This window comes from Cervus elaphus, chromosome 23, assembly GCF_910594005.1.
Source record: "Cervus elaphus chromosome 23, mCerEla1.1, whole genome shotgun sequence".
In the NCBI taxonomy this organism is placed as follows: domain Eukaryota; kingdom Metazoa; phylum Chordata; class Mammalia; order Artiodactyla; family Cervidae; genus Cervus; species Cervus elaphus.
Window position 1 is genome coordinate 49,041,945 of NC_057837.1, and position 72,089 is coordinate 49,114,033.

General features: G+C 40.1%; 1 protein-coding gene across 1 annotated transcript; it reads left to right on the forward strand.

Moving 5' to 3' along the window:
* Window positions 1-12,476: 12,476 nt before the first annotated feature.
* On the forward strand, window positions 12,477-24,576 carry BMP2 (bone morphogenetic protein 2). The gene is made up of 3 exons (XM_043883657.1): window positions 12,477-13,647; window positions 14,823-15,172; window positions 22,599-24,576. Exons 2-3 carry the CDS (start codon window positions 14,830-14,832, stop codon window positions 23,441-23,443), a joined length of 1,188 nt encoding a protein of 395 aa, XP_043739592.1. The 5' UTR covers window positions 12,477-13,647; window positions 14,823-14,829; the 3' UTR covers window positions 23,444-24,576.
* The last annotated feature ends 47,513 nt before the right edge of the window (window positions 24,577-72,089 follow it).

Consider the following 72,089-nt stretch of genomic DNA (forward strand, 5'->3'; position numbering starts at 1 on the left):
CAGACACAGTCAGTCGCCAACCATTGCTTTAATGCATGTTGATGTTTCACGCTTTCCTGCCTTTACCCCTGCTGTTCCCCCTGCCTGGAATTCCCTTCCCCCTTTCTTATCTTCTCAACACCTGCTCAGTTTCCATGATTCAACTCAAGTATTATGTCCTCCCAGGAAACCTCTTACCTACAATGGAAGGTGGTAACTCTATTCTTGGTTCACATTTTGGACCATATGTAAACTTCTATTTGATCAGTTTGTGTATTTTACTGTATTCATCCTTGCAGCCTCAGAAACTTAGCAGTGTCTGGAAAAGTGAAAGTCACTGAATGAATAAAATTATAAGTCATTGAACAAAGTGCAGGAGGCAGGTTGCTAAAGCCAACCATTGTACTTCATTCATGGCAGAGTGCAATTTGAATTTGAGGGGTTATCTTAGATGGGTAGAAAATCCAGGGCTTATTTGAAGCCCCTCTAGAAGCTGACACTAAGACAAGGGTTTTAGTCTAAGCAGATTACAGGAAGGTGGAGAAAACATAACTAGGGAAATGGGGAAGTGAGGCAAGAAGGAGGAGGCAAGTAACATGTGCAATATATTCCAGTTAGCTCTGGGGGTGACAGGGGCCATGGGAAGTTGGATCACACACCTCAGAGTCATCCCATCCAGTGATGTGAGAGAGGTGAGGTGCTCACTCACCAAGGCCCATTGGTCATTGGTTAAGGGCTGCTCCTGGGAGGTATCAGTTCCCTAGCACACCTGGCTAGTAGCACATGTAGGCAAAGCAAACTCCACCAGATGGTGGAATTTGGCAATCAGGGGTATACTGGTGTGGTCAGGGTTAAGTGGCTGCGGTGAACATTGCTATGTGGGCTGTATCCAGTTTTTGGTGACAGGGAGTGGTCCTTGTAAACATGAGAGGATAAAATGCAATATTTCCCAAAATGTCTTAGGCCACATAGACCTCACATTATTTTCTCAACAAACAAATTCTACATTAATTAGGGCAGGAAGCAAAATCTTTTGTGTCTAATTAAGATTATTTGTGACATATGCCCAGGATGAGAATATCCCTTAAGAATCACCAGTCAGAGTGATTCTCTTGGATTCTTATTGTTCATAACAATACGAACTTTATCATTATTTTAAAGTTGCTGCCCTCAAACACCTTTTGCCTTTGAAACACTTTCTTACTGAACTTGTAGGTAACCAAGATGAAAAGGGTTTGCAGTTGGGCCTATGAGAACCCTGTGGAGAGATGAACGTGACTAACAGTGCAGGAATAACTATGTCAGGCTTCCCAGGCTTCATGCACTATCAGATACTGTGAAAGGTACAGAAACACGCAAATAAAGTTTTAAGTAGATGAAGAATCTCTAGGTATTAATTATAGTGTTAGAATATACTATTCCCCTGGGAGATTTATTTTTGTAAAAAGCAAATGACCACACAGAACCTCTCCAATGAAGTCAATTACAAAAACATTGCATTGATTTTATTAACAGCCCCAGACAACTTCAACTATTTAATGAACTATTTGGAGATACTCTTCACCTACTGATAATTTCCTCTCTTTCACTCATTCACCCAGTCTCCTCAGTTGACTCCTACTCCAGTTCCATGCAGCCCCCTCCCTACTTCAGTTCAGTTCAGTTCAGTCGCTCAGTTGTGTCCGACTCTTTGCGACCCCATGGACTGCAGCACACCAGGCCTCCCTGTCCATCACCAGCTCCCGGAGTTTACTCAAACTCATGTCCATTGAGTCGGTGATGCCATCCAACCATCGTGTCCTTCATCATCCCCTTGTCTTCCCACCCTCAATCTTTCCCAGCATCAGGGTCTTTTCAAATGAGTTAGTCAGTTCTTTGATTTCTTCGCATCAGGTGGCCAAAGTATTGGAGTTTCAGCTTCAACATCAGTCTTTCCAATGAACATTCAGGACTGATTTCCTTTAGGATGGACTGGTTGGATCTTCTTGCTGTCCAAAGGACTCTCAAGAGTCTTCTCCAACACCACAGTTCAAAAGCAACAATTCTTCTGCACTCAGCGTTCTTTATAGTCCAGCTCTCACATCCAGACATGACTACTGGAAAAACCATAGCCTTGACTAGATGGACCTTTGTAAACAAAGTAATGTCTTTGCTTTTTAATATGCTGTCTAGGTTGGTCATAACTTTTCTTCCAAGGAGCAAGCATCTTTTAATTTCATGGCTGCAGTCACCATCTGCACTGATTTTGGAACCCAAAAAATAAAGTCTATCACTGTTTCCGCTGTTTCCTCATCTATTTGCCATGACGTGATGGGACCAGTTGCCATGATCTTAGTTTTCTGAATGTTGAGTTTTAAGCCAACTTTTTCACTCTCCTCTTTCACTTTCATCAAGAGGCTCTTTAGTTTTTCTTTGCTTTCTGCCATAAAGGTGGTGTCATCTGCACATCTAAGGTTATTGTTGTTTCTCCCAGCAATCTTGATTCCAGCTTGTGCTTCATCCAGTCTAGCATTTCTCATGATGTATTCTGCATATAAATTAAATAAGCAGGTGACAATATATAGCCTTGATGTACTCCTTTCCTGATTTGGAACCAGTCTATTGTTCCATGTCCAGTTCTAACTGTTGCTTCCTGACCTGCTTACAGATTTCTCAAGAGGTGGGTCAGGTGGTATGGTATTCCCATCTCTTTAAGAATTTTCCACAGTTTGTGGTAATCCACACAGTCAATTGCTTTGGCATAGTCCCAGAGAAAGGCAATGCCAAAGAATGCTCAAACTACCACACAGTTGCACTCATCTCACACACTAGTAAAGTAATGCTCAAAATTCTCCAAGCCAGGCTCCAACAGTACATGAACTGTGAATTTCCAGATGGTCAAGCTGGTTTTAGAAAAGGCAGAGGCACCAGAGATCAAATATCCAACATCTTTTGGATTATCAAAAAAGCAAGAGAGTTCCAGAAAAACATCTATTTCTGCTCCCTACTTCACTTTTCTTTTATACCTGTTATCTAAAAATATGTCCAGGGAGCTCTTGTTAATTCCTAGTCTCTGAATCATCCTCTAGTCCTCATCAGCATTAAGACTGTGGATCTGACTCCTCTTCTGAAAGCTCTCTTTGAATGAATTCTAAGACAAATTACTGTTTTTCACTTCTCTGAACATTTTCATGCAATATCTAATTCCCTTCCTTGGCAATCTTCTCCCAAATGTTCGTGTGTGCTCAGATGCTCAAGTTGTATCCGACCCTTTGCAACTCCATAGACTGTAATCTGCCAGGTGCCTCTGTCCATAGGATATCCCAGGCAAGATTACTGGAGTGAGTTGACATTTCCTTCTCCAGAGGACTTTCCAAACCCAGGAATTGAACACATACCTCCTGCATGGCAGGTGGGTTCTTTACCACTGCGCCACCTGGGAAGCCCCCATATGGTTAAGCCTTAGCTAAGAAATCCACAACACACTAATTCTCTTTCTGAACTGTGGGCCCATGCCTAAATACCTGCTCTAAACTTCTATGAGAATATTAAACCAGAGCCTCATAGGTAATTCCAAAAAGAACCACCCTTGTACCACTCAGCTTCTGCCCACACTCCTTTCTGTTAAGGGTGCCACTAGTTGTTGTCACCTAGATTCCAAACCCAACAGATATCACTGATTCTTCCCCTACCCAACAACACTGTCTTTTTCTTTGTATGGCTTTCAAGCTCCTATTACTATCTTGTCCCTTCACCTCTGATTTTTTCTATACTCCTTACTCCATCCATGACACTCCATCAAAAATGAAACTGGTTTTCCTAACATGCATCTCTAATCAGAGCATTCCTTTGGTAAAATTCTTTCACAGTGATCCACAGTGACTAGTACTCAGGAGCCCCAAGGTCCTGAAGTTTGCTTATGTTTCAAAATATACCATGTTGGCTATTCTCTCTTTGTATCCCAGATCCACTCTTCACCTTGTTTTGTGCCTGAGAGGCAGGTCTCTATGGCTTCATGGACTGAGATTCTCAGCCTCTACAGAATCCCCTCCTTTGAGTATGACCTGGGTCTATGATATAATGGAGGGATATCACTTCCCTTATTAGGTTATGGCAATGATTGATGGGAATTTTTCAGATTTAATTAATATTTAAGATTTAATTAAGGTCCCTCATCAGTTTAATTTGAGTTATCCAATGGTGAAATTATGCTGAGTAGGCCTAGTATAATCAGATATGTCTTTCAGAAGAGAGTCTAGTAGTCAGAGATTTCTCCTGCTGGCATTGATGGTCATGAGTGAGTTCTCCAGCTATAAAGACATGAATTCTGCCAACAACCCCATAAGCTGAGTACCCTGAGCCCAAATGAGACTGCAGCTCTGGCTACCATTGTGACTGTAGCCTTGTGAGATCCTTGGTAAGGAACCAGCTAAACTGCTCCTGGATTTCTGACCCATGTGAGATAAGAAATAAGTGTGAAGCTACTAAGTTTTGTGGTAATTCGTTACATAGCAATAACTAACTAATATACTTATCAACCTGGGCAAATTAGGTCAATAGGAGAAATCAAAGACTGTTCAGAGAGTAGGATGAAGGAGAGTTTGAGATACTTATTCTCCCTGCCAGTTCCTTCTCAGCTGACACTCTACCAGAGCTCCTGCTGCCCACCAACTTCTGCCAACAGGTTCTCTTTAGCTGCAGCCAACTGTTCCTCCCATGTCCCTGTAGACCTAAGGCTGGTAAAGCCTCTGGTTTGGATTCCTAGTGTAAAATCAGAGTACTTCACTATCCCTAGGTATTTTTCTTCAGCTTTGCCCACATCTTGAGGGAATGTCCCTTTGTTAATCAAATTCTTTTTTAAAGATTGTGCTATTGCCTTCCAGCTGGGACCCTACCTGAAGAGTAAATTTACCTCCTAGTATCCTATTCAAACCCACTTCCAAATCTGAACTACCAGCCATGTTGCACAGAGCACAATACAACACCTTGCCACATAATGTCTTGTCATTGGATTTCTCCTACTGTCTGGAATCTAGAGACCATTGGCATGGTGGGGGAAGAAAACCCAAACAAACAAAAATATGAATATCAGAACAGATTACTGACAGACAACTCCTTGCGACCTGTGTAACCTTAAGAAGCTGTCTTAACCTCTCTAGGTTAAGACATCTGTAAGGTTAATTTCATCTTTAAGATGGGAATAATAATACCCACTGAGTAAGGGTCTTATGCTGATTAAATGAAAAAATAAATGGAAAGCAGCTAGTACGTGAAACTCAGTAACTAAAGGTGTTGGTGTAAATACTGCTTCCGTTAACATATACATTCATAAAGACACCTACTAATTCTACTGAAATTTTACTCCCCCTGAATTTTTCTCTCAAGTATTCTCACTTCCATGAATTTAATGAGTCCACATTTCAGAAGTGAGATCACTCCTCCATTGAAACTACAGCACTTGTTTCTCACTTCTCTTAAAGTTCTTACTTCGAATGTTTTATATTTGTTATATTTACCTGAAAACATGCCCCATCTCTTCTGCTGAATTATAAATGCATTATGGGAAAAGACTTCTTAACTTTGTATTTCCTGGGCCTTAAGTGGATAGAGCCATGGCTATAATAGCTGCTCAAGAAATATCTGGAGACTAGATACATTAAGAGAAATATTATCATTGACTTTTCACAATATAATTAATATGGATCAAAGCATTTTAATATCATTGACAAGACATATAAATATATTGATGTTAGTATAATGAAATAATACTTAATAGACATCTAAAACCACCTATTAATCTCCAAAATATACAAGCAGCTCATGCAGCTCATTACCAGAAATATAAACAACCCAATCAAAATGTAGGCAGAAGACCTAAACAGACATTTATTCAAAGAAGATACCAATGACTAACTCATGAAAAGATGCTCAGCATTGTTCATTATTCAGTTCAGTTTAGTTCAGTTGCTCAGTCATGTCCGACTCTTTGCGACCTCATGAACTGCAGCACTCCAGGCCTCCCCATCCATTACCAACTCCCAGAGCCTACCCAAACGCATGTCCATTGAGTTGGTAATGCCATCCAACCATCGCATCCTCTGTTGTCCCCTTATCCTCCTGCCCGTCAATCTTCCCCAGCATCAAAGTCTTTTCGAATGAGTCAGCTCTTCGCATCAGGTGGCCAAAGTATTGGAGTTTCAGCTTCAACATCAGTCCTTCCAATGAACACCCAGGACTGATCTCCTTTAGGATGAACTGGTTCATTATTAGAGAAATGCAAATCAAAACTACAATGAGGTATCACCTCACACCAGCCAGAATGGTCATCATCAAAAATCTATAAACAATAAATGCTGGTGAGGATGTGGAGAAAAGGGAGCCCACTTACACTGTTGATTGAACTGTAAATTGATACCACTATGGAGAAGTCTCAGTTGGTAAAGAATCTGCCTATAATGCAGAGGACCCAGGTTCCATCCCTGGGTCGGGAAGGTCCCCTGGAGAAGGGAATGGCAACCCACTCCAGAATTCTTGCCTGGAGAATTCCACAGACAGAGGAGCCTGGCAGGCTATAGTCCATGAAGTTGCAAAGAGTCAGACATGACTGAGCGACTGTCACTTTCACTGTCATGGAGAACAGTATGGAGATTCCTTAAAAAACTAGGAATAAAACTACCATATGACCCAAGAATCCCATTACTGGGGATATATCCTGAAGAAACCAAAATTGAAAAAGGCACATGTACTACAGTGTTCTTTGCAGCACTATTTACTATAGCTAAGACATGGAAACAAACTAGATGTCCATCAACAGATGAATGGATAAAGAAATTGTGGTTCATATACACAAAGGGATATTACTCTGCCATAAAAAGGAACACAAGTCAGTTCTAATGAGGTAGATGAACCTAGAGTCTATTATACAAAGTGAAGTAAATCAGAAAGAGAAAAACAAATATTGTATATTAATGCATACATATGGAATCTAGAAAGCTGGCACTGATGAACCTATTTTAGGACATCAATGGAGATGCAGACATAGAGAACAAACTAGTGGACACAGTGAGGAAAAGAGATGATGGGATGAATAAAGAGAGTAGTACTGAAATATATATGTTACCATATGTAAAATAGATAACTGGTAGGAATTTGCTATGATGCAGGGAGCTCAAAGTCAGTGCTCTGTGACAACCTAGAAGGGTGGGATCGGGTGGAAGGCTGGAGGGAAGTTCAGGAGAGAGGGGCCATATGTATGCCTATGGCTGATTCATGTTGATGTATGGCAGAAACCGACACAATTTTGTAAAGCAATTATCCTCCAATTAAAAATAGATTAATAAAACAACCTATTAGAAAGCTTATTTGTCAGAAGTGTGAGTTCACTTAACATTGACTTTTGGTATCTACCAAGTACAATAGAAAATAACATAAAACAAAATCAATCATCTAAGAACTAATGACCTTAATTTGCATGTGTGTCAGTTCAGTTCAGTCACTCAGTCATCTCTAACTCTTTGCAACCCCATGAACCGCAGCACGCCAGGCCTCCCTATCCATCACCAACTGCTGGAGTCTACCCAAACCCATGTCCATTGAGTTGGTGATGCCATCCAACCACCTCATCCTCTGTTGTCCCCTTCTCCTCCTATCCCCAATCTTTGCCAACATCAGGGTCTTTTCAAATGAGTCAGCTCTTTGCATCAGATGGTCAAAGTATTGGAGTTTCACCTTCAACATCAGTCCTTCCAATGAACACCCAGGACTGATCTCCTTTAGGATGGACTGGTTGGATCTCCTTGCAGTCCAAGGGACTCTCAAGAGTCTTCTCCAACACCACAGTTCAAAAGCATCAATTCTTCTGTGCTCAGCTTTCTTTATAGTCCAACTCTCACATCCATACGTGACTACTAGAAAAATCATAGCCTTGACTAGACGGACCTTTGTTGACAAAATAATGCCACCTCTTCTTAATATCTTCTGCTTCTGTAAGGTCCATACCATTTCTGTCCTTTATTGAGCCCCATCTTTGCATGAAATGTTCCCTTGGTATCTCTGATTTTCTTGAAGAGATCTCTAGTCTTTCCCAGTCTATTCTTTCCTCTATTTCTTTGTATTGATCATTGAGGAAGGCTTTCTTACCTCTCCTTGCTATTCTTTGAAACTCTGCATTCATATGGGTATATCTTTCCTTTTCTCCTTTGCTTTTCACTTCCCTTCTTTTCACAGCTATTTGTAAGGCCTCCTCAGGCAACCATTTTGCCTTTTTACATTTCTTTTCCTTGGGAATGGTCTTGATTCCTGTCTCCTGTACAATGTTACAAACCTCTGTCCATAGTTCATCAGGTATTCTGTCTATCAGATCTTGTCCCTTGTAGTAATTCAAATTTGGCAACATTTTTGTTGTCTTGACACATATCCTCTCATTTATTTATCAATACAGCTCTGTGAGGAGATCAGCTATTAATCTCTACTTGTTATTCATGAAGGAGCTAAGACTGTCCCAATTTGCTATTGCCTTAATCAATCTAAGTGGTAACCTTTCTGAATAAATACCCACTGTTAGGCAACCTGATAAAAACTGTTAGAAAAAAATGAAGAAGAAAGGCATAATAGTCCTATCTTTCAAAATCAGGCCATAATATTTCAGGCAGAAGGCCAAGAAATACATTTAAAGATACATAGAGTAAGTAGCAATCAGAACCTTGTGTTTGTGTGGCACTTTTTACTTCAAGTTCACACAGGCTAAGCATTTGACCTTTATCATGCTATCTGGCATCACCGACTCGATAGGCTTGAGTTTGAGTAAACTCTGGGAGTTTGTGATGGACAGGGAGGCCTGGCGTGCTGCGATTCATGGGGTCGCAAAGAGTCGGACATGACTGAGCTACTGAACTCAACTGAACTGATGCTATCTGAGGCAGGTAGAACATATTTATTTACCCTGATTAACAAATGAGGCCAAAAGATGACCATTTTAAAATCAGCCATCCATAGCCAAACTAGAAGTAGAATGTAAGTCACCCAACTATGTCTTGGGCCGTAAGCAACATGTGCATACAGCATCTACTGTGCGTAACCTACAATATGATACAATCTGGTTAGATACATAAAATTCGTTGTCTCTTAATTTTTAAGAAGAAGTCAGTATTTGCCTGAAAAGAATAACCCAGACTCCTGAAACTAGGCCTTCTAGTATGGCTTTACCCCTTATCACTTTATCCCATCCATGCTTCCACCGTATCTAAACATGTGAAAGTGGCTCAGTCGTGTCCGACTTTTTGTGATCCCACCAACTACACAGTCCATGGGATTCTCCAGGCCAGAATACTGGAGTGGGTATCCTTTCCCTTCTCTAGGGGATCTTCCCAACCCAGGGATCAAACCCAGGTATCCTGCATTGCAGGTGGATTCTTTACCAGCTGAGCCACAAGGGAAGTCCAAGAATACTGGAGTGGGTAGCCTAGCCCTTCTCCAGGAATCTTCCCAACCCAGGAATCCAACCAGGGTCTCCTGCATTGCAGGGGTATTCTTTATCAACTGAGCTATCAGGGAAGCCCCCACCATATCTAATTATACATCAAATAGGTAAAAGTTTGACCAGATTCTGCGCTTTGCTGTGGCTCATGGTTCCTGTGAAAGAACATCATCCAGCTGATGTAAGTAAAACTGCTATTAGGTGCCACTCTAGTAACAAGCTGATAGGTGTGCTGCCAAGCCTAGAGGTTTCTCTGAGGAGTTGCTGCAGGTTTTGGTGGAATGACGATTACAAGGTAGATGTATCATTTCATGCCTGCTGTGACCTTTACAATATGTGAGGCTCATGATTTTAATGTTAATTTGCATAATGGTAGGCCTGCAAGAACAGTGGTGAATGCTAATAGCTGCAGGATGCAATAAAACTAAACATCATCTGGGCTGAACTGCTACAGGAAAAGTTGCCAAAGTATGACTCTTTAAGCACTTAATTTCATCCCAGGTCGTGTCCACATACAATTAAATGAGATTTCTGGTATCTCTTGAAAAACTGGCAAGAAGTGACTGGCAGTGAATAGCAGCAACCTCCTTCATATAGAACCCTAAGCTGATAGGCTTTACTTTTTCATGTAACTTCCTCTCACCACACCCCACATCTGGCAGATAAACTAAACTTAATACACTAAGAAAGAAAAAAATCTCACTTTATGGACTGAAAAATTTGTAATGAACCTTTGAAAAGGGTGGCATTGGCCATAGCTAGCAGCAAATGATATTTTCAAAGGAAACAGATACTGTCAGCTCAAACTAGTAATCCTACATTTTGAGTTGCAGGTGGGAAGAGATTAAAAAGAAGTTGTCCATTTAGATTTATTGTTTTAAACTATTTCTGTTGCCTGGAAAATGGGTAGGTATGATTATCCTGAACTTTGCACCCCAAACCAGTCTCTGGAGCTTATTTATTAATGTTTACTTATGTATTTACTTATTTATTGGCTTTTCTCCCAAGTGTTCGAACTCATTTTCACCACAAGAGGGCAGCCATCTCTAAAAAACAACCAGAGAGCCTGGCTCTTAGGGGAAACAGGGCCAAAGTTTAGGAAGTTGTGCTTGGGAAAGGCAGCCCCATGTAATCAGGTATCACATATATAAGAGATTCTGTGATGGGCAACACTGAATGGGATAAAGTATCCAGAAGTGCCAATTGTCCCTGCGATTCTTGATGATCAAAGATTATTTCACAAACTGACAAACCTCCCAATTTATGAAGGGCTACAGCTGTGAGACATCCTTGATGTCAACACCAGAGATTTATTTTTCATCCTCACTTGAGGCATGTTCAATAGCTGTCAACTTTCTCCTCCTCTTTAGAAGCTACACACTGATTTAGGTTTCATATAAGTTTTGTTTTGTTTTTTAAATCTCACTGATGACAGAAACAATTGTTAACTCCTCAAACTTGATAGGGAAGGAAATAGTTTCAAAAGCACAATAAACATTTGTGACTTAAAGTGCCTGTGAATAGAATATGTTCCCTTGCCAAGTTGTTTGGTGTCCAATGATTCAGAGTGGCAATCAGCTTCCATAGCATTTCATTTTCGGGGGAAAAAAAAAGTACCATGTTCCTGAATATTTTGTACCCCCCCTCCCCAACTCATTTATTTTCCTGGTAGGCAGGCTTCCTCAGAAATACCTTATTTGACCTTTATACTTTCAGAAACAGCTAGGGCCTAATTCCCCCTCTGTGGGTTGCTAATCCGATTTACGTGAGCGGAACCTACAATTATTTTAGCTTCCCAACTGAAAAAATAATACACATGGATAATAGATTGCTATAAGCTCTTGCTTCAGACTTTTTCTGCTCTACAGGCTGAAGGTTCTGCGCAGGCGAGCTTGATTTTGTCCATCTGGCCTTTTCCAAAACTTTTCTGCTTTTGGCTTCTGGGATCATTCCGGTAAACTGGTTGAGCTGTGCATGGGGGATCCTGGGATCCTGGAAAGGACAGCAAGCCTTGGCCTTGGGACTTGCGGTACAGCAAACTGTCTCAGCTGAGGAAAACAAGTCACTTGACCACATGTCACAGACCTGCCGCTGGGACCTGGTGGAAGTGGGTGGGGCAGAAGGTTCTAAGGTCTCAGACCAGAGTTGTTCTGTCCCCTCGGCTCACACTGTGCCATTATTTTACCTTCCTCTGCATTTGCTAATGGCCTGCCCCTGAGCTAGGCGAGATAAATAGAAGGCATGAAGTGATTTCTACGGTAAAAAGAAAGAAAATCCCTCTCATCCTCTCTTCATACACACACACACACACACACACACACACACCACGTTGCGCATGTCACGTATAGTAGAAGGAAATCCACTTCACACAGACATATTTATAGAAACCTATGCTTTGGTAGCACAAATTTACATATACGGATATATTTATAGAAACACACGTGTGTATTTGTGTATTAAACATACATTTATTGGAATAAAAGGGCGCATTTATATAAATAAATTTACATATGTAAATGCATATGTCTCTCAGTGTTAAAGTTTAAGTTACACGTAAATCCAATCTCTAGTTTTCTTTTAATTTTCCTCTCACCTCGGGTAAACACAGAAAAGTGTACCCCACGCCTATGCCAAGATGCTTTGTAACTTGGTTGAGTTCTTCTTTAATCGTCTATTACGGAGTATCTTCAAACTGAAAGCTAAATAACGGGCCAGGAGGGGAAATAAGGCCCGACCTGGCATTCGTCGGAATTTCGTCCTGGGAGTCCCAGCCAGGGCCAGGCGCTCCGACGGATCTCCGCTTTGAGGGCAGGGGCTGGAGGCACGAGCGCCCCCCCGGCGGCCGCGGGTCCCCGCCCTCGGCCCCACCCCACCGCGGCTGCCCCGGCTGCCCCGGCTAGCCGTCCACACCCCTGCACACTGCTCCCGCCCGCTCGGGGATCCCCGGCGAGCCGCGCCACCGAGGGGGAGGGTGTTCGGCCTGGGCCGGGAGGGAGACGGCAGGCGGCGTCCCCTTTAAAAGCCGCGAGCGCCGCGCCACGGCGCCGCCACCGCCGCCGTCGCCGCCAGAGTCCTCGCCCCGCCGCGCCGCGCTGCGCCCGGCTCGCGCTGCGCCCGCCGCTCTGCTTCCCACACCCTACCCGGGATTGGCAGCTGCCGCCAGACATCAGCCGCCGTAGGCTCCGCCGCCCACCGAACTACCTCGGGGCGAGCGCCTCGCGGATTACTGGGGACTCAGAGGCACCCGCGCCCGCAGACCCCGCTCTGGTTAGAGCGCCCGGCAGTGCGCGCCGCTGCGCCGTGGCCTCGGCTGACCGGGCCGCGCCGGAGCCGAAGACCGGCGCGCTGAGCCCGAGCGCCGCGATGCCGATCACCTCCCACCGGAGCTCGGGGACCTGGAACGCGCCGACCGAGGTGTGATAGGACCCCAGGCTGGCCACAAAGGGTGCAGTGGCTTGGCCTGGGGGCGAGGAGACCGAGGGAAGAGTGCGGCCACCCGCCTCGGCGGCCCGATACTCGGCTCGACTCGCCGGAGAATGTGCCCGAGGACGCCGGAGCGCCGGAGCCGCGGTGGTTTCAACTGGCTAGCGCTAATGGGGGTGCGCTGGAGGAAGGCAGAGTGATGCGGGGGGGCAACTCGCCCGGCACGGAGATCGCCGCTGCGCCCTTCCCCGGACCCGGCGTCGCCCAGGATGGCTGGCCCAAGCCATGGGCCGTGGCGGAGCTAGCGCCGAGCGCCCGACCCTCGCCCCTAGAGTCCCGGAGCCGGCCCCGCGCGGGGCCACGCGTCCCGCGGGCGCTGGTTCCTAAGGACGACGACAGCACCAGCTTTTCCTTTCTCCCTTCCCTTCCCTGCTCTGCACTCCTCCCCCTGCCCGCTGTTGTTGTGTGTCAGCACTTGGCTGGAGACTTCTTGAACTTGCAGGGAGAATAACTTGCGCTCTCCACTTCGCCCGGGTGCCTCTGCCCCAGGGGACCAGCCTCACCGCCTGCGAACCCCGCCGCCCCTGCCACTTCTCCGCCGGGCCCGACCCGAGACGCCGTTCCCTGCGTGCTGGGAGGGACTGCCTGGCCGGCACCCGGGAGAAGGAAGAGGAGAAGGAAAGGAACCCGGTCCCCGCGCCAGGTCCTTCAGCCAGAGCTTTTTCCATGTGGAGGCTCTTTCAATGGACGTGTCCCCGCGTGCTTCTTAGACAGTCTGCGGTCTCCTAAAGGTGACAACGTGGGCTGGGGCCGGGGCTGGGGGTGGGCGCGGGTCTCCGGCAGCCACAGCAGCTGAGCCCCTCCCGGGGCCAGGCCTGGCGGGACGTAAACAGAAGAGGTCCACGTGCAGCCGAGCCGCTGAGGGGATACCCACATCCTACCGCCCCTGGCGACCTTAGGCTTTGCCCTCCTGGCTCGCACTCTTCCGCCCCTCCTCCCTCTCCTTCTTCGGGATTTTATTAGGGCTGTTAACACTTGGATGATTTTTTTTTTTTTTTTTTAAGTTAAAGAAGTCCCTTCTAGAGGGTGGCCCGTGGACTTCACCCGTTAGCTGCCAACCTGTACGTCCTGCCGTGGCGATCCGTTTTAATTTCAAGTTTCTCCCGGAGAACTGCTCTCTCTACTCAGAGCCGCGACCCATTTAGGAAAATATTATACGTTGGGATTCTCCCTGTTTTTTTTTTTTTTTTTTTACCATGAATGCAAGGGGGGCAGTTATTTCGTGCCACCTTGAACTGACACGTGAATTAGTAGACATTAGCCATCTACCTAATAGGAAGATACCTGTGTATATTTACTGCATAGGAGGGGGCGGTGGTGGGGTGGGGTGGGGAATGGAGTGGCCTGCCCTGACACTTCTGAGGTTAGGTTCGGGTCATAGGTTGTGAGTGATTTCGGAAGTTGTGTCCTTGAGTTTATTCGCTCTGGAAGTTACAGACCCTGTGTGTATCGGGAAGTTCTATACAGTGCCTGTAAGGCAGTCACATGCACCATTTGTGTGTGTTTATATGCAAGTGAGCGCTGTGTATTTGGGTTAGGTTAGGGGACGGAGAAATGTGAGACTAAGCGGTGGTTTTCCCAGCTTCCCTATACAGCTGTCAGCGTGAGTGTCACAGAAAAAAAAAAAGTGACAGTCACTGACGCGGGGTGGGGTGGGGGGGGGGGCAAATCTTGACGGGTTGAGAATGGGATGGGAGCGGGAAAAAGCCATCTGGCGCAGGAACTAGGTATTCTTCCATTCTCCCAAACGTTTGAGCTTCAGCTCCTCTGCAGTATCCCCGCGAGTGCTGTCAGCCAGGTGGGCACCCTGGAGGAGGCGGCAAATGGACGAAGCGGGAGCCCGCGGGGGCGGAAGGGGTGAGGACTGGGCGGGAAACTCCGTGACTAATGTCGGCCCTGTCCGCAGGTCGACCATGGTGGCCGGGACCCGCTGTCTTCTAGCGTTGCTGCTTCCCCAGGTCCTCCTGGGCGGCGCGGCCGGCCTCATTCCCGAGTTGGGCCGGAGGAAGTTCGCGGCGTCTGCTGGCCGCTCCTCATCCCAGCCTTCGAACGACGTCCTGAGCGAGTTCGAGTTGCGGCTGCTCAGCATGTTCGGCCTGAAGCAGAGACCCACCCCCAGCAGGGACGCCGTGGTGCCCCCCTACATGCTGGACTTGTACCGCCTGCACTCGGGCCAGCCCGGGGCGCCCGCCCCGGACCACCGGCTGGAGAGGGCAGCCAGCCTCGCCAATACCGTGCGCAGCTTCCACCACGAAGGTGAGGCGCGGGGCCGGAGCTTGGGGGCGGAGACGGGGGCGGGGAGTCGTCCGGCAAAGCGCCCCGCCGTGGGCAGACTGCAGGCATCCCTGGCAGGGCAGCTTGGCCCGGGCGCTGCAGACATTTCCCTGTTTGTAAGAACCTTTCCGAACCTGGCTTTCACGCACTGCCTGTGTGGCGGGAGACCCAGGGATTCCCTTTCGGTAAATCGGCACTCTTTTCCTGGCTTGGAGCCAGAAGAGCGACTCCTCCTCCAGGAACTGGAGAGAAATCAAATGATGGGGAAGATGAGGGCAAAAGGCATGCCCCTAGACTGCGAAACGTGTAAGAATTCCTTAGGAGAAGAATGAGAAGGAGGGGGGCTGATTGGGATCTCTCCATGTCTGTTTGGAAGCCTTTGCTCTATAAATCTGCTTCTCTTGCTTAAGCCAGGGTTTCAGGCATGACAGCGCCACGGGCAGAATTTTCAGAGATAGTATTGAAAAATCAAAGCCCAGGGCCCCAAAGTCTTTCTAATTTACAGTAGATCTGGGCCTGGTTTGGAAGATTTCAAATCCCTATCTAATCCTCGTGGGAGATCAATTCCCCAATCAATCTTACTGTTTCCACAATGACTTTCTTGTCTTCTGCTTAAATCTGAGATGAACTTCCTAACAGAGACAAGGCTAGCCTTCAGATGAAAGCTTTTGCAGCAGCTAGCTGCTTGTTTTCCTTTTAGTACATTGAAATGTGAATTTTTTTTTTTTCTTTTATGATATGGATGTGGTTTTTCTAAGGTAGGGTATTTCTGCTTGTTTCATCAGAAAGGCATTTAGTGGATTTGAAATGTCTTAGAGCAACTTTTGAGATCTGTTGTACCCAAGTTCTTAGGGCAATTACTCAAAAATACGTTCCACTGCAATTCTTTTTTTGCACTTTTAAATGCTCCTTTGGCTTAACACATTCTAAACAGAGCCCAGGTTCCTTCAAGTTCTAGAGGAGGATCCAAAGTTGTATATCACAGAGCAGCCACTTGTAGAATATTGGAGAACTAGGATATAGTTCCCTTTTTCTTACCTTGCCCTGCCGAGGTGGTCGGTTTCAAATGGAAATCTGTGCTCTGATATAAGCAAATCAGTAGAGTCACGGGCAGGCATTTCCTCCCTGTGTGGAGGACTTACACTGTGAGAACAGCAGTTGATAGTGGGAAGGGGTTGTAAAGGCAGGCTACATTACTTCATCAAGGCAGCTATACCTCATGAAGGGGACATTGAATTGATAATCAGTTCATTTTTCAGCACGTTTCTAAGTGAGGTGCTCTCTGCTAGCAGAAATTAGGTTTGGAAGGAAGAAAGATCTCATATTACTCCTTCAGGTTTCATCTACTGAAAGCACAAGTTGTCTGTTGTCATGTAGAAATGTTTTTGTTCATGTACATTCTATCATCACCACCTTGGAGTGATTATAGATCCAGCTCACCATTCCCAACTGATGCTGATTAGATTTGTTTTTCTGGATAGAAAAGTAATACAAATTGCTATTTTGGCTACCTCTCCTGGAGATATAGCAAGGAAATCATTCTTTATTTTTAAGGCCAAGAAGGTACCGTGTGTCTCTTGGAACTTAAAAGGAAGATAGATCATTTAAAACATTTGACACCTAAAAATACTCAATTGCATGATGATCCCATCAGTGAAGTCTCCATATTTCTCCTTCCTCTTGAAGTGCCTTGACCAAATCTAAACAGACAAACTTAATATAGTGTGTTATTTTAACTTAAATAGCATACTTGAGCTTACAAGTCAGAATGTATGTCTTTAAACATGTTAAGTGTTATGTGCCAAATAGTACAGAAGTTACCAACTTGCTTAAAATCAATTTGTAATAACTTCAGATTTTAATGCAATTAGATGATAGGAAAAAGCTATGTAATGTTTGCCCCAAATTTCAACAAACCCATTTCTTTTCTTGTTATGACTAGCATATAATCAGTATGCTACAAGTTGCCCTTCTTTTGAAGACCAGTTCATTTTTATATAGCCCAGAATTTGGCTTTTGTAAATATTCTTGTTTATAAAACATCCATGCATGACACTAAAAAATCTTTTAATAAATCATGTGATTAAGGCTTAGGGTTTAAGAGCAGAATTTGGTTCCTACAGTCTTCATAGGTGTTTATTTATTAAAGGATCAAAGGATCTGATTACAAGAATTACCTGTTGGTTTTATTTGTGGGCAGAATCTAGGTGATTTGGTGAAATACAAGACAAGAAATATCATGGTGGCATTCTTTCAGCCAGTGTGAGAAGATAATGGATCCACATCGTAGGTGCTCAGTCACAGAAATGATCAGTTGTCATTTCTCCTATTAAACTTTCTCTAGTACTTTCTACAGTGGCTTTTATTTGGGAGAGCCCAAGTACTGCAAAACATTTTCTTCTTTCAAAGTTGTTAAAAAGTACTTCAGCCTCATAGGCCTTTCAGAACTGCCACTGAGGATAAAAAATCACTTCTTTTAACTGGAAAATGTTCTGTGCTTTGCTTATAGTTAAAAGCATATTGAAACTGGTTGACTTCTTTGGCCCTGCAAAAAATCTTTATTCTTTCCTGTCAGATTGGAAATATGGAAGGACCACATGCTTGCTCTCCAGACTCTGAAGGACACAGTTCTCTTTTTGCCTGAAATAACTGAATTATTTGCCCCTATGGCTAAAGCTTTGAATTAAACATTAACCTTTTTTCTACAAATGTAATTTTCATGAAAATACCCAATTAAAAGGAAAATTCAGGGAAAAACTACTGCCCTGTGAAGGAACACTGATTCCCAGTACAACACTGGGATTCCCAATTAAACACTGACTCTCAGTTTGAACACAGATTCCCAGTACAACCAAAGGATTTGGACACATATACTCACCAAACCAGTGTTCACCTGGGGATGCTTCCTAGGTGTCCCCAGGTATTTCAGCGTGAACAGGAAAGCCCCCCGCCTCCTTGTGTGGAACAGGCATTCTGTTGGGAAACGCTCATAGATGGAGCCTTTGGTGCCCAGAGAGTCCTTGTACTAATGTTTTACATGCTGCTTCTTTTTTAGTGGCTCCTCTCTGTTCCCTGTTGATCCCTCCTCATTGAGCTATTTTGTCTTATTTTTAAAGACTTGGCCTTTTGTATCTTTCACCAGGTAGGCCACTTATAATAAGAGGACCCTGGATCATTCCACAGGTGTTGGAGTTAAGGGTGTGCAGAGGCCAAATCAGAGTTAGTGAATGTGACCATGTTCTCTCTTTTAGCTGCCATCTCCTTTGTTGTCTTTAATTTTTAACTGATTCATTTGAACCTTTTGTATTTAATCATGTTTTTCTCCTTGATGCATTAATTTTCTCCCTCCCTCCCTCCCTCTCTCTCTCTATATATATGTGTGTATATATATGTGTGTGTGTGTGTATTCTCTAATCATTATTTTACATTTTGGACATGATTATTTTTTATTCTCCACTACTTTCATTTTATTTCAGGGTAATACTTTCCAACCTTACTGACTAGCTAGAACATTTGCAGGTTTTCATTGTTGTTTTCTTAACGAACATTTTTTATTCAAAGATTGTTGCAAAATTCTCAAAATGTAATGACAACTCACTTTTTGCTAAAACTTATCATACTGTAGGAGAAAAAGATAGCCACAGAATATCAGTGGTTCCAAACAAGATCTGCATGTCCCAGTGCCTGCCACTTTACTTTTCTGCTTATTTAGTCCTGTCTGCTTCCTCCATCATTTTCTATTCCTTTAACTGGGACAGAACTCACCCTGCAGATATATTTGTATTAAATATAAATCTGCCTCTGTTGGTTTTGACTTTTGCTTGAGTTTTTGACTCCTCCCCCATGTTAGATGGTGCCATCTAGTGGCCAGAAACCTGGGGCCTGCAGTAGGCTCAACTGCATAGCTATGCACTGTGACCTTAGGAAAGTCACATAACCTCTCTGAGTTCCACTTATTTCATTTCCAAAATGGAGTTAGTAACAGTTTCTCTCTAATTGATCTGTCATAAAGTAATTCATATTACCCTGGTAATTCCCTGGTCTAGGGAAGAGGAAGTCAAATTGAGCGTAGGCTAGCTGTGGGAATTCAGCCTTATCTTTGGATTATTTTGATATAGATGAATAATTGACAGTGTAGATGATTAAGTTAGAACTTTGCTTTTGGGAGAGAGGTTGAATGTCATTTTTACCTTATTTTTCCTTATGTTCCCACATTTTTGCAGCCATAGCTCTGTTTATTTGATTAAGAACTTAGAAGTTCAGGGACCCACATCTAAAATAGTCTGGAATCCTCAGATCCCTTGGCAAGTGCAGCTTATTCAATAAAGATTATTTACATATACCTCAGAGAAATGTACATTACCTACTTAGGTAAGTGCCCCGTTATTTTCAGAATCCCCAGGCTTGATGTGATTTGTAACTTCTTTACTTCATTTCAAAAAGTTCAGATTTTTTTCTACCTTCTAGAAAAAATTCATGTTCCCTTGCAGATCAAAGGAGAGGGTACCCTAACTTTGGTCAGTTTTCCTGGGTTTGGGGATTCCTGTGACCTTCTGATGTATCTCTGTGACCAGAGTCTGCAATCAGGGGTCTTGTTGTAGAGGCCTTTGAATTAAGAAGGGATAGTGGTTCAGTAGGGATTAGGTTGACTGAGATTAAGCTACAAAATTGGAGAAAGATCTTCACATTACTAGTTAATATTTAATAGTGTAAGTTTTTTCCTTTGCTAAGTGAGCCTTCTTTTGCCACTTATTAATACCTCCAGTGAGATTTTGCAGCACCTGATATTGCTTTTTAATAGGCTATATCCAGTTGAATTGTGGGAGTTTTATATAATTCAGTAATACATTGGTTTTTTGGAGGGTTATTGTTCTATTTGGGCTTCCCAGGTGGCTCAAGGTAAAGAATCTGCCTGCCAATGCAGGAGACACCAGTTGGATCCCTTGATTGGAAAGGTCCCCCTGAAGGAGGAAATGGCAGTCCACTCCAGTATTCTCAGCTGGGGAATCCCATGGTCAGAGGAGCTTGGTGGACTACAGTTCATGGGGATGCGAAGAGTTGGATATGACTGAGCATACATTCATTATTGTTCTATTTAATGCCTCTTTTATACCCATCCTCCTGGCTTCATTTACTCGGTTCTCATGCTTACCTGAGAGATTGTTCATCTTCTTCCTGGCTGTGTGTGATATTTCTCAGGGCTTGTTTGTCAATACAGCTGTTCCACAAAGGCCCCAGATAATGTGACTTTCCTTGCCCTCTTTAAGAAGAGCAAGAAACTCATATGTGTTCTGAGATCAGCGAAGTCAGTTGCTTGGGGCCAGGTCTGGCTTTGGGTCATTGTGTCTGGAGGACACTGCTGATTTTTACATCACTCCTGTTTTCTCTGGTAGCTTCTCTGCTGAAAGTGGAAACATCGGAGGGCTCCTGAATTGCAGGGGGTAAACACAATCCTTGATATTGAAGGAGGGCTCAGGTTGATTGGTGGGAGGGTTATTTTAAAATAGTGCCTGGTCTGAAGTACCATTAGCCAGGCAGCAGAGTTTAGAGCGCTCCCAAAGGTAGCCCTTTGGTGTGGGTTAGTCCGTGTCTAAGGAAAGGAGCTTTAGATCTACTCATCCATGTCTTCAACTCTTACTCCTTGGCCGACACTAATGGTTCTTCTGTTCATCTTTATATTATTTAACAAAAAAGGCACTTTGTTTCTGGCAATTATACTTGAACATGAAAAGCATTCTTTAAAACCTTTAGGTTCAAAGGGCAATTCCCCAGCTTCCAGCATTCCCTCACCTGGGAGCTGCTGGAAATACTGAATCTCAGGCCCCACCCTAGACTCACCAGTAGAATAAGAATCTACATTTGAAGAGTTAAGGTGTCCTAGGTGATTTGCATGAAGGTTAAAGTTTCCAAGCATCCCATTAAAGCATTCCTCCATAATTTAGTGTAAACCACCCCTGTTGACCTTAGCTTGCAGTAATGACTGTTGCTTTGATGATGAAGGTTTATAAGGTAGAACCTTTGAGTGAATGATCTGATTATCCTTTGCTAAGATATCTAGATTTTGTGAACAATGAATAGCTATTTGGTTTAGGAGAAATAACAACCATAAAATTAATGAAAAATGATTTCCTCTTATGGTGATGACATGGAACTGTGGCTAAATTGATTTTGCTGGCACTCAGGTTGGATCCTGAATGAAGCAGGTAAAATTTGTTGACAGTGAAATGACAGGATGTGGTAAAGCTAGATGAAAGTAAACCCAAATATCTCAAAATTCCAGTGCTTTCACTATTAATTTAATAATAATGGGTACTTTTTATGAATTGCAGACTAAACATTCAAGGTGCTATGTTACATTGTTTGTTCAAAAAGCAGTACTTAAAATTGAAATTCTAAGATTTCAAATCAGGAAAAATTTTCTACATATAGCCCACTTAAATGACTATTTTAAAATAATGATAATAGATACAAAATGATTATTCTGTACTTAGATTATCTCTTACATCATGAATATCATAATGGCATTTCTGTAGATTTTCATAAATTTAGCAGGGGGTTTGTCTATATCCTATAGCCTATTATTGGGTGTGTATATATATATTGTTTGTTTGTTTTTAAGATAAAGGAATTATAAATAGAAGAGAATTATTTTTTCCCCAAAAGCATCTGAAATGAGATTTTTATTTTTGAGGTCATAAGGAGGTGAGAGAACAGACAAAGTTGGCAAGTTAACTTCTCTTGAAATTGTCCAGCCTTAATTACAATAGTGTCCTAGTTCCACCCTTACGTTTCCAAAGAAGCAGATCCCTTGTAAATGCCTTTGTTTCTGGACTTTTGAGTAAAATAGTAGGGTGTACTTTGCAAAATGTCATCGTTGATGTTGAGTTTCAGAGTCTTTAATTAGGAAACTGAAATCTGTATATCGAGATTTGTAAATCATCTAAATTGCAGAGTAATGTTTTAGAATACCGCTTAAGGGATTGACATTAAAGCCTTTTTCTTTTTAAGAAATGCAATAATTTCCTCAAATCCTCACTCATTAGGCCTCTACTAACTACAGTGCTGACTTTTTTTTTTTGCCCTAAAGTCTGTGAATTCCAAAGAAATGCTTCACCATTCCCCCCATTATTATAGCCACCTGGAAGCAGTATTCACATATTAGATTTAAAAAAAAAATGACAATAAATTGCGAAATTTTGTTTCATGGTGTGTATATTGACATAAATATATGGAAAAGGGAGGATAGTTTCTTTATCTAAAGGGGAAATTGTAATTTTCTGGTTGCAGACTTTACATGGGTTGAATCAAACCCTGCAGTGATGTTTATAAATCCTTATATACAATCAGACTGTCTTACTTGCCTTACTGAACAATTTTTCTTTTTTTCCACTTTTCCATATCAAATTAGAATCTTTGGAAGAACTGCCGGAAATGAGTGGGAAAACAACCCGGCGATTCTTCTTTAATTTAACTTCTATCCCCACTGAGGAGTTTATCACCTCAGCAGAACTTCAGGTCTTTCGGAAACATATGCCCGAAGCTTTGGAAAACAATAGCAGTTTCCATCACCGAATTAATATTTATGAAATTATAAAACCTGCCACAGCTAACTCCAAGTTCCCTGTGACCAGACTTTTGGACACCAGGTTGGTGACTCAGAATGCCAGTAGGTGGGAGAGCTTCGATGTCACCCCCGCCGTGATGAGGTGGACCGCCCAGGGGCTCGCCAACCACGGGTTCGTGGTGGAGGTAGCCCACCCAGAGGACAGCTATGGGGCCTCCAAGAGGCATGTGCGGATTAGCAGGTCTTTGCACCAGGATGAGCACAGCTGGTCACAGATAAGGCCCTTGCTTGTCACTTTTGGCCACGATGGGAAAGGACACCCTCTCCACAGAAGAGAAAAGCGGCAAGCAAAACATAAACAGCGGAAACGCCTCAAGTCCAGCTGTAAGAGACACCCTTTATATGTGGACTTCAGTGATGTGGGGTGGAATGACTGGATCGTTGCCCCGCCGGGGTATCATGCCTTTTACTGCCACGGGGAGTGCCCTTTTCCCCTGGCCGATCACCTGAACTCCACGAATCATGCCATTGTCCAAACTCTGGTCAACTCAGTTAACTCTAAGATTCCCAAGGCGTGCTGTGTCCCAACAGAACTCAGCGCCATCTCCATGCTCTACCTTGATGAGAATGAGAAGGTGGTGTTAAAGAACTACCAGGACATGGTTGTCGAGGGTTGTGGGTGTCGTTAGCACAGCAAAATAAAATAAATATATATATATATATATTTTAGAAAAACAGCAAAAAAAAAATCAAGTTGACACTTTAATATTTCCCAATGAAGACTTTATTTATGGAATGGAATGGAGGAAAAAAAAAAAAACAGCTATTTTGAAAATATATTTATATCTATGAAAAGAAGTTGGGAAAACAAATATTTTAATCAGAGAATTATTCCTTAAAGATTTTAAAATGTATTTAGTTGTACATTTTATATGGGTTCAGCCCCCAGCACATGAAGTATAATGGTCAGATTTATTTTGTATTTATTTACTATTATAACCACTTTTTAGGAAAAATAGCTAATTTGTATTTATATGTAATCAAAGGAAGTATTGGGTTTGTACATAATTTTCCAAAAATTGTAGTTGTTTTCAGTTGTGTGTATTTAAGATGAAAAGTCTACATGGAAGGTTACTCTGGCAAAGTGCTTAGCACATTTGCTTTTTTTTTTGCAGTGCTACTGTTAAGGTCACAAGTTCAAGTCCAGGAAAAAAAAAAAAAAGTGGATAATCCACTCTGCTGACTTTCAAGATTATTATATTATTCAGTTCTCAGGAATGTTGCAGAGTGGTTGTCCAGTCCGTGAGAATTTACATCCTTATTAGGTGGAATATTTGGATAAGAACCAGACATTACTGATCTAATATAGAAACCCTTCCCCTAACCCTTAATTTGCAGAAAGAGTAAAGCAAGACCAATAGAAATAATTAGGAAAACGATGAACCTGCAGGAAAGTGAATGATGGTTTGTTGTTCTTTCCTAAACTAGTGACCCCTTCAAAGGAGCTGGACTGGCCAAAGTATTAAATAAAATATAAGATTTCTTCATTATTGATATCGTGATCATGTATATTTCAAATTGATATCTAGTGGCCCTCATGAAGAGTTGGAAATCAATTTGTATTTCACTTTTACCTCACCGGGAGCTCTTTATGCTCAGAAGGACTCAATTTTCTAACTTTGCCCCCCACACAGCAAAATTGTTTTCTGCCTATCCCAGTTCTCTGTTCTATCAGCTTGTTTTTCTTTCTAAGGTTATGTGTTTAAACACATTTCTCCAAATGTTAAACCTATTTCAGATAATAAATATCAAAGTTCTTTCATTTCATTCTATAAAGACGAACTTGCAAGAAAAAATGGTGCATTTGTACAGTGTTCACAAAGTTACCTTACATTTGCTTATACTTTTGCTTCTGAGGCTACTCATTTTGGAGGGAGGTAGGAAGAAGGCAAGGAGCTGTTGGAAATTTGCAAGCAAGTCATTGGCTAATTCTTAGGAATTGATCAGTGCTTTAGTACTGCACATACACTTCTTTGGAGCAGGATTATTTAAGAGAAAACCAAAGCTATAAAATAGACAAAACCTGGGGAACCCAAGATAAAGTTTCAGAGATGATATTCCATGCAACTGAGGCAAAAAATTAGAAAGGGAAAGTGTCTAAGATCAGCTTTTACAGGGTCATCTGCCAACTGGACTGAAGCCCAAGCAGAATGAAGTCAAATTAGGCCACTCAGAATGAACACTTACAAGGGACAGGGCTTCTGTGTTCTGGGTTGAAATTAGACCCAAGGAATGGTTGGGTGGGTATGCTTATATGGCCAAGGGTCCCACAACACCCCATAATTTTACTTGAAGTATTTTAAGGTCAATTTTCTAGGACTTTGTCACCTCTGGTCCTACTGTGATTGGTCAGGTCTTGTTCTAATTTCCTTTCCTAGCCCTGCCTTGGAATTGGCCAAACAAAAGAGTATGTTAGTAAAGGAACACTGTCATCATCAGATTCTTCCCAGGAATTTACCTGTGATAATTTTGGATTATGTTTTGGGTATGATAGGTTTGACCCTGTGTTTTGAGATTATGTAGGCAGATTTTTTTTTTTTTTTAAAGAAAAGTAGTGTTTTTGTTGTTGTTTAGCCCCTAAGTCATGTCCTGCTCTTTTGCAACCCCATGAACTGCAGCCCACCAGGCTCCTCTGTTCATGGGATCTCCCAGGCAAGATACTGGAAAGGGTTGCCATTTCCTTCTTCAGGGGATCTTCTCAACCCATGGATCGAACCCACATCATCTGTGTCTACTTCACTGGCAGGTGAATTCTTTACCACTGAGCCACCTGGGAAGCAACAAGTTTTGAGATTATGTAGATCATATTTTTTTAGAAAAATTACTACAAGTTATCTTTTACTCCTTCCACTTTTAAAATCTTTTAGTTTCTTTTTATCCCTATCCTATTGCTCTTGCACCCAACAGAAGGCAAGATCATCTCTGTCCCTCACACTCTTCTTCCTCTCTTGCCGTGGACATGAGGGGCAGGCTGCACAGTCTTGACATCTTAAAAAATAGTAATCCATGTTCTGTCATTTCCAAATATTCCAGATGACGGTGTAAAAGTATATAGCCCAAGAATTTCCATACATTTGGCAGTTTCATCCCTTTTTACACCTCTGCTTAATTGGTTCTGATTTTATTAGTGAAAATGATTCTCAAGTGTGTTCTCTTGCATAATATATATGTGTAAATATATATAGACATATATATGTGTAATAAATGTAAATATATGTGTATGAATATACATACAAATGTATAAATACATATAAATATATACACAAATATATGTGTAAATATATAGAGACATATATGTAATATATAAATATACATATAAAGATATATGTGATAAGTATTACATATAGGTAGATGATGGTATTTTCAGTTTAGTTCCAGAGATTTTGTAATAGTTGAGGACTCTGACCCTCTTGGCAGTTGAGTAGAGAAACAGAATATTCTTACATATATTCTACATTCCTACAGACATTTTGGCTCACATTCTTCATTCTGAGAAAAAAGAAGTGTCATAACTAACCCCATGACACTGAATGTTTTCAGGTTTCAGTCTCTATTCTGTAGGAACCTTTGAATCCTTTTAGAATTGGCTTTCAAAAAATGCAAGTTTCTGAATTTGGGGAGATCACCTTTCAAAATTGATTAAGTTGTGTCATCTGGTTTTGTGCTTGTCTGGGCTGTGTCCGCTTCCTTGGCATGGTTTTGACTTGTATGGCAGGTCCAGATAGCTCTGTTCATTTTTTTGCCTTCAAAATTGGGGAGGAAGAAGATGAGTGGTTTACAGATTTCTCTATGCTTCCATGTTTTTCATAACTTCTACTCCAACTGCTGCTTTATATTGTACCTCAAGAGGCGAAGAATGGAGAGATTATCTATCAGTCTGGTCTGTGTAACAGGCTACATCATTATGGATAATCTAAATGTTCCACATTTTTTCCTTAGTTTTTTATCAGAGGTGGAATAATCATTTGTGCAAATCAAAGCACTTTTTAAAATAGTGTATTTCTATTCTTAGCTCATGTTAAGCTAATGATTAATGTTAATCATTAATGTTAAGATATCAATTCACTGAATGTTAGATGCTACAGCCCCCCAATCTATAATAAAGCAAAAAGAGCACAACCTTGCAGTGAAGAACAATTTAAATGTAGAAATAAGTGTGACATAGATGGGCAATCACAAAGAAGTAGGACTGCCCTGGAACTATTCTGTTCCTTTTCTGCTTTATTTATTTATTTTTTTTTTTTTGCAGGGGGCAGGTAGGGTGAGGTGAGATGGAGAATAAATGCAGGTCTACTTCACTCAGTAAATTGCTTTTCCTCTTTCCTCCACCCCACTGGGATAAATTATACCCTTATGGTATTCTCCAGGGCAGAATTTTCTGACCATCTCCCTGCCCTGCAAACTTCAAAGTGAACTTCTACCTAACAAATGATGCTCTAAATAAAACTTCTTAGATTTTGTTGTACATGGGAATCACCAGTATCACTTCTAGGAGAATGCAGCCTTGAGGCATCTACAGACCCTTTGGGATCATGTTACATCCGTTTTGTTTCCATGAATCTGGGATAGGGCCTGAGATTCTACATTTCCATCATGTTCTCAGGTGTAGGTTCTGAGAATTCTCGGTCACAACAGCAGAAAGTCAGACCAAGTTTAGGCCCCTCATTAAGAAGCAGCACTTAAAAGAAAAACAAAACAACCAAACCTATATACAGGAAAGCATTTAGATACATTTTATCTGAAATGATGCCCTATGTATTTTTTTCAAAGGCATTCTTTCCCCCACAAGATGACTGGCAATTTTGTGTTCTAGCCACCCTCAGACATGAAAACACTTGGTTACTTATCTTGTAAAATCTGCTCAGCTTGCTTGCTTGGGCATGTAGGTAGTCAGTTTAGTCAAATACGTGTCAGTACATCTATGTGGATGGGGGAGCAGGTGCAAGCCTTTAACGTACTTTTAAAAAGTTTAACACTTAAGTCAGTCCATGGAGTTGATCCCGTGTGATCTTAGTGCCAAGCATCTGAGTTAAAAGTTTTCCCTTTGAAGGCAGCAAATAGATGTCATACATTTGAAGCACTTGTTTATACTAAAAATGATGCTTGATTTTTTTTTTTTTAAGTTCTAAGACAGCTCACTGTACAGCACCACTGAGCCTAGAGGGTGATACAAAGCTTCCCAAGCTGGTATTTGACATTTGACTTAATGGATACTGGAATTTGTAATGCTGCGGTTGGCTTCGAACAAGGTGCTGAAGTGAATGGACTGGCTAGAAAAAGCAAAAGGAATTAAGTTCCCTCAGCAAAGAAGGAACTTTGTCTTGACCCCTTTTCTGTAGCAAGATGTCTTAGGAAGGTCATCTGTTTACTAGACTCATTTTACTTTTGGGGGGAGCACTTTGAAGGTTTCTTGCAAGCAATTCAGTTTGGAATATTTGTGGAAGTAATGCTGAAATGAATGAATCCTAATCTCAGATACACTCTTTATATATATAATGTTGACATATACATAGATATAGATACATACACACCGACACAGACATACACATATTTTTTCTCTTGCAGGTATACATAACCCAGGGGGATAATCTTGGTTTGTTCCTGTCTGGGGTCCAAATGCTGAGTGTGGGGTGCCTAATTTTGTATCTGTTGGGTCTATCATTTCTTTTAGGTCTCCACACTTTGGACTGAGTCTCTCTGAGGTGCATAAGCAGTACGCCAGACAGCCAGACACTGGCTTGAATGCCACTTCCAGCCTGTGTTTGCCCCAAGCCCTGGGCCCCGCTCCAAGTCATGCCAGAACTACATTCATGCTGCAGTGTGTCTTGATCTGCAGCTTTCCTTGCAAACTGCCCATTGCTGAAAGTTCCCCCCGTGAGGAGCAGACTCTCATCTGGTCTGCATTTACACTGGAACTGCTTGGCCACAAAGACGATGAGAGAATAATTATTGAACTATTTTACTGTACAACTATTTCCAAATTGTTGATTTTTTATTGATTTCAGGAGGCAAGCTAATTGCCCCATGGCAACTTGATGTGAACATTTAATGAAGATCAGGAAACAGAGTTTATGAAAAGCTGTTGTATAGTCACTGCAAAGTTTCAAGAACTGTTTTATACTTCCTGACAGTGCTGGGCCGAGCTTAATGGTTTGTTTTTATTACTTAAGAGTGTAAACCTTGCTTTAGCCCGGTGTGTGGAAACTATACCCTCATCCCACATTACGCATTTTCGAGTTGCTTTTTCCTCACTCCTGACTTCCTTTCCTGCTATCTACAGTCAGAACTTTTTCTGTTTTAATTGTCTGAAAGTGAGTTTCTAGCTTTGCTCCCTGAGAATCTTAATACACACACGCACGCACTCCTGAAGCTAAGTGTCTGCATTGTTTCACTTTGTTTTGGGTGGAGTTTCTTTTCGGCACTTGGTTGCTAGACAACCAAGCAGACAAAAGTTAAAGATTGAAAAGGCATTTTTAAAGATGTCGAATCTTGGCTGCTTGAACTGTTTTATCTTTGTCTTTATATGGAAAGCTTAGTTCTCTTACCAGGCTACTCTGGTCTTTTGTTGCTGAGATGGCTGATAGAAGATTTGTTGAAGTATAGCTCTTAAAGCATTATCTGTTTGAGAACTTTCTTAAGTGTTGTTCCCATTTGCTGGAATATGCTTCCCACCTGGATGGGCAAAAAAAGCCAGCTTAGTTTCCAAGGGTGTATTTTAAATCACTAATAAAGTGTGTGCCAGCCCCCAGCTGCTTCAATTGTTGCAAGGCAAAGAGGTGGAGAAAAGATTGCTTTAAAAAAAAAAAAAAAGATTACTTTTTGAGGTAACATTCAGAAAAACAAGACTTCAGTTGGTGCAGAACAGGGTCACCAAGAAGCTGCATTTGGTTTTCAGTAGATAGTATTGGAAATGTTTTTGAAAATTCTTAAAAAGTCTAATTTTAAATCAAAGTCACTTAAATCATCATTTCAGTAAGATGTTTCAGGAACACGTTATTAATATCCAATCTTTATACATCTGCCAAGTTGGACGTGTGTTCACAAGTTCATGTTGCATGTGTACACAATTTGTAGCTGACATGCTTTGCTCACTTCAGGTCTGCCCTTTTCCCTCCTCCATCCTCTGAGATGCTGTCTTTCCTCTTCGCAGGGTTCCCTGTGCTGTAATTCAATCAAATCCATGGAAAACTTTACCAACTTTACTGAATCATTTATAGGCAGGATTTCCTGGCATGAGGATCAAACAGGGAGCCCTGAAGTTTGTTCATCGTAGACTGTTTTGGAAATTAGGATCTTCTGAAGCTCATCTGGCCCTACACATAAATTTGATAAAATGTTCTCAGCTGAAGAAATCTTGCATGTGCATGCTTAGTTGTTAAGTTGACCCCATGGACTGTAGCCCACCAGGATCTTCTGTCCATGGGATTTCCCAGGCAAGAATACTGAAGTGGGATGCAATTTCCTTCTCCAGGGGATCTTCCCAACCCAGGGATCAAACTCACATCATTTGCATCTCCTGCATTGGCAGGCAGATTCTTTACCACTGACCAAGTTAATAATGGCAACCCACTCCAGTATTCTTGCCTGGAAAATTCCATTGACAGAGGAGCCTGCGGGCTATAGTACATGGGGTTGCAAGAGTCAGACACAACTTAGTGACTAAATCACCATCACAAGTTAATTCTGACTTAAACATTGCTCAGTCACTTGACTTCACCAGTAAACCTATTGTCCTCACCAGTACTTTTGTCTTAACAGTATTAGGAGGCACAGCAATAATGATGCTTAAACATCAAGGCCCAGAAATGAATCTGACTGCAAATCTCATGGCAATCAATGAGCGAGCTAAACAGAAATAGGAAAATAGGCCCAGGGAAATTCCAGTATTTTCTAATCTCAAAAGATTTGCTGTTTGCTGTGTGTTTATTACCGGAAGATCACTTGGCTGAATAAAAGAAAATGGGGAAAACTGGAAAAGTTAAGGGTTGTTGTAGTTAGAAAATTTACGTATGTGAGTGAGATCCATGCAGCTTTTATGAGCAGAGAGGTGAATTTTTAAATACACTGTGGAACAGTAACTCCTTCCATGATGATGCTATAGAGTATTTGACCTGTATAGAGAAGGCACAGAAGTGATTTTGATAGCTCCCTTTATATTGAACCATGGAGAAACAAGAACAGTTGTTAACTGAAAAAGAGCTGAAGGCTAAGAATTCTAGAATCCTCTTACCAACATCCGCAAACCAAAGGAAAAGACATTTCTGCCTTGTTGGGGAATAATGTCTAAGTGAGCTCTAGATCCTCTTTCTTTTTTGTGAGCATCTTTTATGCCTGAATATCATTTTCCACTGACTGGGTAGGGTTGAGGCCTGGATGTCCCTTTGTTTCACCATGTACTCATAAATTTGCTAAAGTAATTTTTTTTTAATTAACTTTTAATATGAGGAAAACTGCTTTAAAGTTTGTGTTGGCTTCTGTTGTACAATATGAATCAGCCATAACTATATATATATGTTTGTATGTATATCCCCTCACTCATTAGCCTCCCTCCCCTCTCCCTTTTCCAATCCTCTAGGTCATCACGGAGTGCCAGGCTGGCTCCTAGTGCTCCAGCAACTTCCCACTAGCTATCCATTTTACACATAATAGTGTATGTATGTCATTGCTATTCTCTCAATTCACCCTACCCTCTTCTTCCCCATCTAAGACCACCTAAGTCCATTCTCTATTTGGACTTATCTCCATTGTTGTTTGTTCAGTCACTAAGTCATGTCTGACTCCTTGCGACTCCATGAATTACAGCATGCCAGGCTTCCCTGTCCTTCACCATTTCCTGGAGCTTGCTCAGACTCTTGTCCATTGAGTCGGTGATGCCATCCAGTCATCTCATCCTCTGTTGTCCCCTTTGCCTACTGCCCTCAATCTTTCCCAGCATCAGGGACTTTTCCAGTGAGTTGGCTCTTCATATCAGGTGGCCAAAGTACTGGAGTTTCAGTTTCAGCATCAGTCCTTTCAATGAATATTGAGGGTTGATTTACTTTAGGATTGACTGGTTTGATCTCTTTGCATCCAAGAGACTCTTGCATCACATTTTTTTTTCATTTATTTTTATTAGTTGGAGGCTAATTACTTTACAATATTGTAGTGGTTTTTGCCGTACATTGACATGAATCAGCCATGGATTTACATGTGTTCCTCATCCTGAATCCCCCTCCCACCTCCCTTCCCATCCCATCCCTCTGGGTCATCCCAGTGTACCAGCCCTGAGCACTTGTCTCATGCATCCAACCTGGACTGGCGATTTATTTCACACTTGATAATATATATGTTTCAATACTATTCTGTCAGATCATCCCACCCTCGCCTTCTCCCACAGAGTCCAAAAGTCTGTTCTATACATCTGTGTCTCTTTTTCTGTCCTGCATATAGGGTTATCGTTACCATCTTTCTAAATTCCATATATATGTGTTAGTATACTGTATTGGTGTATATCTTTCTGGCTTACTTCGCTCTGTATAATGGGCTCCAGTTTCATCCATCTCATTAGAACTGATTCAAATGAATTCTTTTTAATGGCTGAGTAATATTCCATGGTGTATATGTACCACAGCTTCCTTATCCATTCGTCCGCTGATGGGCATCTAGGTTGCTTCCATGTCCTGGGTGTTATAAACAGTGCTGCGATGAACATTGGGGTGCACGTGTCTCTTTCAGTTCTGGTTTCCTCAGTGTGTATGCCCAGGAGTGGGATTGCTCAGTCATGTGGCAGTTCTATTTCCAGTTTTTTAAGAAATCTCCACACTGTTCTCCATAGCGGCTGTACTAGTTTGCATTCCCACCAACAGTGTAAGAGGGTTCCCTTTTCTCCACACCCTCTCCAGGATTTATTGCTTGTAGACTTTTGGATAGCAGCCATCCTGACTGGCATGTATTGATACCTCATTGTGGTTTTGATTTGCATTTCTCTGATAATGAGTGATGTTGAGCATCTTTTCATGTGTTTGTTAGCCATCTGTATGTCTTCTTTGGAGAAATGTCTGTTTAGATCTTTGGTTCATTGTTTGACTGGGTCATTTATTTTTCTGGAATTGAGCTGCAGGAGTTGCTTGTATATTTTTGAGATTAATCCTTTGTCTGTTTGCATCACAATTTGAAAGCATCAGTTCTTTGGCACTCAGCCTTCTTTATGATCCAACTCTCACACCTGTACATGACTACTAGAAAAACCATAGTTTTGACTATATGGACCTCTGTAGGCTAAGTGATGTCTTTTGCTTTTTAATATGCTCTCTAGAGTGTATTGCTGCAGTCACAATCCACAGTGATTTTGGAGCCCAAGAAAATAAAATTCATCACTGCTTCCACTTTTTCACCGTCTATTTGCCATGAAGTTATGGGACCAAATGCCATGATATTAGTCTTTTGAATGTTGAGTTTTAAGCCAGCTTTTTCACTCTCCTCTTTCACCTTCATCAATAGGCTTTTTAGTTCCTCTTTGCTTTCTACCATAAGGGTGGTGTCATCTGCATACCTGAAGTTATTGATATTTCTCCCGGCAATCTTGATTCCGGCTTGTTAGTCATCCAGCCCTGCATTTCACATGATGTACTCTACATATAAGTTAAACAGGGTGACAATATACAACCTTGTCAAACTCCTTTTTCAGTTTTGAAGCAGTCAGTTGTTCCATGTAAGGTTCTAATTGTTGCTTTTTATCTTGCACACAGGTTTCTCAGGGGACATGTAAGGTGGTCTGGTATTTCCATCTCTTTAGGAATTTTTCAGTTTGTTGTGGTTCATAGAGTCAAAGGCATTAGCCTGTTCAATGAAACAGAAGTGGGGTTTTCTTTGAATTCCCTTGTGTTTCCATTCCTTCCCTGCAAATATGTACATCAGTATCATTTATCTAGATTCCATATATATGTGTTAATATATGATATTTGTTTTTCTCTTTCTCACTTACTTCACTCTGTATAACAGGCTCTAAGTTCATCCACCTCACTACAACTGAGTCAAATCTCTTCCTTTTTATGGCTGAGTAGTATTCCATTGCATATACGTACCACAACTTCTTTATCCATTCATTTGTCAATGGACATCTAAGTTGCTTCCATGTCTTCACTATTGTAAATAGTGCTGAAGTGAACATTGGGGTACATATGTCTTTTAGAATCATGCTATTATCAGGGTATAGGCCCAGTAGTGCTTTTGCTGGCCATATGGTGATTTTGCTTCCCAGGTGGTGCTAGTGTTAAAGAATCCACCTACCCATGCTGGAGACATGAGAGACTCGGGTTTGATCCCTGGGTGGGGAAGATGCCCTGGAGGAGGGTATGGCAACCCACTCCAGTATTCTTGCTTGGAGAATCCCATGGGCAGAGGAGCCTGGTGGTCTAAAGTCAACTCTGTCTGGGCTACAGAGTTGGACACAACTGAAGAGACTTAGCATACATGCATGCAAGCACATGGTAGTTTTATTCCTAGTTTTTTAAGGAATCTCCAGAGTATTTTTCATAATGTCTGTATCAGTTTACATTCCCACCAGCAGTGCAGGAGAGTTCCCTTTTCTCCACATCTTCTCCAGCATTTATTGTTTGTATATTTTTTTGATGATGACCATTCTGATTGGCATAAGGTGATACCTTTTTGTATTTTTGATTTGCATTTCTCTAATATTGATGTTCACATCTTTTCATGTTTGTTGGCCATCTGCATGTCTTCTTTGGAGAAATGTCTTTTAGGTCTTCTCCTCAATTTTGATTGGGCTGTTTGTTTTTCTGATATTATGCTGTTTGAGCTGCTTATATATTTTGGGGACTAACCCTTTGTCAATTGCTTTATTTGCAATAATTTTTTTCCTGTTCTGAGACTTGTCTTTTAATCTCATTTATTACTTCCTTTGTTGTGCAAAAACTTTTAAGTTTAATTAGGTCCCATTTGTTTATTTTTGTTTATTTCCATTATTCTAGGAGGTAAGTCAGAGAATCTTGCTGTGATTTGTCAGAGTATACTTCCCATGTTTTCCTCTAAGAGCTTTATAGATTCTGGCCTTACATTTAAGGACATGACATGAAGGAGCAGAGCGGGGCTTGCTAGATATTCCTAGTATGCAGGTATAGTCTCATAGCATCAGGGGTAGTCTCAAAGATCCCCTTTCCCAGAACCATTAAAGTTAGGACATTAAAACTATAACACTGCTGTTAATCTTGAGGAAATTTATTAAGGAAACTTGTGGGATGGGAACACTTCCACGTATTACTATGTACCGTTTCTAGGAAGTTCAGGGAGATGCTGGTGTTTCAGCCCCAGTGGTGTAAAAATAAGAGCCTTCCTCCATAGCAGCTGTTGCCAAAACACAGCTCTCTGGAAAGCTCCTGCCAAGGGATCTATGGTGGGGGTTGGGGTTTGATTTCTGAGTCCCAAACAACATTGCAGTCTGTCTAGTAATGGGGTAAGTTAAGTGGTGGTTCTTGCTTAGCAGGAGTGGAAATTGGTATCTTTATTTGTCCCATCACTTACCTAATCTTCAAAAAACCAATTAGAATTTTCCTATACTTCTATTTGCATCCCATTCTCCCTGTGTCTCTCTCTTCTCTTTGTGTCCCTTTCTCCCTTCTGGGTACCAGGGAAGTCTGAGGAAATGCATTTGGGAAAGAGGAGCTAGAAAACCTAAGCTTATCTGATACCAAAGGAGAGGGAATTGGTCCTATGTTGTTACCAGTCTGAGCGTTTGCTGAACTAAAATATCACAATGCCAGAGATCTCTTCTGAGATGCCAGCTTGAACAAGGAGCAAGATCCTATTGTGATTTACTTTTTCCATGATTGTGGGACTGAATTTGGGGAAAGGAGTAACTCCATGACCTTTCCTGGTGGAAAATGCTCATGGTGGAGGAGGAACTGCCCTGCTCTCTCTTCCGTAACCCGGCCTGTGGGATGCTGGGGGGAAAGGCCAGTCCAGCAGGCGGGGTGGGGTGAGGTGGGAGGGAGCTGGCAGCCCATTGGCCTTCAGCATAGCATAGGCCCAGAGCAAAGGCTTCTGCTTAGCAGCCAGAAGCCATGATTCATTTGACTTTAATTTTGACATTAGCATTTTTCTCATGACTCTGATAATTTCACATGAAATTTCAAAAGCTAAAAGAGTTATTTACTCTTTAGGAACTTAAACACTCACTGGTGAAATATACTTTCCTCCCTCTGAAACAGAAGTTGGATGAATGCTTCCATTAAGAAAACAAAGACAAGGGGGAATTTCTGGGGCTAATCACCTCCTGGCTCCCACTCACTCCTCTTCCCCAGGTCATCTTCTCACTAAGTTGACCAACTGTCAGACGGCCTATCTCATCTTAGTGTTTCTCTTATCTTGAATTCCTTTCACCACTATATGGAATGTTACTGTAGGTATTTTTGAAAAGACGTTTCTTTATCAAGTTGAAGAATCCTTCTTCTATTTCTGTGTTTTAAAAGTTTTAAACACACACAAAAGATGCATTTGGTGCTTCTGTTGCTGTGATTACATGATTTTTCTCCTTTCCTTTGTGAATGTGGTAGGTTACATTGGTTGATTTTCAAATTTTCTACCAGCATCACTGGAATAATCCCAACTTGGTCATGGTATTAAATATAATTAAATATAATGTTTTTTACATAGTGTTGAATTCTGTCTGCTAATATATTTTTAAGGATGTGTGTATCCATATTCATGAGGACTATTGTTTTGCATTTTTTTGGTGCTATCAATATTCTTCTCTGGTTTTGTTATGAGGGTAATAATGGCTTCACAGGATGAATTAAGAAGTGTTCTCTCTTCTTGAATTTTCTGGAAAAAATTGTATAAAATTGACATTAATTCTTTTTTGAGCATTTGATAGAATTCTGTGAAACCATATGGGTTAAAGATTTCTTTTCTGGGGATGGTTTACATTATGAATTCAATTTCATTTTAAAAAAATAATAGGGCTGTTCATATTATCTATTACATATTGAGTGACTTATTCTTGCTCATACTTCTCAAGGAATTGGTCCATTTAAATATTCCTTTATTATCCTTTTATAATATTTTGTAATATTCCTTTATTATCCTTTTGATGTCTACAGAGTCTGCAGTGGTGTCTTCTGTTTCATTTCAGATAGTATTGTGTCTTCTCTCTTTTATTTTCTATCATTCTTGCTAGAGATTTGTAGAGTTCATTGGTCTTTTCAAGGAACCAAATTTTTTTTCATTGATTCGTTGTTTTTAATTTCATTAGTTTCTGTTTTTTTGTTATTTCCTTCCTTTTCTTATTTGCGTTTATTTTTGCTCTTTGTTTTCTAATCTCTTATGATGAGAGCTTAGTTTATTGATTTGAGACTTTTCTTCATTCTTCATCTAGTGCTACAAATTTCCCTTTCAACACTCCTTTATCTGAATCACACATTTTAATGCTTTATTCTGTTTTTTTTCCATGAGACTTCCTCTTTGACCTGTGGATTATGTTGAGTATGTTGTCTAGTTTCCAAGTGTTTGAATGTTTTCACTTTGCCTTTCTGCTATTGATTTCTAGTTTGATTGTATTGTGGTCATAGAACATACTCTATTTGATTTCAAACATTTTAAATTTGTTGGCATTTGTTCTATTGCCAAGATTTGGTCTATCTTGGTATATGCTATGTGGGTACTTGAAGAAACTGTGAATTCTGCTGTTGTTGTCTAGAGTGTTCTGTGAATGTCTTTAGATGTTAAACCTTTTTGATTGATAGTGGTGTTGAATTCTTCTCTATCTTTGCTTTCTGTCTAGTTATTCTCTCCAGTTGTTGAAATAGTCAACTAGAGTTGTGGATTTGTTGCTTTTTTCCTTCAAGTCAATCAATTTTTGCTTCATATATATATGTATATATATGCTTTACATATATACATGTCTATGATATATAAATACTATAGGCATAAAATATGCTGCAACATAATCATTTTACATCCCATTTAAGAAATATTACCTCCCTGAATGTCCTTTTACTCATCCCTATTTGTAATATAGATGTTTTAAATGGTTTCTCTATATTCATAGACAATATTATAATTTTTACTTGAATTATCAAATATAATTAAGAAAAATCACGGAGAAGGAAAGTCCTGGGCTTAACCTATTTATTTGCTCTTTTCTGCAGACTTTCTTCCTTACTGATATTTCAAGAATTCTTTGACCATTTTCCTTCTGTTTACAGTGCTGTCTGGGGAGGGGTCTGGGTACATCCTTACCCTAGGACTGCTGCTGCCTACGGGGACGGAGGTGGGAGAAGAGGAGTTCCATGTTGGCCTTGGCAATGACTGAATCTCTACCAGAATGCAGGCAGTCTGCACTCTTCTTTAGCTATTCTTCTCAAGTAGATCTGCTGGCAATATATTCTGAATTATTTTTCATCTGAGAATGTCTAAAGTTTGCCTTTCATTCTTAAAGGGTATTTCACTGGGTATAAGATTCAGAGTTGATAGTTCTTTTCTTTCTTTTTTTTTTTTTTTCCAGCACCTAAATCTTCTGCCCCTTCCTTCTGGCTTCCATAGCTCTGGTGAGAAACACACTACTGCCATTTGAAGTATTTTTCTCCTCTAAGTGATACATCATTTCTTGGGCTACTTTTAGGATTTTGTCTTTAGTTGTCATAAGTTTAACTATGATGTCTCTTGGAATCAATTTCTTTGGCTTTTTTCCTGGTTGAGTTTCACTCAGCTTCTTGAACCTGTTGGACCCCACCTACCTCCCATTTTTTGCCAGGTTTAGGAAACTTTGCCACTTTTTGTATGGGTAACTTTGTTAGCTTCATCTGCTTAAAAAATATCATCATCTAAAAGTGTGATATCAGAGTCATTTGATATAGTTCCACATATCCCTGAGTCTGTTCATTTCTTCAAGTCTATTTCCTCTCTATAATTTCTATTGTTTTATTCAAGTTCATTGACTCTTTCCTCTGCCTTGTTTCTTCTGGTGTTGAACTCATTACTGAGTTTATATGTCAGTTATTTTATTTCTTTTAGTTCTAAAATTTCCATTTGATTTTTCTTCATGTCTTCTATTGCTTTGCTAAGATTTTCTATTAATCATTTATTTCAGGTATGTTTATTTGTTGTTGTTGTTCAGTGGATAGGTTGTGTCTGACTCTTTGCAACCCAATGGAATGCAGCACACCAGTCTTCCCTGTCCTTCACTATCTCCCTGAGTTTGCTCAAATTCATGTCCATTGTGTCAGTGATGTCATCAAAATATCTCATCATCTGTCACCCCATTCTCTTCCTGCCCTCAATCTTTTCCAGAGTCAGGGACTTTTCCAATGAGTCAGCTGTTCGCATCAAGTGGCCAAAGTATTAGAGCTTCAGCAAAAGTCCTTCCAATGAATATTCAGAGTTGATTTCCTTTAGGATGGACTGGTTTGATCTCCTTGCCCTCCAAAGGACTCTCAAGAGTCTTCTCCAACACCACAGTTCAAAAGCATCAATTCTTTGGCACTCAGCCTTCTTTATGGTCCAACTCTCATATCCATACTACATGACTACTGGACAAACCATAGCTTTGACTATGCAGACTTTTGTTGGCAAAGTGATGTCTCTGCTTTTTAATATGCTGTCTAGGTTTGTCATAGCTTTCCTTCCAAGAAGCAAGCGTCTTTTAATTTCATGGCTGCAGTCACCATCTGTAATGATTTTGAAGCCCAAGAAAGTAAAATCTAACACTGCTTTTGCTTTTTTCCCATCTATTTGTCGTGAAGTGATGGGACCAGATGCCATCCATGGTTTTAGTTTTTTGAATGTTGAGTTTTAAGCCAGCTTTTTCCACTCTCCTCTTTCACCCTCATCAAGAGTCTCTTTAGTTCCTCTTCACTTTCTGCTGTTAGAGTGGTATCATCTGCATATCTGAGGCTGTTGATATTTATCCTGCCAATCTTGATTCCATTTTGTCAGTCACCCAGCCTGGCACTTTGCATGATGTACTCTACATAAAAGTTAAATAAGCAGGGTGACAATATACAGCCTTGATGTACTTCCCAATTTGGAACCAGTTCATTGTTTCATGTCCGGTTCTAACTGTTGCTTCTTGATTTGCATACATGTTTCTCAGAACACAGGTAAGGTGGTCTGCTATTCCCATCTCTTTAAGAATTTCCCACAGTTTGTTGTGGTGCACACAATCAAAGACTTTAGCATAGTCAATAAAGCAGAAGTAGAAGTTTTTCTGGAATTCCATTGTTTTCTCTATGATCCAGCGAACATTGGCAATTTGATCTCTGATTCCTCTGGCTTTTCTAAATCCAGCTTCTACATCTATAAATTCTCAGTTCACAGACTTCTGAAGCCTAGCTTGAAGGATTTTGAGCATTACCTTACTAGCATGTGAAATGAATGCAATTGCACAATAGTGTGAACAGCCTTTGGCATTGCCCTTCTTTGGGTTTGGAATGAATATTGACATTTTTCCACCCTGTATCCACTGCTGAGTTTTCCAGATTTGCTGATCTATTGAGTGCAGTGCTTTCACAGCATCATCTTTTAGGATTTGAAATAACTCAGCTGGGATTCCATCACCTCCACTAGTTTTGTTCATAGTAATGCTTCCTAAGGCCCTCTTGACTTCACACTCCAGGATGTCTGGCTCTACGTGAGTGTCCACACCATTGTGGTTATCTGAGTCATTAAGAGCTATTTTGTACACTTCTGCGTGTTCTTGCCACCTCTTCTTAATCTCTTCTATTAGGTCCTTGCCATTTCTGTCCTTTATTTTGCCCATCTTTGCTTAAAATGTTGCCTTGGTAGCTCCAGTTTTCTTGAAAAGATCTCTAGTCTTTCCCATTCTATTGTTTTCCTCTATTTCTTTACATTGTTCACATAAGGCTTTCTTATCTCTCCTTGCTATTATCTGGAACTCTGCATTCAGTTGGGTATATCTTTCCCTTTTTTCTTTGCCCTTCACTTCTGTTCTTTTCTCTGCTATTTGAAGGCCTTCTCAAATAACCACTTTGCTTTCATGCATTCCTTTTTTGGGGGGATGGTTGTGGTCACCACCTCCTGTATAATTTACAAACCTCCATCCATAGTTTTGTTGGCATTCTATCTACCAGATCTAATCCCTTGAATCTATTAATCACTTCTACTGTATAATCATAAGGAATTTGATTTAGATCATACCTGAATGGCCGAGTAGTGTTTTCCCTACTTTCTTCAATTGAAGCCTGAATTTTGCAATCAGTTCAGTTCAGTTCAGTTCAGTCGCTCAGTCACTTCCGACTCTTTGCAACCCCATGAATCACAGTACACTAGGCCTCCCTGTCCATCACCAACTCCCAGAGTTTACTCAAACTCATGTCCTTCGAGTCGGTGATGCCATCCAGCCATCTCATCCTCTGTCGTCCCCTTCTCCTCCTGCCCCCAATCCCTCCCAGCATCATGGTCTTTTAAGGAGCCCATAATCTGAGCTACAGTCAGCTCCAGGGCTAGTTTTTGCTGACTCTATAAAGCTTCTCTAAATATTCACTAAGGCAGCTTTATGATGAATGTTTTAAAAATCCTTGTCAGGGTTTCCCTGGTGGCTCACAGTAGTAAGGAATCCACCTGGCAATGCAGGGGACATGGGTTTGATCCCTGATCCAGGAAGATCCCATATGATGTGGAGCAACTCAGCACAACTATTGAGCCTGTGTTCTGGAGACCGAGAGCCATAACGGCTGAGGCCATTTGCCACAACTACTGAAGCTCGTGTGCCCTAGAACCTATGCTCTGAAACAAGAGAAGCTACCACAATGAGAAACCAATGCCCACAATTTGAGAGTAGCCCGGCTCTCCACAACTAGAGAAAAACCAGCTCAGAGATGAAGACACAGCACAGCCATAAATAAATAAAAGTTAAAATAAATAAATAAAAATCCTTGTCATATAATTCTAACATCCTATCTCGGGGCAGTATCTAAAGATTGTCTTTTCTCATTTAAGTTGAGTTCCTCCTGGTTCTTGATGTAAAAAATGATTTTTTAAAAATTCAAACCCAATTCAACACAATCCCTATCAAGCTACCAATGGTATTTTTCACAGAACTAGAACAAATAATTTCATAATTTGTACTGAAAGACAAAAAACCTCAAATAGCCAAAGCAGTCTTGAGAAAGAAAAATGGAACCAGAGGAATCAACCTGCATGACATCAGACTATACTACAAGTGGTGCTGGGAAAACTGGTCAACTACCTGTAAAAGAATGAAACTAGAACACTTTCTAACACCATTCACAAAAATAAACTCAAAATGGATCAAAGATCTAAATGTAAGACAGGAACTATAAAACTCTTAGGGAGAAACATAGGCAAAACACTCTCTGACATATATCACAGCAAGATCCTCTATGACCCACCTCTCAGAGTAATGGAAATAAAAACAAAAATAAACAAATGGGACCTAATTAAACTTAAAAGCTTTCACGCAATGAAGGAAACTATCAGCAAGGTGAAAAGGTAGCCTTCAGAATGGGAGAAAATAATAGCAAATGAAGCAACTGACAGATAATTAATCTCCAAAATATACAAGCAGCTCATGTAGCTCAATACCAGAAAAATAAATAACCCCATCAAAAAGTGGACCAAAGAACCAAACAGACATTTCTCCTAAGAAGACATATAGATGGCTAACAAACACATGAAAAGATGCTCAACATCACTCATTATCAGAGAAATGCAAATCAAAACCACAATGAGGTACCATCTCATGCCAGTCAGAATGGCTGCCATCAAAAAGTCTACAAACAGTAAATGCTGGAGAGGGTGTGGAGAAAAGGGAACCATCTCACACTGTTGGTGGGAATGCAAACTAGTACAGCCACTTTGGAGAACAGTGTGGAGATTCCTTTAAAAAGCTGGAAATAGAACTGCCATATGACCCAGCAATCCCACTGCTGGGCATACACAGCGAGGAAATCAGAACTGAAAGAGACATATGTACACCAATGTTCATTGCAGCACTGTTTACAATAGCTAAGACCTGGAAGCAACCTATATGTCAAACAGCAGATGAATGGATAAGAAGTTGTGGTGTATATATACAATGGAATATTACTCGGCTATAAAAAAAGAATGCATTTGAGTGAGTTCGAATGAGGTGGATAAAACTGGAACCTATTATACAAAGTAAAGTAAGTCAGAAAAAGAAACACCAATACAGTATATTAACACATATATATGGAATTAAGAAAGATGGTAATGACGACCCTATATGCAAGATAGCAAAAGAGACACAGTTATAAAGAACAAACTTTTGGACTATGTGGGAGAAGTTGAGGGGGGGATGATTTGAGGGAATAGCACTGAAACATGTATATTACCATATGTAAAATAGATGACCAGTGCAAGTTCAATGCATAAAGCAGGGCACTCAAAGCTGGTGTTCTGGGACAACCCAGAGGGATGGCATGGGGAGGGAGGTGAGAGGGGGGTTCAGGATGGTGGACACATGTACACCTGTGGCTGAATCATGTTGATGTATGGCCAAAACCACCACAATATTGTAAAGTAATTAGCCTCCAATGAAAATAAATACATTAATTAAAAAAATTGAAACCTGGACAGTTTAGTATAAGATTCCAGATCTTATATAAGTCTCATGTTGCATCAGGCACCTTCTGACAGTGCTCTGGTGGATGAAGGGGGGGGTACCACCACCTTATTGCTGAGTGAGGTTGGAGTCCAGGTTCTTCCCTCTGCCTCTGCTGATACTCCAGGGGAGAAAGGCTCCTTGCTACTGCTGGAAAGGATGGGATTTCAGGATCCCCATATGGTTTCCACTGACACTGTAGGCTGTGGTGTTCCTGTTACTACTGAATGTTGGTGAAAATCCTGACTCTCCCTTAGGCTTCCTTTGATAAACCCTTCGAGAGAGAGAGGATTGGAGCCCCTCATTTCAAGCTGCCAAAGTGTGGATGTGTAGGTTCTCCATTTGGCCTTTCCTGGTAGAGGTAGTGATTGGGCTGCAGTTTTATTCTGTGTTGCTTGGCTGGAGCAGACTGGTTGTTATCTGAGGTTTTTTGTTTTTGCTTTCCACCTTGTAGACTACCCCTTTCCTTATCCTTTGGCCACAGGGAGCAGGCTTTCTGTCATGCTTCTTTTTTTTTTTTTTTTCCTTTTCCATCTATGGTGTTAGTAGGGTGCTACCTCTCCAGTATTCAATCTGGAAAAAATGAGTTGCAGAGAAACTTCAGAGAACTCATTACCTATGTTCTTCAGGTGCCAAGGTCTCTAGTTGGTCTGCCCTCCTCTTATCACCTTTGAGATCTTTTAATATTTGTTTTTAGTTTAGTTGTTTTTAGTTGAACTGAACAGGAGTAATAAGTAAAAGGATGTCTACTCCATCTTTCTGGAAGCAGAAAGCTCAGCAGGTAGGCGTCATTCAATCTCTAAATGCCCTTACAAATTTGCAGATCCATTATTTCAATTTTCTAGAGGAAACATTGAGACACTTAGAGGTAATTTGCCTGATCAAAGTTGCTTAGAAATGTGGCCTTGGCTTGAAGTAAAACCTTGGAATTTTAACAGTTATTATTTTGTTTTTCCTTTTTCTTTCTCTGTTTGTTAGAAAAGCACTGGGAGTAGGGATGGTGGGGGTGCAGTAGCAAGGAAGGTACCAAAGAGAAGGCTAAAGAATTACTTTTTGGAGTGTAAGCAGCCACTGTTTAGAATTACAAAGCTAGGACTTCTCAGGGGGATTTAACTGAACTTTGAAATGTTGTTAATTTCCACAGATTGATTATATGATCTTCATAGTTACTCATTAATGCCTTATCTTGTAAATGAATGACTTCAATTATTCACCCTGTATCCTGAAGCTTGAGAGACATTTAGTAATCACTACCATTTCCTAGAGTAAAGATTTGCATAGAAATGAAAGAATGGGGAAAATCACCACTTTGCAGTGATGACTTTGTAATACTTTCATCTGAACACTTTTGGTCATATAAATTATCTATATTGCTTAGTATTTCAAAAATGATTTTGTACTACTCTCTTAAAACCCATTATCTAGAGTTCTTGAAAGGTTTTCAGTATTGCAAAGGTCATGATAAGCTCAGAGAATTACCTTTCCTAAGCAAAATTTCCTAATTCTAGTATATTTCCTAACGGAACATTCAGAAACCTTCTTTCTCTACTTTAGTTTTGACTGCTACCGCCATTCTTTGAAACTTCCTGAGTCTAAAATCAAGAGGGGATAAGAGATGGGAAGGACCTTTTAGGAGCAGTGAAGTGGGCTCTCTGCTTGATCCCTTTGTGACCATTTTGGTTCATCCAGATCTTATGGGTTCAGACTGACATACATTGCGGGAAGAACAAATATGCTTTTTCTTTTCCTGGCTGTGTTGCTTGGCATGCAGGATCTTAGTTCTCTGACTAGGGATTGAACCAGTACCCCCTGCAGTGGAAGCATGGAGTGTTAACCACTGAAACCACCAGGGAAGTCCAAAAATGCAAAAGTTCTTAAAAAAAATATAGGGGAACAGGGGTGGCTGGCAGGGGGAATGAGGTGTGTGTGTGTATATATATAGTCATTCTTATGGAAAATTCTCTTTGCTTCCAAGGATAGGCAAGAGTTATAACAGTTCTGGTTTCACCTAGGGATTTGGGGTTCTACTTGGCGTACTTACTGGTTATGACTGTCTTCACTTCTGTCCCCTGGTCTTCCCACAAAACTTGACAAGAAAAATATCTCTTGGAAGGCAACAATTTCTGGACTTTTGTAGACAGTTTAGCTACTAAGATTTTTTTTTTAAATTTCTTTGTTGTAAGATATTTTATAATATTGTGCTGGTTTCTGCCTTCCAACAACATGAATCACCCACAGGTATACATAAGTCCCCTCTCTCTTGAACCTTCCTGCCATCTCATACCCCATCCTACCCTTTTAGGTTGTCACAGGGCACTGAGATGAGCTATTGGTGTCACACAGCAAATTCCCACTGGCTAACTATTTTACAGGGAAAGATCCTCTAGAGAAGGGAATGGCAACCTATTTCAGTATCCTTGCCTGGAGAATCCCATGGACAGAGGAGCCTGGTGGTCTGTGGTCCATAGAGTTGCAAAGAGTCAAACACAGCTGAAGCAACTTAGCGCAGCACAACACATCTGTTTTACGTATGGAAATTTCTATTTTTCCATGCTACTCTCTCCATTCATTTCACCCTCTCCGTCCCACACTGTGTCCACAAGTCTATTCTCTCTGTCTGCATCTCCATTGCTGCCCTGCAAATAGATTCATCAGTACCATCTCTCTAGATTCTATACACATGCATTAATATACAATATTTGTCTTTCTCCTTCTGACTTACTTCAGTCTGTAGAATAGGCTTTAGGTTCATCCACCTCAATAGGACTGACTCAAATGTGTTCTTTTTGAAAGTTGAGTAATGCCATTGTATATATGTACCACAATTTCTGTTTCCATTCATCTGTCGGTGGACATCTAGGCTGCTTCTATGCCCTAGCCACACAAGAATTCTGATGTTCTTTGCAGTACTTTTTACAATAGCTACTGAGATTCTTTTTTTCTAAGTTGTTCATAGTATGTTCCAGTCCCTCAGCTGTAGAACTGTCTATGTTGATGCTTTCAAAATTGTCCAAAGTGGTATAAGATGCTCTTTTCCCCTTTCATTGCCAGGGAAAATAATAGGTCTTGTGCCCTACACTTCCTTTAGGTGAAGCACTGAACATTTTCTGCTGGGAGAAGGGAAGAATGTATGATAATATCTGTGCCCTGCTTTCTCTTTTCTTATTCTATATATCCCTCTCCCATGAAAAAAGACAGTCATGCATAAACTTCCTGGCCAGAGAGGAACCTTCTAGCCTATGAGCTTGGCAGGAGGTAGGATTGGAGTTTAGGGGCAACTGAGAAAACACAGTTTGCATTTGTCACCTCTGGAAGTCAGTCTCCAGAAGGAATAAGTGCATTTCCTCCTGATAAGAGAAGGGGGATAAGAAAATGGGGTTTGGGGATTAGTCCTTTCCCATGAACTGACTGAGCCTCTGACAGTCACCTGAGATCTACTAGCAAGAGGTAAATGGAATGGAGGTCACAGAGGCTTTACATCGGTGTTGACTGATGTGAGAATGGCTGTTATTCCCTCTAACTTCAGAAAAGTTGTTTCATTAGGGAATAGAGCTGGGAAGTGCCCGGGGTCATAAGTCTGAGTGTGGCTTTTTGTTTGTTTTTATGTTCTACAGTCTTCCATCTAAAGTTTTTCATTTGGAGATAATGTTTTCACTCAAGAGCCATCAACTTGGGCGAATGCATGGAATTCAGGAAGGCATCTATCCAAGTGTCTTCACTCCTACAGAATGCAGAGCTACTGCTGAGGACTACAAACAGGAAGAAACACTTGGGAAGATGTGAAACTATTTCAGAAAAACTTCTTAGAAAGAACTATAAGTCCTTTCAAATCTAAATCACCTACTCTTATGTTTTCTAATGAATCAGAACATATTGTATTAACAAAAGGATATCTCATTTCAATATTTCGATCTGAATTTGGATAATTTGTGTCATTTTCACATGCCACTTATCCTTATCCCGTATGAGAAACCATGTTAAAAAGTTTGCAAAGAGATAGCTGAGATGGCAGAGTGAAAAGACCCTGAGCTTTCCTCCTCTCCTGAGCACACCCAAATCACAACTATCTGCAGATGACCATCGAAGAAAAAGACATAAAGCTAAAGACATAAAGAAGGAACCACAACAAGATGGATACATGGGGCAGACTCAAAATAGAATCAAGACCCATACCTCCAGGTGGGCAAATTACAAACTAGAGAATAATTGCAGAGGTTCTCCCACAGGAGTGAGAGTTCTGAGTCCTGAGTTGGGCTCCTCAGTCCAGGGTTCTGCACTGGGAAGACAAGCCCCCAGAGCATTTGGCTTTGAAGGCCTGGCAGGGCTTACTTTTGGAAGTCCCAGAGGACTGGAGGAAATAAAGACTTCACTCTTAAAAGATGCACACAAAATCTCATGCCCACTAGGACCCAGGAGAAAAGCAGTAATAATCTGGTAGGACCAAAAGCAGTACTTTGGTCTTGGAGAGTCTCCAGGAGGGACTAGGTGTAGGGTGTGTGTGTTGGGGGGATGGGGCGGTACAGCTGAGGTTCACCCTGGGGACATAGACATTTTGATGTTGTTTAGTCACAAAGTTGTGTCCGACACTTTGTGACCCCATGGACTGCAGGATATCAGGCTTCCCTGTCCTTCACCATCTCCCAGAGTTTGCTCAAACTCATGTCCATTGAGTTGATGATGGTGTGTGGAGTGGGGGTTGGCTGAGGCTCACCCTGGGAACGTAGATATTGGTGTTAGCCATATTTTGGAGCTTTCTATTGCATGAACACAGGTGCAGACAGACACCATCATGCAATCTACCCTCTAGCTCATTAGCACCAAGACCTGGCCCCATTCAATATCCTATAAGTGCTAGTGTTGGGATCCCTTAGGGCAAATAATTAACTAGGTAGGGACACAGCCCAACTCATCAGTGGACAGGTTGCCTAAAGACTTCCTGAACTGATAATGGCATCTAGACTTGGCCTCAACCACTAGAGGGCCAAGACCCAAGTCTACTGTCAAGTGGGCAGGAATTGGTCCTGCCCTCCAGGAAGCCTGCACTAACCTCTAAACCAGCCTCACCCACCAGGGGGCAGACACCAGATTCAAGAAAACCACAATCACCCAGCCTGAGGATTCAGCCCACCCACAGCAGGCCAGACCCTACCCTGGGACCACTAGCAGACCAACACAAGCTTTGGGACACTGAAGACCCCATACCCAACTATGTCAGGAACCAGGCTCTCCTTCCCACCCACCCCCACCTCCCCTACCCCCAGTGATCTGACACCAGCTCTGGGAACCCTGGGCCCTGCAGTCAGTCTCTAGGATCCAGCTCTACCTGCTAGTAATTTGACATTCACCCCAGGACCTGCGCCCTCCACCCATTAGTGGGAAGGCAACAACTCTGGAGTCTTCTGGATCCTAACTCCACCCACCAGTGAGATAGCGCTAGCCCTGGGACCCCCTGGGCTTCTGCAGCCAGTCATCTCATGACCAGACCCTGCTAAACAACAGCTAGTGTATCTGCACAAGGCAGGGCCTGGCAACCAACTAGGCTAAGGTTCAAACAAGCCTACCAGACCACCCCCATAGCCAGCCCACTACAATAGAATGACCCATATAGCCTCCCTGGGGGGAACTCCTAGAGCAAATAGCTTGGTGACAAGAGGGGAGAGCCCTGCTGGGACACATAGGACATCTCCTAGAGCAGGACACTTCTGCTCACCATCACGAAATAATTTGGATACTTTGTCATTTTCACAAGCCACTTACCCTTATCCTGTATGAGAAGACATGTTAAAAAGTTTGCAGAGAGATAGCCGAGATGGAAAATTGGAAAGACTCTAAGCTCACCTCCTCTCATGAGCACACTAAAATCACAACTATCTGCAGATGACCATCAATGAAAAAGACCCAAACCAAAAGACATAAAAAAGGAACCACAACAAAATGGGTAAGAGGGTAGACAAAGTTATCACAAAAAAAGAAAATTATAGATCAATATTGCTGATCAACATAGATGCAGAAAGTTCTCAACAAAATATCATCAAACCAAATTAAACAGTACATATACAAAATGCAACAATATGCATATACTCCGTATACAAAAATAAACCCAAAATGAATTAAAGACCTAAATGTAAGACTAGATACTATATAACTCTTGGAGGAAAATATAGGCAGAGCAGTCTTAATGTAAATCATAGTAATATTGGGGGGGGGGGGATCTGTCTCCTAAAACAATTGAAATAAAAGCAAAAATAAACAAATGGGACCAAATTAAACTTAAAAGCTTATGCACAGCAAAGGAAACCATCAACCTACTGAATGGGGGAAAATATTTGCTAATGATATGATCAATAACATGTTAATATCTAACATATATAAACACTTCACTCAACATTGAAAAGACAATGATTTTAAAATGGGCAAAAACTTGAATAAAATTTTTTCAGAGAGAAAATGAAGATGAACAACAAGCACATGAAAAGATTCTTAACATCACTAATCTTTAGTGAAATGCAAATCAAAACCACAATGAGATATCACCTCACATCTGTCAGAATGGCTTTCATCAAAAAGAACACAAATAGCAAGTGTTGGCAAGGATGTGGATAAAAGGAAACCCTTGCATTCTGTTGGTGAGACTGTAACTTGGTGCAGACACTGTGAATCAGTGTTGAGGTTTCTCCAAAAACGAAAAATAGAACTACCAAACTACCATATGACCCAATAATTCCACTCCTGGGTATATAGCCAAAAAACACTAATTTGAAAAGATACACGCACTCTAATGTTCACAGCAGCATTATCTATAATTGCCAAGATACGGAAGAAACCTAAGTATCTATCAACAGACGAATGAATAAAGAAGATGTGGTATGTAACATATATACAATGGCATACTAATCAGCCATTAAAAAATGAAACTGCCATTTGCAACAACATGCATGAACTTGGAAGGCACTACGATAAGTAGAATAAGTCAGACAAAGACATATTTTATGGTATCACTTATATGTGGAGTCAAAAAGGGCCCAACAAACTAGTAAATATAACAAAAGAGCAGACTCACAGATATGAAGAACAAACTAATGGTTACCAGTGGGGAGATAGAAAAGGAGAAGGAAAGTCTGGGAAAGGGGATTAAGAGGTACAAACCATTGAATATAAAATAAGCCATAAAGATATTGTACAACATAGGGAATATAGTCAATATTTTATAATAACTATAAATGGGTATAATCTTTAAAAGTTGTGAATCACTGTATTGTATACTTGTAACTCATATAATATTGTACAATAACTATACTTCAATTTTTTTAAAGTTTGCAAAAAATATTGCAGTTTTTCTTGGAGGCTCAAACATTCAATAACCTTTGTATGTAATACTTCTAACTGCAAAAATGTGTGTACCTGGAAAAGATATTCCTCTGTTCAATTATTGATGTCTCAGGAGGGCTATTGAGCTGTTTTCTTAAGAAAATTCTCAAGGAAAGGTGAGTTACTTAACTCTTCAATTTCAAAGTGCAAGTATTATATCACTTATACAGTTTGGGCTTTCAGAATCTATCAGGTGTTTTAAATAATATTGGAAAGGTTCAAAGGTTAACAGTTGTGCTCAGAGAAGTTCTGTTACCTGGCTAGTCATCAGTTTCCCAATTTTTGGAAGATAGTTCTTCAAAATTAAATAAATATTTATAGGATACCTATTATGTACTGTTAGTATTATAAGTGTGTTGTTTACTCAGTCATGTCCAACTCTTTGCAACCCCATGCACTGTAGTCCACCTGGCTCCTCTGTCCTTGGGATTCTCCAGGCAAGAATACTGGAGCGGGTTGCCATTCTCTTCTCCAGGGGATCGTCCCAAGAATCGAACCTGGGTCTTCTGTACTGCAGGTGGACTTTTTACTGTCTGAGCTACCAGAGTAGTATTATAGGCCCTGGTAATTCAATGGTGAATAGAAATAAAGTTGTCATTTTCAGGAAGCCTATAACTCTTCCATATTTAGTCCATATAGCCACTATTTCTTTGTAGTCAAAATGTAGGCCATCAGTGTTTCCTGGGATGCTAGAAATGCAGAATCTCAGACGCCACTCCAAATTTCTTGATTCAGAATCTGTATTTTAGCAAGATCCCCAGAGGGTTCATGGAGACATGAGATTTTGAGGAATTTGCGAGGGGTCAGCTTAAGAATGCAGGCTATAGTCAGTTGGTATATGGCATTTCTCTGACCACAGAAATAGGCTCAGAAAAGGATAAGTTTTCAAGGAAATGCGGTAATGGGGATTTTTTTCTTTATAGAGAGAGACAGAGAAAGTAATAGTCGTTTGCTCCCTCTCTCTGAGATGCTATGCAGCTGTGATTCTTCAAACTGCTGCAGCCTCATGATGAAGTTGGGGATGGGCAGAGGCAAGAACATCATATAAAGCCTGAGTGAACCATACCTGATTCTCTCCCTGACTTTGTCAGTTGCAAGAATCAACATAACCCCTAACATCCTAATGAGTCACTTGGAGAGGCTGTTTCCTAGAGCCTTGGAAGAAAAGCCCATACATCAAAAAACAACACACACCAGAGTGGGTAAACATGGTCAGCAACATGTCAGCCTGGGGAGAACCTTTAGGGACACCTGCCAAGGGGGATAAATGAGACACAGTTTTCGGAAATCTCTGGGCTTGGGACCAATTTGGGAGGCAAGGTGGAGGAGTGAAACTGCATATTTTGCTGATAAAGAAGAGAAAACAGTGAGTCATTGAGATATATAGATGCTTGGGGCTGTGAAAGAGAGAAGGGAGACGACTTTAGTTTCTGAAATGGGACCTGTGAGGTAGCCTTAGGCAGAACCAGTCTTCTCTGTGTTCCTTATGTGCTTCTTGTCACTCTCACAGAGTCTCACTTTATTCCTTCCACCACCTGAAGCAAATCAGTGGCCCTCTGTGGATTCTGTTCCCTGGCCGCTCAATTCTCATCTTTCCTACTTCCCCTCCCACCTCATCCCACTGTACCTTCCCAATTCCACATTATAGGGTTGTGAGGCTTGTAACAGGTACTGATATTTATTTTATGGAGGGCTTTCCTAGCATAACTTATCCCAGCATCAGTCTAGGCAAAGGGATAAGGATCTGGTGTGGATGTCCACCTTTATGCGCATAGTCACCTCTATTGCCAGCTCAGAACAAACCCTGGAGATATGAAATAATTATACCTACCATTATTTATGGAACATTTATGTGCCACATTCTGCTGTGAACTTGAAATGCTATGTCTGTTTTAATCCTCTTAGCTGCTATAGTGATACATGATTTTATACTCATTTTTTAGATGAAGAACTTGAGGCCTAGAATGATTAAAGATTCTCGCCCACAGTTGCTAAGCAGGGAGCAGAGATTTGAAGCCTTGTCTTTAGATGAACAAACACCACGTTATACTTGTTATCTGTGTGCTTAGGCCTTGGTTACTTAGTTACTGTTTATATTATCAAGCAGGCCATTGGTTGAGCATTTTGATTATGTTGTTGTTGCTCAACTGCCCAGCTGTGTCTGACTCTTTGGGACTTCATGGACTGCAGCATTCCAGGCTTCCTTGTCCTTTACCATCTCCTGAAATTTGCCCAAGTTCATGTCCATCACATCGGTGATGCCATCCAGCCCTCTCATCCTCTGATGCCCTCTTATCCTTATACCCTCAATCTTTCCCAACATCAGGGACTTTTCCAGTGAGTCAGCTGTTCACATCAGATGACCAAAATACTAGAGGTTCAGCTTCAACAACAGTCCTTCCAATGAGTATTAAGGGTTGATTTCCCTTAAGATTGACTGGTTTGATCTCCTTGCTGTCCAAGGGATCAGATTTTGATTATACAATCATGTCAAAAGTCTAGTGACATATTCACATTCTCTGAGTGTGTGCTAAGACAAGTCCATGATCACTATTGTGCTTTACCAAAGTGGCTGTGGGTATTATAGTGCAACACACTTGCTTTATTTTCATTATCACTGTGGTCTTTTAAGCATCTTTCAGCTATTTTTGTCTGTTTTCATATGAAGCTCAAATATTAGACCTATAAAGACCCTGACAGGGACTTCTGCTTGACAGCTGAGAAATGCAAGGCTCAGATAGATGAACCAATGCACTGGGATTTGCAGCTCATGGGTGGCAACATTAGAACCAGAACCCAGTTATCTTAATTCCCAGATGAAAATATTTTTTAACTATTCGTTTTTGTTACTATTCAATCAAAAGCTCCAAATTCAAGGTTGCTGATTCTTATTTTATTTTGTAATAAAGTGATATTTTCCAGATTTCTTCCCATTAGTGATCAATTTGCTGGGATTCCAAAGATACACAATTTTATTCCAGAGTTCTGAACTTCTAGATAGAAGAAGTAAGGAGGAAGGCAAATCCTCTTGACAGAAAGCAATGATAAAATTGGGCAAAACTGAAAACAAACATTTAGAACTCTTGAATTCACCAAAGATACAAAAATCAAATTTAGAAATTTTGGGGGAACTTTGAAAATTGATGTCATTTTAGCCTGGGGAGACTTCCATTTACCCCATTCACAAGACCTATTTCAGTTAGTGCTGAAGCTCTGTTGGGGTGTAGCAAGGTAAGAAGACCAGTTGCCAATGAATGGGATGTGATGTTTGAAAATTCACAAGAGCACACCCTCTTCAATTTCCACTTGTAGAAAATTAGACAGGATGGTCAAGATAGAGAGAAGCATTTTTAGACCAAGAAGTGGAAACCAGGTGTTAAGGCTGATGAAAAAATACAATGAAAGGAGTCTGGGTCTTTGTCACTGGAACCATCATATCAGCTCTGGACTTATTCCTCAGACTATTGCACAAGACAGAAATAAACCCCATTTCTCAAGCTTAAAAAAAAAAAAAGAAGAAGAAGACCAGTAGCATAATTGCTAGATAGAATGACTTGACTTGGAAAAGAGTACAAAAAAAAAAAAAAAAAATTGCATCCCTATGTGTTATTGAAAACAGTGTGATCTTCAGTTCAGTTCAGTTGCTCAGTTGCATCTGACACTTAGTGACCCCCATGGACTGCAGTATGTCAGATTTCCCTGTCCATCACGAACTCCAGGAGTTTACTCAAACTCATGTGCTTTGAGTCTGTGATGCCATCCAACCATCTCATCCTCTGTCGCCCCCTTCCTCTCTTACCCTCAATCTTTTCCAGCATCAGGGTCTTTTAAAATGAGTCAGTTCTTCACATCAGGTGATGAGAGTATTGGAGTTTCAGCTTTAGCATGAGTCCTTTCAATGAATATTCAGGACTGATTTCCTTTAGGATGGACTGGTTGGATCTCCTTGCAGTCCAAGGGACTCTCAAGAGTCTTCTCCAACACCACAGTTCAAAAGCATCAATTCTTTGGCTCTCAGTTTTCTTCATGGCCCACTTCTCACATCCATACATGACTACTGGAAAAACCATAGCCTTGACTAGATGGACCTTTGTTGGCAAAGTAATGTCTTTGCTTTTTAATATGCTGTCTAGGTTGGTCAAAACTTTTCTTCCAAGGAGCAAGTGTCTTTTAATTTCATGGCTGCAGTCACCATTTGCTGTGACTTTGGAGCCCCCAAAAATAAAGTCTGTCACTGTTTCCATAGTTTCCCCATCTATTTGCCATGAAGTGATTGGACCAGAAGCCATGATCTTAGTTTTCTGAATGTTGAGCTTTAAGCCAACTTTTTCACTGTCCTCTTTCACTTTCATCAAGAAGCTTCTTAGTTCTTCTTTGCTTTCTGCCGTAAGTGTGGTCACATCTGCATATCTGAGGTTATTAATATTTCTCAATGCAATTTTGATCCCAGATTGTGGTTCATCCAGTCCAGCATTTCCCAAGATATATTCTACATATAAGTTAAATAAGCAGGGTGACAACATACAGCCTTGATGTACTCCTTTTCCTATTTGGAACCAGTCTGTTGTTCCATGTCCAGTTCTAACTGTTGCTTCTTGAGCTGGATACAGATTTCTCAGGAGGCAGGTCAGGTGGTCTGGTATCCCCATTTCTTTAAGAATTTTCCATGGTTTGTGGTGATCAACACAGTCAAAGGCTTTGGTGTAGTCAATAAAGCAGAAGTAGATGTTGTTGTAGAGCTCTCTTGCTTTTTCGATGATCCAACAGATGTTGGAAATTTGATCTCTGGTTCCTCTGCCTTTTCTAAAACCAGCTTGAATTTCTGGAAGTTCTTGGTTCATGTACTGTTGAAGTTTGGCTTGGAGAATTTTGAGAATTACTTTACTAGCGCGTGAGATGAGTGCAATTGTGCAGTAGTTTGAGCATTCTCTGGCATTGCCCTTCTTTAGGATTGGAATGAAAACTGACCTTTTCCAGTTCTGCAGCCACTGCTGAGTTTCCCAAATTTGCTGGCATATTAAGTGAAGCACTTTCACAGCATCATCTTTCAGGATTTGAAATAGCTCAACTGGAATTCCATCACCTCTACTAGCTTTGTTCATAGTGATGCTTCCTAAGGCCCACTTGACTTCACATTCCAGGATGTCTGCCTCTAGGTGAGTGATCACACCATCATGGTTATCTGAGTCATGAAGATGTTTTTGTATAATTCTTCTCTGTATGCATGCCGCCTCTTCTTAATATCTTCTGCTTCTGTTGGGTCCATGCCATTTCTGTCCTTTATTGAGCCCATCTTTGCATGAAATGTTCCCTTGCTATCTCTAATTTTCTTGAAGAGATCTCTAGTCTTTCCCATTCTATTGTTTTCCTGTATTTCTTTTCACTGATCACTGATGACATCTTTCATATCTCTCTTTGCTATTCCTTGGAACTCTATATTCAAATGGGTATATCTTTCCTTTACTCCTTTGCCTTTCACATCCTTTCTTTTCACAGCTATTTGTAAGGCCTCCTCAGACAACCATTTTGCCTTTTTGCATTTCTTTTTCTTGGGGATGGTCTTGATCACTGCCTCCTCTGCAATGTGATGAACCTCCATCAATAATTCTTCAGGCACTCTGCCTATCAGATCTAATCCCTTGAATCTATTTGTCACTTCCACTGTATAATCTTAAGGGATTTGATTTAGATCATACCTGAATGGTCTAGTGGTTTTCCCTGCTTTCTTCAATTTAATTCTGAATTTGGCAATAAGCAGTTCATGATCTGAGCCATAGTCAGCTCCTGGTCTTGTTTTTGCTGACTGTATAGAGCTTCTCCATCTTTGGCTGCAAAGACTATAATCAAACTGATTCCGATATTGACCATCTGGTGATGTCCATGTGTAGAGTCTTCTCTTATGTTGTTGGAAGAGGGTGTTTGCAATGACCAGTGCATTCTCTTGGCAAAACTCTATTAGCCTTTGCCCTGCTTCATTCTGTATTCCAAGGACAAATTTTCCTTTTACTCCAGGTATTTCTTGACTTCCTACTCTTGTATTCCAGCCCCTATAATGAAAAGGGCATCTTTTTTGGGGTGTTAGTTCTAGAAGGTCTTGTAAGTCTTCATAGAACCGTTCAACTTCAAACTTCTTCAGCATTACTGGTTGGGGCATAGATTTGGATTACTGTGTTATTGAATAGTTTGCCTTGGAAACGAACAGAGATCATTCTGTCATTTTTGAGATTGCACCCAAGTACTGCATTTCAGACTTTTTTGTTGACTAAGATGGCTACTTCATTTCTTCTAAGGATTCTTGCCCACAGTAGTAGATATAATGGTTATCTGACTCAAATTCACCTATTCCAGTCCATTTTAGTTTGCTGATTCCTAAAATGCCAGTGTTCAGTCTTGCCATCTCTGTTTGACCACTTCTAATTTGCCTTGATTCATGGACCTAACATTCCAGGTTCCTATCCAATATTGTTCTTTACAGCATCAGATTTTACTTCCATCACCAGTCACATCCACAAGTGGGTGTTGTTTTTGCTTTAGCTCCATCTCTCCATTCTTTCTGGAGTTATTTCTCTACTGATCTCCAGTAGCGTAGTGTGATCTTAGTGGCAAACAAAGAACACCAATAATTCAAATAGCCTGAATCTGTAATCCTTCTTGGGGGAAATTTTTTTACAGGGAAAGTTGGGGAGTAATATAACCGTAGTTGATCTTGATAAACTCCATGATACCTATGGTCTTCTCTTATATCTCAGTCAGTAAAGAATCTGATTGCAACCTCTGACCAATCATTGGCTGACCATTAAGTCATGCTTCAGTTCAGTTCATTTCAGTAGCTCAGCCGTGTCTGACTCTGCAACCCCATGGACTACAGCATGCCAGGCCTTCCTGTCCATCCCCAACTCCCAGAGTTTACTCAAACTCATGTGCATTGAGTTGGTGATGCCATCCAACCACCTCATCCTCTGTCATCCTCATCTCCTCCTGGCTTCAATCTTTCCCAGCATCAGGGTCTTTTCAAATGAGTCAGCTCTTCGAATCAAGTGACCAAAGTGTTGGACTTTCAGCTTCAGCATTTGTCCTTCCAGCAATCACCCAGGACTGATCTCCTTTAGGATGTACTGGTTGGATCTCCTTGCTGTCCAGGGACTCTCAAGAGTCTTCTCCAATACCTCAGTTCAAAAGTATCAATTCTTCAGTGCTCAGCTTTCTTTACAGTCCGACTCTCACATCCGTACATGACTACTGGAACAACCAGCTTTGACTAGATGAACCTTTGTTGACAAAGTAATGTCTCTGCTTTTTAATATGCTTCCTAGGTTGGTCATAACTTTTCTTCCAAGTAGCAAACCATAGGAAGCCAAGTCAACAAATAAAAGCAGAATGAAGGAAAATCTGAACAAAGACATGAGTGGTAAAATGCAGTGAGGGAGGCAGACTCCACAGAATTAGTTCAGGCAAATTAGTAAACAAATAAACAAAACAAAAAAGCAGCAATAATCATAACCCCCAATAAAGAAAAATAGAAATCCTGAGTTGCTACATTATATTATCTAAAATATCCAGCTTTAAGCAAAGAGGTCAGTTTTTTACTAAAAAAAAAAAAATAGTAAGACATACAAAGAAATAGGAAACTGTGACCCATACTCAGGAAATAAAATAAATACCTATTATCTCTGAGGAGTCCAGTTGGTGGACTAAATAAAGACATAAAAGCTGTTATCAGAAATGCATTCAAGCAACTAAAATTAACTTTTAAGGAAATAAAGGTCAGGATGGTAACAATGATTAATCAAGTTGAGACTCTTAATGAATAGGTATATATTATAGAGAATAATTAGGTTTAGATTCTGCATTTGAAAAGTAAAATAACTGAAATGAAGAGTAATTACAGGTACTCTATAGCAATATTGAGACTATAGGAGAAAGAATCAGCAAATTTAAAGATCAGTGAGTGGAAATCATTTACAGTAGAAATGAAAGAAAAAGTCAAGAACAGAAAGGAGAACCCCAGAGATCTATGGGATACTATCAGGCATATTAACATGTATGTTGGGAGTTTCTGAAAAACAGGAGAGAGAAAAGAACAGAAAAAATTTTTGAAGAAATAATGGCCAAATATTTTCCAAATATTTTATTAAAAGCTAGTCCATAGATCCAACAAACTCAATCATTTCCAAGGAGAGCCACACCTAGAGACATCATAGTCAAACTATTGAAGACCAATGACAAAGTCATTAAAAGAATAAGAGAAAATGCCTCATCACATACAAACAACAGTACGACTAACAGCTGACTTATTCAAAAAAAGGAAACCAGAAAGCAGCAGGATGATATTTTCAAGATGCAGAAAGAATATGATTGTTAAGAATTCTAAATCTGTTACAATTACATTTCAAAATTGGCATTCCAAAATTAAAGATATTATCAGATAAAGAATGAGTGAATTTGTTGCTATCAGACTTATCTTACAACAAATATTAAAGGAATTCCTTCAGGCTGAAAGGAAATTTTACAAGATTGTAGCTAGAACCTGGAGAAGGAAATGGCAATCCACTGCAGTATTCTTGCATGGAAAATCCCATGGCCTGAGGAGCCTAGTAGGCTACAGTCCGTGAGGTAGAAAAGAGTCAGACATGACTGAGCGACTTCACTTCCACTTTTCATAGCTAGAACCCAAAATAAATAACAGTGCAAAATTAAATATATAGGAAAATACATGAGACTGTATAAATAGTTTCTTCTCTTTTCTCCTTGTAACTGGTTGAAAATATATTATTGCATAAAACAATACTTATAAAATGGCATTAATAAGCTTATAAAAATATGTATTAATAAAATAATAGCAAAAAGGATGGATTAAAATGGAACTATATTGGATTAAATACATATATTTTATTAGAATTAAGTTAGTATTAATTTGAAATAGCTTGCAATAAGCTTAGGTCCGTAGTGTAAGTCCTAAATTGCCCACTAAAAAAACCCAAAATACTTAAGAAAAATTTAAAAAGGAATTAAAATGGTACCCTAGAACTATCTATTTACCACAGAAGAAAGTAGCAATGTATGAACAGAAGAACAAAAGAGATATGAAGCAAAAAATAAAACATAAAATGAAAGATTTAAATCAAACCATATCAATAACCACATTAAATGTGAATGAATTAAAAACTAATCAAATGCAGTAATTATCAGACTGAATAGAATTTCAAGCTCCAGCAACAGGCTAAAATTAAAAGCATGACAATGATATTCTATGCAAATGATAACCTTAATAGAGTTTGAGCGACTCTACTAATCTCAGAAAAAATAAACTTAATACATGTTGCTAGGAGCAAAATTTTACATTTTATAATGTAAAAGGACCAATTAATTAGCAAGATATAACACATTCTCAATATATAAAGACTAATTAACAGATCTACACTGACTCGATGGACATGAGTTTGAGCAAGCTCTGGGAGTTGGTGATGGACAGGGAAACCTGTTGTGCTGCAGTCCATGGGGTCACAAAGAGTTGGACCTGACTGAGCAACTGAACTGAAGAGATCTACAAAATACATAAAGCACAAATTGAAAGAATTGAAAGGAGAAATAGACAACCCAATAATAATAGTTGAAAACTTCAATACCATATTCTCAACAACTTACAAATATGTCTTTTCTACATAACAGAAAACCAACAAACTTAAAGAAGACTTAGGTAGCACTATCAACCAGCTTCAACTAACAATCTGTAGAATACTCCACCCAACAACAGCACACATGGAATTTTTCCAGCGTAGACCGTATGTTATGTCATAAAACAAGACTCCCTAAGTTTAGAATTGAAATCATACAAATGCTTTTCTATGACCAGAACACAGTTAAGTGAGAAATAAAAGAAAGAAAAAAATTTAGAAAATCTCCAATTTGGAAATTAACATTTTTAAAATAATATATGAGTTAAGAAAGAAATCATGTAGAAATTAGAAAATACTTTAAATGAATGAAAACCAAAATTTTGTGGGATGCAGTCACAGAAGTGTTTAGAGGAAAATCCAAAACTATATTGGAAGTGAAGAAAGACCTCAAATCAATAACTAAGGTTTCTACCTTAAGAAACTATGAAAAGAAGAGCAAACTAAATACAAGGCAAGCAGAATAATGGAAGCAATAAATATTGAAGTAGAAAAAAAAATATTGAAGTAGAAATCTACAAAATATAAGACAGAAGAGCAATAGAGGATGTAAATAAAGCCAAAAGTTGAAAAATCAACAAAATGAACAATTATTTAGTGAGGCTGACCATGAAAAAAAGAGAAAAGACATTACTTATCAAAATCAGGAATGAAAAAGAGGATATTAGTACTAACCCTGAAGACATTAGAAGGTTTTTAAGGGGAAACAGGAGGAAGAATTTTAGGTCAAAACATTGGACAGCTTAAATGAAATGAAAGCATCCTGGGTAGAACAGAAATTACCAAAACTGACTCAAGAAGTACTAGAAAATCAGACTAGCACTCTAACAAGTAGAGAAATTGGATTAGTTATTATAATTCTTCCTAATTGGAAAAACTCATGCTCAGGTGTCTTCTATGATGAATTCTATCAAATGTTTAAAGAACAAACATTATCAAACCTTCAGAAACTCTTAAAATAGGAGAGATTTCAACTCATTCTAGAGGCCATTATTACCCTGATACTAGAGTCAAACAAAGGCAGTATAAGAAATCTACAGCAATATCCCTTGAGACTATAGATGAAAAGTTCTAAAATATTAGAAAACCAAATCTATCAACATATATAAAGGATTATACATCATGGTCGACTGGCATTTCTTCTAAGAAAGCAAGGTTGACTTAATACCTGGAAATCAATTAATGTACTACAACATCTGAATGCAAAAAGCTATAATAATTCTAGGAAAAAAACAGTCAGGAAAATCATTTTGACCTTAAGATAGGCAAAGAGTTCTTATATATGTCACCAAAATCAAGATTCATAAAATAAACATTTCATAAAATGGATTTTATCTCAATTAAATACTTTCGCACTTCAGTTCAGTCACTCAGTTGTGTCCAACTCTCTGCGAGCCCATTGACTGCAGCACTCCAGGTCTCCCTGTCCATCACCAACTCCCAGAGTTTACTCAAACGCATGTCCATTGAGTCGGTGATGCCAACCAACCATCTCATCCTCTGTCATCCCCTTCTCTTCCCGCCTTGAATCCTTTCCCACATCAGGGTCTCTTCAAATGAGTCACTTCTTCACATCAGGTGGCCAAAGTATTGGATTTTCAGCTTCAGCATCAGTCGTTTCAATGAATATTCAGGACTGATTTCCTTTAGGATTGACTGGTTGAATCTCCTTGCTGTCCAAAGGACTCTCAAGAGTCTTCTTCAACACCACAGTTCAAAAGCATCAATTCTTCTACACTCTGCTTTCTTTATAGTCAAACACTCACTTCCATACATGACTACTGGAAAAACCATAGCCTTGACTAGATGGACCATTGTTGGCAAAGTAATGTCTCTGCTTTTTAATATGCTGTCTAGGTTGGTCAAAACTTTTCTTCCAAGGAGCAAGCATCTTTTAATTTCATGGCTGCAGTCACCATCTGCAGTGATTTTGGAGCCCCGCAAATAAAGTCAGCCACTGCTTCCACTGTTTCCCCATCTATTTGCCATGAAGTGATGGGACCATATGCCATGATCCTAGTTTTCTGAATGTTGAGTTTTAAGCCCACTTTTTTACTCTCCTCTTTCACTTTCATCAAGAGGCTCTTTAGTTCTTCTTCATTTTCTGCCATAAAGGTGGTGTCATTTACATATCTGAGGTTATTGATATTTCTCCCAGCAGTCTTGATTCCAGCTTGTGCTTCATCCAGCCCACCATTTCTCATGATGTACTCTGCATATAAGTTAAATAAACAGGGTGACAACATACAGCCTTGACATTTTCCTTTCCCGATTTGGAACCAGTCTGTAGTTCCATGTCCAGTTCTTACTGTTGCTTCCTGGCCTGCATACAGATTTCTCAAGAGGCAGGTCAGGTGGTCTGATATCCCCATCCCTTTAAGAATTTTCCACAGTTAGTAGTGATCCACACAGTCAAAGGCTTTGGCATAGTCAAAAAAGCAGAAATAGATGTTTTTCTGGAACTCTCTTGCTTTTTTGATGATCCAACAGATGTTGGCAATTTGATCTCTGGTTCCTCTGCCTTTTCTAAAACCAGCTTGAACATCTGGAAGTTCACGGTTCACGTATTGCTGAAGCCTGGCTTGGAGAATTTTGAGCATTACTTTACTAGCGTGTGAGATGAGTGCAATTGTGCAGTAGTTTGAGTATTGTTTGGCATTGCTTCTCTTTGGGATTGGAATGAAAACTGACCTTTTCCAGTTCTGCAGCCATTGCTGAGTTTTCCAAATTTGCTGGCATATTAAGTGAAGCACTTTCACAGCATCATCTTTCAGGATTTGAAATAGCTCAACTGGAATTCCATCACCTCTACTAGCTTTGTTCGTAGTGATGCTTCCTAAGGCCCACTTGACTTCACATTCCAGGATGTCTGCCTCTAGGTGAGTGATCACACCATCATGGTTATCTGAGTCATGAAGATGTTTTTGTATAATTCTTCTCTGTATGCATGCCGCCTCTTCTTAATATCTTCTGCTTCTGTTAGCTCCATACCATTTCTGTCCTTTATTGAGCCCATCTTTGCATGAAATGTTCCCTTGGTATCTTTAATTTTCTCGAAGAGATCTCTAGTCTTTCCCATTCTATTGTTTTCCTGTATTTCTTTTCACTGATCACTGATGACATCTTTCATATCTCTCCTTGCTATTCCTTGGAACTCTGCATTCAAATGGATATATCTTTCCTTTTCTCCTTTGTTTTTTTCTACTTTTCACAGGTATTTGTAAGGCCTCCTCAGACAGCCATTTTGCCTTTTTGCATTTCTTTTTCTTGCATTTCTTTTTCTTGGGGATTGTCTTAATCCTTGTCTCCTGTACAATGTCACAAACTTCCGTCCATAGTTCATCAGGCACTCTAACAAATCTAATCCCTTAAATCTATTTCACACTTCTCCTGTATGATCTTTGTATATCTTTGCACTTCAAAGACATAATTAAGAAAATGAGAAGACAAATCATAGATGGATAAAAATATTTGCAAACCATATATTTGGTAAAGAATGTGTACCATTATATTAAAAGCATTCTTATAATTCAATAAAACCTTCCCTGGTGGCTCAGATGGTAAAGTGTCTGCCTGCAATGTGGTTTGATCCCTGGGTTGGGAAGATCCCTGGAGAAGGAAACGGCAACCCACTCCGTACCCTTGCCTGGAAAATCCCATGGACAGAGGAGCCTGGCAGGGTAAAGTCCATGGGGTCGCAAAGAGTCGGACACGACTGAGCAATTTCACTTTCACTTTATAATTCAATACAGGAGCAACAACTTAATTTAAAATTGAACAGATTTTAGATAGATAGATATTTTACCAAGAAGATATACAAATATCTGACATCACATGAAAAGATGTTCACCATCATTAGTCATTTAACAAATGCAAATCAAAACCACAATGAGATAGCACTGAGAAAGCTATAATAAAAAAAATGAGACTATAGGAAATATTAAGGATGTAGAAAAATCTTCATACATTGCTGAAAAGATTTAAGTTGGCACAGTCACTTTGGAAAATATTTTGATGGTTTCTTTAAAAGTTAAACATAAATTTATCATGCAACCTATTAATTCCAGTTCTAAGTATCTACTCAAGAGAAAGTAAAACTTGTGTTCCCTCAAAGACCTTTATGTGAATGTGTATAATAGATTTATGCATAATAGCCCCAAAGTGGAAACCAACCATCATCTATTGAATGGATAACAAAAATGTAGTCTATTCAGACAATGGAATAACTTTCAGCAATAAAACTACTGATACAGGCTACAGCATCGATCAGTTTAAAAAACATTATGTTAAATGAAAGAAGCCAGAGCCAAAAAACAATATTTATAGTACGATTTCCTTTATATGAAATGCCCAGTAAAGGAAAAGCTAGAGCAACAGAAAGCAGTTCATTCATTGTTTGGGATCCACGCTGACTGCAGATGGGCCTGAGGGATATGTTTAGGGTGATGAAAGTTGCTGACACAGGATTGTGGTGATGGTAACCCAACTTTGTAAATTTACTAAAATTCATTGAATTACTTAAAATGGGCAGTTTATTGTATATAAGTTACAGTTCAATAAACTTGTTAAGAAAGATGTTCTAGGTAAAACCAACCAACTGCAAAGCAAGCAAACTAGATACCAGAAAAAAAAAAAAAAGCTATTAAACCTCCAATTTTTTATTCAACCTGCCCTGAACCTCTTGGTCAAGTTTGAAATAGTATCTCAGAAAGTAGGTTAATTTTGCTGAATAAAATTAACACAAGTACTTTACCCTTTGAAAATGTTAGGTGCCTGTGGTATTATACTGTGTATTCCTAAACTGTTGTAAGCTTCTTTAGGTACTTTCTTCTATTTATTTGCTATCACCTTCTTATCCCCGCCGACAGGAATCAACAAACAGAACTCAATGCTGACTGATACCCTGAAAAAACCTGTTGTTCCCTCCCATTTGAAGCAGAACTTCATGTAAACCTTTCTCTACCTAAATTCTTATGGGAGGAGAGGCAGGGCACAGAGTCGTGTAGCCAATCAGGGCTGAGCTCCATATATGGGTCAGCAGAGACCATTCTGGTCTGTAACTACAATTGTCACACATTCTTACTTCAGAAGGGGCTTTCAGAGGTCATCTGCTGAGTTCACTGCTTCCCAGCTGGCGACCACCTGTCTTAGTGACTTTAACACTCTGGATTCAAAGTTGTAGAAATATGTTCTCTTACTTCTCTAGCTCAAAGCAGATTTCAAAGATTTAAAAGGCCCTGGGTTACTTGGGTAAGGATTTCTCTCTGTAAACCTAAATGACTCTTATCATTACCAAAACTTTCTGAAAAAAATACTGTCCCTGGATTTTGGCCCAATTTCATATCTGTATACAAAATAACTATGCACTGAAGCCTTACTATCTTATGTTTTCAAGGTTCCAAAAAGCACAAAAGTAGTAAATAAAGGGGATATTACAAATGGAATTTCTTTGCAGCCTCACAATTAGATTTCTGAGAGCACTTTAACTAAAAATGTTAAGTAAAGGAATCCTATAAAATCTACACTTTTCTTCTCCCTGTTTTTTCAAAATTCTCAGGCTTAGAGACCCCAGGGTACCGGCAGGTGCAGATTTCCATGGAAACCAACCCTAAAAGAATGAAAACCCAAAGAGAGATTGTGTGAAGTACCCTGGATCCTGGATAATTTCCTTGCCAACAGTTTTTGAGGTCACCCTGGCTTATTTCATGAAATTAGAGGCCCTGCTGTCAGGATTTCCCCAGGCAAGGAGGGTCTGCTCAGCTCCATTGGTGAGAGGTCCACAGATTAGGGCTGGTTCCCTGCTTTTAGGGGAGTATCTCTCACTACTTGGCCTGACTTTCAATCACTTTTTATTCTGGCTTCATTCTAGTTAATCAAAACATGCTTTTTTTTTTTTTTTTTTCAAATTTAGAATGTGTGTGCTCATTTACTTTAAAGCATTTGTTAAAAATAAAGAGGAATATTGTTAAAAACCACATGACTATATATATATATATATATATATATATAGTTTATGTACATATACATGCACATACACATGTATATGAATGGTTAGAAAAAATTCTAACAGTATAGAAAGTCAAAAAGGAAGATCTCTCCCTGAAAGCAAAATGGATACGAGTCTTAAGAGTGAGACTAGTTCCTCCAGCATTGGCCAGAGAAATATCCTCACTAATGTCGACAGGGTGGAGAAATAGGCTTCAACTTTGGAAAATCTCTGGGCTTGAAATCAGTTTGTGAATGCTTCTGTACCTTGCTTTGTAATTAAATAAAATATCAGTTCACAGACCCAACTCACAGAGTATGAGTGGTTCTCAAACTGGAGAGCCTATCAGAATCACCTAGAGGCTTAGCACATGCAAAGTACCACCTCCAGAGTTTCTGATTTAATAGGTCTGGGCCAAGGTCCATGAATTTGCATTTCTGACTAGCTCTCAGCTGCTGTGGATGTTGCACATTGGTGCACCATTGACAGGTGCTCCGGCCAGACACACCACTGTCGTAATATTTCCAGCCAACTTCATAACATTGAATATTGTGAATTTTTTTTCTATTATCTCACTGTAATTATCACAACAACCTTATAATGCGGTAATATGAACAACCACTATTCCTAAGTACTCATTCTGGGCCAAACACTGTGAATTAATTTATCCTCACAGCAATTCTTTCCTCTCTCATTTTACAGATGAGAAAACAGTCTCACAGAAATTAAGTAATATGATTATGTCCATACAACTAAAAAAGTTGTGGAGGATGGAAATGTAAAGGCAGATTTGTTAGACTTCAGAATCCATGTTCTTTTCAGAGTCCCTGCCTACAAGGAATGTCCAGGCTAGTGGGAGAATTAAGGATGAGACTCAAAGCACTAAGGGTAATAGAAAGTGACAGGTGCTATAAGAAAGGTGAAGGAGAGATGTTGGCTTAAGCAAAGAAGGTGTGTAACTTATGTAGTCACACAGGCCAGGGTGCTCAGAAGTGCTTCCACTTGGATTAATGCTCTTCTGTTACCATCTTGAAGTTATTAATATTTTTTATTTTATTTTGTAATTATTTCTTTTTATTGAAGTATAGTTGATATGCAGTGTTTGTATTAGTTTCAGATGAACAGCAAAGTGATTCAGTCATATATATAATTTTATATTTATATACAAGTAGTTTTTCAGATTCCTTTCCATTACAGATTATTGCAAGATGTTAAATGTAGTTCCCTATTCCATACAGTAGTTCTTTGTTGTTTATCTGTTTGAAGTTCTTAATAATTTTTTTAGACATGGACCCTATATTTTTATTTGGCACTGGGCCCCACAAATGATACAGCCACTCCTGGAAGGGTAATTTACTCAGAAGTTTTGGCAGTTCCTTACTCACCACTAAACTGCTAGGTCTACACGGTTCACTCACTGTTTACTGCACCTTTGTGGGTGGAGGGGCATTTTACAAGTGATTTGTGCACATTTTTATCCTACACTGCTTTGTGTTTAATCTCCAAGTGGACACACTCTTGGGATACTTCATCCACCTAGAGTACATTTGGAAGGGCATTCATTTGTCAAGAACAAACACCATTAGGAGGATATATCTAAGGGAAAAAATGCCTTACACAGCTTTCCAAAATAAACCAAAAAAAATTTTTTTTTGTAAGAGGCAGGAATTATTTGTTATTCCTCATCTTCTACTATGCATTGGTTTATTGGTTTATAGTTATCTTAACTGTGTTTGTAGTCTCAGACATGTATCCTCCCTATGTAAATTTCAAAGTAGATATCCTGAAATTTTGCTACATTAGCTAAGTTTCATATTAGCTTTCTAAGGAGAAACAATTATTTCCACTTTTATCCTCTGAAGGTGGGAAAATTCCATTGTGAATACACTGCACATCAACTATGCCCCAGGGAACTGCTGCCTTGTGTATTTCATATTTTATGCCATAACAATGTTATCCGATTTTATAATTAACATTAAACTTTTATAGGAAAAAGTACCTTGTTATACTAGTTGTTAACCTTTCGATGTATTTAAATCTCATTTCATAAGGAGCCATATGCTTCTTCATCACCACCCTAAATGGGCTCTGTTGCTAAGTGTTATGAGATCTGGTAATGAAAGATACATGCACAATGCATTTGCCCAACACCAGGGGCAGAATTAAGGGAGCGGTGGGAGCCTTAATTCTTGAATTTCCTGACTTCTGTGGGTTTCCTTTGCAATTTCAACATTCCATTGATATTTCGTTTCTCACACCCATTCTTTTTTATTCATTCTTCATCAACATCCCTATGTCCTCTCCAATCCAGTTAAGACCTATTTAAACATTCATACTCACTTTCTTTCCATATTTGAGTTGTCTGTCTAGTTTGTAACGCATTAGTGTCATCTCTCGTGGGGCTTAAGTATTGCTTGCATATTTCCAAACTATTGCTTAGTGACACAAGTCAATCTAAGACAAGACATATAATAAGAAAACACTGATAAATCAATAAGTATTTATATAATTTCCCCAAACTGTGAGCGGATAACAGGTTAGGTAGAATTAGTTTCTTAACTATAATAAAAATAGAGAATGGTAAAAATGGCCATTCCTCTTACATCATTCCTCAAGAAAATATGTACACATCATTTCTCAAGACTATGTGTACACATGTGTTTAATATACAAATGTTTGTTTATTAGAAATGAACCATGAACAATACAAAGTAGAGGAAAACAACAGAATGGGGAAGACTGGAGATGTCTTCAGGAAAATTGGAGATATGAAGGGAACACTTTATGCAAGGATGCGCACAATAAAGGACACAAACAGCAAGGACCTAACAGAGGCAGACTAGATTAAGAAAAGGTGGCAAGAATACACAGAAGAACTATACAGAAAAGGTCTTAATGACAGGCATAACCACAATGGTGTGGTCATTCACTGAGAGCCAGACATTCTGGAGTGTGAAGCCAAGTGGACCTTAGAAAGCATTACTACAGACACAGCTAGTGGAAGTGATGGAATTTCAGCTGACCCTTTCATATCCAAAAAGATGATGCTGTTAAAATGCTGCACTCCATATGTCAGTTTTTCAAATCTGAAAAACTCAGCAGTGGCCACAGGACTGGAACAGGTCAGCTTTCATTCCAATTCCAAGGAAGGGCAATGCCAAAGAATGTTCAAACTGCCATACAGTTGTGCTTATTTTGCATGCTGGTAAGGTTATGCTCAAAATCCTTCAAGCTAGGCTTCAGCAGTACGTGAATCAAGAAATTCCAGATGTACAAGCAGGATTTCGACAGTGCAGAGGAAAAAGAGTTTCCAAATTGCTAACATCTATTGGATCATTAAGAAAGGGAATTTCAGAAAAACATCTACTTCTGCTTCACTGACTATGCTAAAGCCTTTGACTGTGTGGATCACAACAAACTGTGGAAAATTCTTGAAGAGATGAGAATATCAGACCACCTTACCTGTCTCCTGAGAAACCTGTATGGGGGTCAAGAAGTGACAGAACCTTACATGGAACAACAGAATGGTTCAAAATTGGGAAAGGAGTATGGCAGGGCTATATAATGTCACCCTATTTATTTAACTTAAATGCAGAGTACATCATGCAAAATGCTGGGCTGGATGAATCACAAGCTGGAATCAAGACTGCTGGGAGTAACATCAACAACCTCAGATATGCAGATATACTCTAGTGGCAGAAAGTGAAGAAGAACTAAAGAACCTCCCAATGAGGGTGAAAGAAGAGAGTGAAAAAGCTGACTTGAAACTCACCATTCAAAAAACTAAGATCATGGCATCTAGTCCCATCACCTCATGCCAAATATAAGCAGAAAAAGTGGAAGCAATGATAGATTTTATTTTCTTGGGCTCCAAAATCACTGCAGATGGTGACTGCAACCATGAAATTAAAAGACACTTGCTGCTTGGAAGGAAAACTGACAAACTTAGACAGCATATTAAAAAGCAAAGACATCACTTTGCCTACAAAGTTCCATATAGTCAAAGCTATGGTCTTTCCAGTAGTCATGTACACATGTGAGAGTTGGACCATAAAGAAGGCTGAGAACCAAAGAGCTGATGCTTTCTAACTGTGGTGTTAGGGAAGACTCGAGAGTCCCCTGGACAGCAAGGAGATCAAACCAGTCAATCCTAAAGGAAATCAACCCTGAATACTCATTTGAAGGACAGATGCTGAAGCTGAACCTCCAATACTTTGGCCACCTGATGTGATGAGCTGACTCATTGGAAAAGATCCAGATGCTGGGAAAGACTGAAGGCAAAAGGAGAAGAGGATGAGATAGTAAGATAGCATCTCTGACTTTTATGAATTGAGAAAGCTCCAGAAGATAAGTGAGTGATGGGGAAGCTTGGCGTGCTGCAGTCCATAGGGTCACAAAGAGTCAGACATGACTAGGGACTGAACAACAACAATCTTTACTACATTTAAACTTTAAGGACATCAAAGACAAAAAGTAGAGGTTAAAGAAGTCTTACAGATAATTCTGCTGCTAAACCCTCTGTGATCTAACACATTCCTAGCAGTGAAAGTGGAATGGTGGAGGAGGCTAATGTGCTCTTCTTGTGTGCTGGTTTACTTCTTTCTGTTTAAAAGTTAATATCAAGTATCTTCAATGTTAATTGTTTGCTCCCTCATGAGGATTCAGAGAAATAAATGGGAGTCTTGTCTTATAGACAGTGAGGTTTTAAAGTCAGCATCTGACTTAAATTCCCATGTTGTATAAACTTACACTTCTGGCAATAACTTGCATTTTTGTAACATCCGTACTTGCAGAGGTGATAGGTTCTGACTGTATTATAACCCAGCTTCTAGGAGAACATGGTGATTCAATTAGGTATTAATACAGCCTGAAGGAGTACTTTTCAAACTTCACTGAGTCTATGAATCCCCTGGGGGATTCTATAGATTTAATAGGTTTGAGGTGGGGCCTGAGATCCTATATTTTGATGAAAGTGAGAGGAGAGTGAAAAAGTTGGCTTAAAGCTCAGCGTTCAGAAAACTAAGATCATGGCATCTAGTCCCATCACATCATGGCAAAAGATGGGGAAACAGTGGAAGCAGTGTCAGACTTTATTTTTTTTGGCTCCAAAATCACTGCAGATGGTGATTGCAGCCATGAAATTAAAAGACACTTACTCCTTGGAAGGAAAGTTATAACCAACCTAGATAGCATATTAAAAAGCTGAGACATTACTTTGCCAACAAAGGTCCATCTAGTCAAGGCTATGGTTTTTCCAGTGGTCATGTATGGATGTGAGAGTTGAACTGTGAAGAAAGCTGAGCACCGAAGAATTGATGCTTTTGAACTGTGGTGTTGAAGAAGACTCTTGAGAGTCCCTTGGACAGCAAGGAGATTCAACCAGTATCCTAAAGGAGGTCAGTCCTGGGTGTTCATTTTGAGGATTAAACTCCAATACTTTGGCCACCTCATGCAAAGAGTTGACTCATTGGAAAAGACCCTGCTTACACTTCTCGATATCTACAGGGCCCTTCCGGTGAAGTCAGTGTTTCATATCAATGTATGACAAAACCCACTGAAATGTTGTGAAGTAATTAGCCTCCAACTAATAAAAAAATTAAAAAATAAATAAATAAATAAATATTAAAAAAAAAAAAGAAAAGACCCTGATGC

Coding starts and splice junctions, on each gene's coding strand:
- BMP2 (XM_043883657.1), top strand. CDS start 14,830: ATGGTGGCCGGGACCCGCTGTCTTCTAGCGTTGCTGCTTCCCCAGGTC. Junction 15,173..22,598: donor GCGCAGCTTCCACCACGAAG/GTGAGGCGCGGG, acceptor ATATCAAATTAG/AATCTTTGGAAGAACTGCCG.